A 72089-nucleotide genomic window follows, 5' to 3' on the forward strand; every position below is an offset into this window, starting at 1 on the left:
CTGGGGCCACGACGGGTCTCCATTTGCCACCTGTCTTTAGTATGATGTAAGGAAACAGTTCAGGGACTGGTTCCCCTTGCAACCATGGGGAGGACACCTAGAAAGTTCAGCCCTGGAATCCTGGGCTCCCCAGCAAACTCTTCACTGAGGTGATTGGAAGAAGAACAACTAAATTATGGCAGAAGAGGGAAGGGGTGGAAGGGGACATAGAAGTTTATTGGGACCTGGTGGGCACTCTGCTGAGCATTGCTTCCCTTAATATTCTATGAGCATCTGAGAGGTGGCCAAACGTAAATATGTGCAGGGTGTCCTGGCACTCTGCTGCATACTCTAAATAGTTTATTTAATATTTGTAGTCATCTGAGAAGTAGGTATAATTTTTGTTTCTATCTTACAGGAGAGGATGTTGACATTCAGAGACAGTTAATACTTCTTTTTTTTTTAAAGATTTTATTTATTTATTCATGAGACACACACACACACACACACACACACACACACAGAGAGAGAGAGGCAGAGACACAGGCAGAGGGAGAAGCAGGCTCCATGCAGGGAGCCCGACGTGGGACTCGATTCCGGGTCTCCAGGATTATGCCCTGGGCCAAAGGCAGGAGCTAAACTGCTGAGCCACCCAGGGATACTCGAGAGTTAAGACTTCTAAGGGCAGTTGGAGTAGGGGCAAAGCTCAGGACTGAGTTTTAGGGAATATCCCAGGACCAGGAATGGTTCATGGTGAGTCAGAGTCTGGAGGAGACTTTGACACAAAGGGAGCATCAGCTGAAGCATGGGCATCATGTCTGGCAAAGGACTGATGCATTTTAGTCCTGGGCTCATGGGCTATTCAACAACTATGTCTCCCATTTGGGGCTTAGGTTAGATTTTGGGAGAGATGGGGGTATGCCACAGAGGTCAAGCTATATCATATTTTGGAAACCCCATATGCCATGGGTCTCAACAGTCTTTTAATATGATAAGTGTGTATCCACTTGATTGCCAGGTCAGGTACCAAGGAAGCAGGTTTCCAGTAGAACTAGATGACAGCCCCAAATATTTACAGGCAATGTATATTTATTATCCTTTTAAAGGGCTCATTCCTAGGACACTTGACTCACCCAAAGTACCTTCGAAACATAGCAACCTATTCTTTATTTATTTTTTAGGATTGTATTTATTTATTCATGAGAGACAGAGAGAGAGAGAGAGGCAGAGACACAGGCAGAGGGAGAAGCAGGCTCCCTGTAGGGAGCCTGATGGGGGACTCGATCCCAGGACCCCAGGATCACACCCTGGGCCAAAGGTAGATGCTCAACCACTGAGCCACCCAGGTGCCCCTACAGCAACCTATTCAACCATCATGGGACTCTGCTCTAGGCCTAATAACAGTAACATCAAGCACCATCATTGTTACACTATTAGTGGTGTGTATCATGTGCCTCAAGTGCATTAAATGCTTTGTATATCATGTCTCGTTTAATTTTCATAACTGCCTTGGAAGATAGGGATATATTTCACCCATTTACAGGTGAGAAAACAGGCTCAAGTAGGTTGAGCACCTTACAAGTTTACATAGTTAGGATGTGACAAAGCCCCCTTCCCATCAGTCTGGCTCTAAGTCTGGAGCTCACAACCACCCTTATCTTCTACCAAACTCTAAAGGTAAGTGTTTCTCATTTCCTGATTCAGGAAATGACCATGACTGTCCCAGGCCAAATCTACTCAGATTTGTACACTAAATTTTACTGTAAGACGTACTACACGGGTGCTTCTCAAAGAGGGGCGGTTTCACCTCCCAAAAGACATCTGACAACATCCAGAGATGCTTTTGGGTGTCACGAATGGGGGCGGGGAAGAGGGGAGGTTGCTACCAGCATCTATTCGTAGAGGCCAGGGATGCTGCTAAACATCTTACAACACACAGAACGGCCCCACAACAGAATTATCCAGCCCGATATCAGTAGGGCTGAGGCTGAGAACCCCTGTGTTACATAAGCTACCATTGAATTCTAAGTCAAAATAGAAAAATCATACAATCTGCTCCCTTCCGAAGCAGTATGTCATTTGCCAAGGATGCAAAGTACGGTCTTAGTACCAACCGCTGGATGCTGAGTCTGAAGTGAATGGCTTTCCAAAGGTCCCACCAGGTAGGGTGACCGGATAGTTTATCCTACAAACCAGACAGTGACTGTAAAAGGAGACAATTACTCCATGACAACAAGCAGAAACCTGGATGAATGACCCCTCTGCTGTTGAGTTTGCTGGCAAACACCTGCTCAAGGCAGAGGCCAGTGTCGCGGTAAAGATGAAAGGCTGCCACATAAATCTTGGCAATGACTTCAAAGGTTTTTCTCCAGGAGCTTATGGGCACGTTAGATTCCCAAAGGCTATTCCTGGGTCCCTCTCTCCTCCATACAAGTGACACCTCGCTCCATCTGTCGCTATCAGGCAAATCTGAAAAGCCTTTCCTCTCCAGCCAGTTTTCTTGCTATTTCGGAGAGGTCGTCATTTGAACTTTGTCAAATTGAGGATCTCCTGTAGTTCATTTTACCTTGCCAAGCACTCCATGAGGGACGGTCATGTGTTATGTTCATTTTTAAGAGGTGTATACTGAAATGTGGAAAGGCAGGTGCCTCTGGGGGACAAAGCAAGTTGGTGGCTCTGGAGTCCATGTTTCTAGGTCATTTGAACCCAGTGATTGTTTCTGTCATAAGACGGGAGTCACATGGTGTCACATTCTAAATAGACTCCCGTGGTTGGGGGGGACACCTGGGTGACTCCGTTGGTTGAGTGGCCAACTCTTGGTTTTAGTTCAGGTCATGATCTCACCACCCTGGGACCAGGTCCTACATCGAGTTCTGCACTCAGCCCAGGGTCTGCTTCACGTTCTCTCTCCCTCTCCCTCCAGCTTGCACTCCCTCTGTCTCTCAAATGAATAAATAAAATCTTTAAAAGTAAAGAAATAAACTAAATACACCCCCATGGGTATAACTAGACCTCGAGAAAAAAATCCTAAAAACATTTTTAGTATGACCCTATCTGACCAACATAATAATAATAATAATAATAATTTATTTATTTTTAGAGAGAGAGAGAGGCAGAGACACAGGCAGAGGGAGAAGCAGGCTCCATGCCGGGAGCCCAATGTGGGACTCGATCCAGGGTCTCCAGGATCATGCCCTGGGCTGAAGGTGGCGCTAAACCGCTTAGCAACCCTGGCTGCCCTAACCAACATAATTATTAATAGGGTATCAATAAAATTGTGTCTTGAACTGAGGAAGAGCCAGGGTGGTCCAAAGATTCTGGATGTGCTGTCTATACTTCACCCCCTTTTCTTGCACTCAAGAGACTGTATCAGAATGTGAGTGAAAGTCATTTCATTATAATGGATAATGTTGGATCCGCTCTATTTTATTAGAAGAGAGATTTATCTAGAGACTCCACTGAGTAGCTACCTGTGATCCATCTCACTATCTACCCAAGACTCACCACCTGTGTGTTGGGCACCTTGCTTGAGAGTGGCCCCTCCTCCAACAGTGCCCTGTCCCTGGAGAAATGAATACAAACAGCAAGTAAGACAATAAGACACTATCACTAGTCTTTTTTTTTTTTTTTTAGATATTTATTTATTCATGAGACAGAGAGAGATTGAGAGAGAGAGAGAGAGAGAGAGAGGCAGAGACACAGGCAGGGGGAGAAGCAGGCTCCATGCCGGGAGCCCAACGCAGGACTCACTCTATCCTCAGTCTCCAGGATCACGCTCTGGGCTGAAGGCGATGCTAAACTGCTGAGCCACCTGGGCTGCCCCACTAATTTTGTTCTTTAGATTATTTTTCTTGCTTTCTCTTTTGAACTCAAAATCGAATCCCTGGCTAAAGCTCATGGGTTTTAGGGAGACGACAAGAGGTAATTTGGCAGTAGAGATGAGAGATGTCTACTGGTGTCTGGCTCTGTTTAGACTAATGATGGAAAGATGGCCTGGGAGACAGAAGACACTCATGAAAGGTAAAAAGTCTACAACAAGGGGTGAGGCCTTATGAAAAGACGTGGGCTCTCCCCCCAAATAAAAATAAATAAAAAAGAGGTGGGCTCTCCCTCCCCCCAGTCAGGAGGATGTGATATTGATAAATTAAAAAAAAAATTAGGTTGTGAGGTTGATATAGAGCTATGTCACTCATCCCTTTAATTCTGCAATTAAAAGAAGAAAATAAGTGTGCTGTGCTTCTTTTTCCTTCAGGAGAGATGGTTGAAGCTGTAGGTAGAGCTACTCACTGACAACCAGAAGAGGAAGATGGATGATCCTGGCTCCTTGGAGACTTTGTAATGGAGTTTTCTCCTTCACCGCATTCCATTTTTCCTTGCCACAGACCCTGACTTCTCACTCTCCGCAGTTGAAATACACTCACTTCTGTTTTGCAGATGGCAAATGTGACAGTGCAGTGAGCTGTGGGCTATAAGCCAGTCTGATGGGCACCCTAGTCTGTGAGTGGAGGCCAGAAATAGCTGGGGTGGAAATGCATGCCTTGGAGTTGGGGTGGCCTCCTGGAGTGCTGGAGCCTCCCTGGAGGACCCTGGAAGGCTGGCTTGCAAATCAGTTTTCTTCCTCTTGTCTCTCATCCTCCAGGCTCCTCAGTCTCTCCTGCGCCCCACTACCCCCCATCTCAGGCTCCCCTCTCCTTGGAATTCATAGCACAGCTGTAGCACTGCAGGAGTCTTCCACCCTGACTTCTGTTTGGAGTTAATGGGGAGAATGTCTTTCCCCACAGGACCTGCTGGACAGCTGAGGCAAGGAAGCTGAGAGAAGGAATGGGTCCTGGCCCACCCGCCAGTCAGACCACAGCTTGCAGAAATTGAAAGCACATCCTATCACAGGCATAATGAATGTGCAGTGGGTATGAATATTACCCTACATCTGTGTGCATAAGAAATGTCACAGTGTTTTTATTTTTCTAAATCAACTTCAATTGGCTCTGAGCCCCCACTAACCAGACTGGCAGGAAATTCCATCTTGGTTATGGAATGGAAGCCCTCCTTCCCCTCCTCTGAGTTGTACCCAGGCCTTGAAGATGTATGACACAGTCCAGAACATTCACAAACGCTCTGCTGGCCTTCGGCTCATATTCCTTATTCAGAGTGCCCTGGCACGCCCTTGATGTTGGCAGCTTCCTTGTCAGGTTTTGCTTGGCGATCTTTGGGGTGGGGAGGTTCATTCCTGACTCATTCCCATTGGAAGTTCTGCCTAGGTCTCACCCACAGCCCCCACCCACTGTGCACCCTGGGAACAAGACTTGGGGTCCTCTTACCCATGCTATCCTTAAAAGCCCCCAGCTCCTGTTAGTGCCCAGGGAAGCTAAGTAACTTGGCTCCCTCCCCTCCCTGTGGCTTCACTATCCCCCAATTGCTCAAATTTCACCCATCCCTTCCCTTGTCTACAAGCGTCTAGCATGATGGCTCTGTCAGCCCAGATTTTTGTCAAAGAGTGATGTGTTGGCCTGGTTGTTTCCTTCTCAGGGGTATGAGGGAGAATCTCCCAGGACTCTCTCCTAGCCCCTGGGGGGTTGCTGGTGATCTTTAGCTTCTTGGCTTCTGCTACATCCACTCCAATCTCTGCCTTCATCTTCACATGGTGCTCTCCCTGTATACACTCCTGTCTCCAAATTTCCCCTTTTCATAAGGACACCATTCATACTGGATTAAGGGCTCAACATACTCCAGGATGATGTCATCTAATTTCTAATTAACTAATTACCACTGCAATGTCCCTATTTCCAAATAAAGTCACCTTCTGAGGTACTGGGAGTTAGGACTTCAACATTTAGAGGGGATACCGCTGAATCCATAACAATGACCAATTTGCTTCAGTTTGCCTGAGACTGTCCTGGTTTTAAAGTTGAAAGTTTCATGTCTAGGGAACTTCCTTAGTCCAAGGCAAACCAGAACAGTTGGCCACCCTAGTGACCATGCTGAAACAACCATGCTGACCATGCTGAAATAGTAACAAAAAGGGTCCAATGCTTGTTATTGTCTGCTGTATATGTTTCTCAGCAATCTCAAAGGAAAGATTGGCTACTGGCAGGTAAATTTGGGAGCTCCCAGGTTCAGTTGATGAATGGCACTTAACTCTTGATACAAGCAGATATTCACCAAGTATTGATGGAAATGGAAAAGACAAGTGCCCAGAGGGATGTGCTTGGAGGTATGGGTGGAGGAAGGAGGAGACAGAGCTGGAGTAGGGTGGGAGGAGTCACTTTTGGAAAGGAAAGGTCTGAGGGAGGGTTAAGGTGAAGCAGCTGTCCCAGATGCTGGGTGCAGAGAGGAGGACCTGTGGGAGGGCTTGCACTTGAGGCTCCCCCTCTCTATGGGTGGGAAATCTTCACCTGTTGAATGAGCCATCATACCCAGGAAGCTTGGCATCCAGTGGTTCTGATGGTCACCATGCTTTTAGGTTGCTACCACTTCAGTTCTCTCATAAATTGTTCTCTCATAAATTGAAGATAATGAGAGAACACTTCAGTTCTCTCATAAATTGAAGATAATGTGTTTAGAAGGTTATATTTAAAACACGCTTAGAACACATCTGTTTTGCAGTGTGACTGGATGCAAGTCTCCGCAAGGACAGATCTCGGTGAAAAGAAGAACTGAATTTCCAGTAGACCACTCATTTGAGTGGGTAAGAGAAGGGCCCCCCTGCCCCCCTGTGATCGGCTGCTGCTGTTGTTTACAAGTTTGGTTTCAGGAAGATCATGCCAATGTCTCCCAGAGGATCCCTGTGTTATTTGACATGATCTTGAAATAATCCCCTCAAACCAAGCTTTCTGATCACTGATCCAGCTAACAGAGAAATAAAAATAAACGCATTTCATAAACACCACTACTGTGGGTATGTAAAAATGTCATGAGCAGATAAGTAATTTCAGAAAAAAAAGATGGGGGACATCTGGGTGGCTCAGTGGGTCAGACATCTGGGTCCTGGGTCCTGGGATCGAGCCTGTCTTAGACTCCTTCCTCAGCAGGGAGGCTGCTACTATCTCTCTCTCCCTGCCTGCTATTCCCCTTGTTTGTGCTTTCTCTGTCAAGTAAATAAAATTAAAAAAAAAAAGATGTGGTTTTGACAAATGATAGCAACTGCTCTTGTTAAATAAACATTCTCCTTTCATAAGACCAGGGATAAATAATAGTTTAGGGGATGCACAGTTGATTAAAGAAACATATTTTCTTGTTTACAGTCTCTTGATAATACTATTCTCAAGCAACTATTAGGTAGAAAGTAAGATTCTTAGGGACTCCAACTACTTTGTCCACAATAGATCTTTCCTCCATTACCCAGAATTTTATGCCACTGTCCACATTACCAATAGCCCAGTCCTAAAAAACAATCTTTCTGGTTTTTAATGAAAACATCATCAGAATTGGTCTGTGGTAACCAACAGCCCTATTTTATAAATGGAAAAACTGGGGTACTTAGTGCCTTGTAGAAGCGTAATTAGAGAACCGGAAGAACCAGTCATCTCTGGATTCAACCTTAGAGGCTGGGAGGTGCTGTAATATAAATTTCTACAGAACAAGCAAATAATCTAATAATACTGGAAACTACTCTGAGATAAGTTTAATAAGTATAGTAGATACACACACTCCACTTGATTTTGTTTTGGAGAATATGGTATTTTCCATTTAAAAATTACATTACTTAACATGGACTGGGCTTATCGTTGTTTTAAAATGAATTGAGGGGCACCTGATGGCTCAGTGGTTGAGTGTCTGCCTCCAGCTCAGGGCATGATCCTGGAGTCCTGAGATCAAGTCCCACATCGGGCTCCTGGCAGGGAGCCTGCTTCTCCCTCTGCCTATGTCTCTGCCTCTCTCTGTGTCTCTCATGAATAAATAAATAAAATCTTAAAATAAATAAATAAATAAATAAATAAATAAATAAATAAATAAATAAATAAATAAAATGAATTGATAAATATTTTTTTAATTTCTCAGTTTTCATTTCTAACATGATAAATAGATACACAACACACAAAAACACACTCTTTATGGTCTTCAGTCTTTTTTAAGAGTGTAAAAGGTGCTAACACCAACAAGTTTGAGAACAGTGTGTCCTTCAAAAGAACGTGTCATCTAATGTTCATTATGTTCCGGGAACTGACTCAGAATCCATTCTCTACGTATGCCACTGCACTCCTTCACAAATGGCAAATAAAAAAGAAGGGGAAAGTTAAAGTTTCAACATTCATTTATTTTTTAAAAAGTAGAAATCTAGGAATAGGAGAGAACATTATTACTTGATAAGTCTGCCTAGTATCGGCATAAATATACTGAAAGACTGGGACCATCAACATATTCCCTTTGAAGTCAGGAATAGCACCTGCATTGCTTCAACCACTTCTTCTCTTCAACATCACATAAAAGATTTTAGGTCAGTGCAGTAAAATAAGAAAAAGAAATAAAATGTATAAGAATTACAAAGGCGGAAGCAAAATTACCATTATTTGCAGACAAAATTTCTGTTGACATAAAATCCTATGTCTCTCTGCAGAAAAGCTACTAGAATAAATAAGACAGTTCTATATTGTTGGACAGAAGATCGATATGAAAAATCCATAGCATTCTTATATCCCAGGGACTATTAAGGAGAAAATATAATTTTAAAAAATCTGAAACTGCATATTCATAACAGACATTTGCAGAAAAAAACAAAACTGAACAAAAAACTTTATTGTAAGATGTAGGAGATCTAAATACTAGTCTGTAGGTGGGAAGATTTGATGTCATAAAGAAGATAGATAACATTTTATTATTTTAATGATAGACTAATGAAAGTCCTAATGAAGTTTTTCATACAATCTGACAAGGATGAAGAAATGCTAAGACAAATTTAAAGAAGGTGCCATATGTATGGTAAGGGAGAAACTTGAAATAGGGAACAAAATGTGTCTTACTAGATAACAAAGCTTACCATACAGGCATGGTAAATAAGACAGTGCAGCACTGGACTGGGGATGTATACAAAGGCCAATGGAACACCTCAGGCAGCCTGAAACCAGAATAACATATGTGTTGGGTACATGACAGAGGTGGCTTTAAAATTAGTATGGAAGAGGGCAGCCAGGGTGCCTCAGTGGTTTAGTGGTGCCTTTAGCCCAGGGCGTGATCCTGGAGACCTGGGATCGAGTCCCACATCAGGCTACCCACATGGAGCCTGCTTCTCCCTCTGCCTATGTCTCTGTCTCTCTTTCTCTGTGTCTCTCATGAATAACCAAATAAAATCTTTAAAAAAAATTAGTATGGAAGAGAATAGACCAAACAACTAGTGGTTCCAGGATAATGAGATGTCTTCATCTTGGAAGAAGAGAGTGTTAGGTCATTATCTCTAAGCATATTAAAAAATAATTTCCACTGTGTAAAAGACACAAATGTCAAAAACAAAACTATAAAACTTCTCAAAAAAAAAAGCATAGGCAAATATCACTGTGACAGTGGAGTAGGGACAGATTCTTTTTAATGATAGGAAACCTGTAGGTCATAAATAACAAGTTTGATAAAATTGTCTAATTAAAATGATAAATTCTCATACCAAGAGGCAAGAATAAACATGAAAAGGTAACACATTTCATAATGCATGTAGTGGACGAGACATCAGTCACTAGAATATACATAGAATTTTATTTATTTATTTATTTATTTATTTATTTATTTATTTATTTATGACACACAGAGAGAGGCAGAGATATAGGCAGCGGGAATAGCAGGCTCCCTGCTATTGGGGAGCCTGATGTAGGACTCAATTCTGGGACCTAGGATCACACCGTGAGCTGAAAGCAGGTGCTCAACCACTGAGTCACCAAGGTGTCCCTAGAACTCCTATTTAAGAAAAAAACCCTATGAAAGATAGGGAAAATAACATGAATAGGCAACTTCCAGAGGAGGAAACCTTCATGGTCAATAAAATAGATTAAAATATTCTCCACCTCTCACACAAATATGCAAATTTCAGAATGAAACAGCAATGAATTATCATCCCACACATCAGTTGAGGCCAATTAATAAGCCTGTTCATACCAAGTCTTGGTGAAGATGTAGAGAAATATGCACTCTGTACTATTGCTACTGTGAGTGTTAATCAGAAGTCACCACACCAGAGAGCAATTTGACATCTCCTAGCACATTCCCCTCCAGAGAAATTCACATTTATACACAAGTTATATGTGCACAGGCGTTCGCTGCAACTCCATTATTCATAGCATATAAGTAAAAATTACCCAACAGTTGAGGACTGGATAAATAATGTGAGATCTATTAATTAAATCCAAGTCTAAACTGGATCTACATGGTACAAAAGTGGGTGCAATCAAATGCAAATCAAAATCACAATGAGATACCATGTCATACCCATTAGGATGGCTATTATAAAAACAGAAGCAAAACCAGAAAATAAGTGTTGACTAGGATGTGAAGTTAGAACCCTTGTGCTTTGCTGGTGGGAGTTAGAAATGATACAGCTGCTGTGGGAAATAATATGGTAGTACTTCAAATATTAAATATAGAATTACCATCCAATCCATCAAATCCACTTCTAGGCATATACTTGTAAGAATTGCAAGCAGAGAGTTGAATAGATACTTGCACATCATGTTCATAGCAGCAGTGTTTACAATAACCAAAAAGTGAAAAGAGTCCAAATGTCCATCAACAGATGAATGGATAAACAAATTGTGGTACATACATATAATAGAATATTTTTCAGTCTTAGGGATGAAATTCTCATACATGCAACAACACAGATGTATTTTGAGTACATTATGCTAAGTGAAATAAGTCACACAAAGAAGTATTGCATGCTTCCATCTATAGGAGTTACATACAAGGATGAAATTCATAGAGACAGAAAGTGGAACAGAGGTGATGAGAGGCTGGCGGGAGGGGAGAATGGGGAATTATTTTATAGGTACAGAGTTTCCGTTTGGATGATGAAAATGTGCAGATGAATGGTGGTGATGGTTGCATAACAGTGTGAATGTACTTTATGCTGCCGATTGGTACATCTAAAAATAGTTAAAATGGTAAATTTTATATCCATTTTATCATAATAAAAAGGCTAATGAAGAGATTTCATGATCATGGGTTGATTTTAGGATCAACCCTGAGTATGCGAGTGCTGGTGTGGGCTTTGTTGATCTAGTGGGGAATTTACATGTGCCTACCCCCACTTGGGTGGATGGAGAACCCATCCATGGGGCATGGGGCATGGGGCTCAAGGGCATGGGGCTCAAGGCCCTTCCCAAAAGCCAGCAGAGCAGGAGGAGGGAGACCCAGGGTGGATGGAGAGATCAGAAGGGCTCAAGTATTTTACCTGCTGGAAAGCCCGAAAAGGCAGAAATTGCTGGTTAAGGGGGGCTCCCTAGGCTGACATAGAACCAGGTAGCTGGATCTGAAGTCCAGGCTCCCAGGAAGGGCCCCTCCTGGTCCATGGATCTTTGGCACTTGTAAGGATGGAGGAAGTGGGGGAAATAAGGCGCAGAAGAAAGAGCAGAGAGAGAGAGGTGTTGAGGTGTTGTGTGCTCATTCGTGACCCTGGGGTGGAAGGAGAGGAAGTGCACCATAGAGGCGGAACCTGTATAGGCAGAGGGCAGGAAGGCGGGGAATGGAGTTGGGAGACCATCCAATGAAGCCTCAAGATGTGGAGTGGAAAGAGCGAAGGCTTTGGAGCCATGCAGACCTCTGAATTCTCATCCTGCCAGTTATGTTCAGTGTGACCTTACTGAGCCTTAGTTCCCATATTTATATGTAGGGAAAAAATATTTTCTCAGTTTTACAGAAAGACACAGTCCTAGCTGATCTTGCTTCCATGTAACTCAGAAAAAGAAATCCAATTATTTAATCAAAGATCTTCTTTGGAACATCGTCCTTGCCTTTTAGTTATTTCTTTTTAAATTGTTTGTTTTGGGGCACCCAGGTGACTCAGTCAGTTAAGTGTCCGACTCTTGATATAGGCCCAAGTCATGATCTCAGGGTTGTGGGATCAAGCCCTACATCTGACTCCCTGCAGGACATGGAGCCTGCTTAAAATTCTCTCTCTGCCTCTCACCCTGCCCCTGCCCCGCTACCTCTCTCTCCTCTCTCTCTCTCTCTCTAAAAAAAAAAAAAAGTTTGTCAACTCTAATTCAATACAGACTTCTTTTTAGTAAGGTCATATTGATGTCCTTTTAAAACATGGAAAAGTTAATCTCATTTCAGGAAACCACAAGGAGAGAGTGTTCTCTACCCCCGATTTTGATCTATATGTCTCTTTTCTTCTATCTGGTTTCACTTAATTGAAGGATTGTTTCATACATGTTTCTTTTCCTCATATCTATTTTCATTCTTTCTAGTCTCATTTCAGAACTCACTCAACCATTTCTGCTTCCTAAAGAGATGCTATTCCACTGGTAATCGACAAAGCTCCAGGTGCAATGCCGTAATCTAATTTCAGGATATTATTAAGAGCATTTAATTCATGTAATTGCATTTGATTAGGAAAGAATGACTAAATCATGGATCGAATCAACTGGGGCACAACAATTTTAGGGCTTGCTATTAAGAATTTAAATATTGTTGGGCAATTTCTTATGTCTGTTTTCACTCACAACAATGTATCTCCTTGTAAAAACTTCTGTAGGATAGCATTTTATATTTAACAGGGGCCTGGCATGTTTTATTTGATATAATCACCTTAATATCTCAGATGTTTTTCCTTTATTTTCATCTTAAGGTTGAAGACATCAAAGCATGAGGCTTAATGACCCGCCCCAAACTCATTAGTAGTAGGTAGCTTCTTCATGTGTCCTTAGGTTTTTGTTCACGCTCCTGCCATCATTGTTACGTGAAAGCCAATACTGCATGTCCCATGTTATCCTTGAATTTATTTGTCCATTTGTCTTCAAGACATCTGAAAATTAAGCTATATTGCATGCCAGAAACATAGTATGATTGGTTGTTGTTCAGTAATTTCTATAGAAAGGAGGGTGAAGGATGCTTCTATTGGGTACTGATAACTCTTGAAGTTGAGGTCTTTAAATTATGGCCCATTATAATTCATTCCAATTGATTCTCGATATTATGGAGGGCATCAATGTTATTATTATAAATTATGTGTATTGTGAAATCAATAGCCCTTGGTGTTTGTATTCTTTTGGTATTGTCGTAGATTGGGGTTTCTCAATCATGGCACTACTGACACACCGACACAGATCTTCTGGGTGAAGGGCCTGTTTTGAGCACTGGAGGCTGTTTAGCAATACCCCTGGCCTCTACCTACTAGCTGCCAATAGCACCCCATTGCCCCAATTTTGACAACCAAAGATTTCTCCAGGCATGGTCAAATACTCCAAGGGCAGAGTCATTCTTAGTTGAGACCCAATGCTGTTGATGATATAAGCACCAAAAATATTTCATTCTCTTAAATTATTGAATCCTCTAAACCAAGGAAAAAAATTTAATTACTTAGAAGCATATTTATCTATTGATTCTTGTACAAGTCATCAGTAGAAATCAATTGAGAACGTATCCCAGAAGAGAGAAAAAACAAAATCTAGTTAATTCAAATATAACCCCTGGGACCAGGTAATTAGAGATGTTCTTAACTGGCTGTCTTACCAAAGTCAATAAAGACTAGAGTTTCATTCATCTTAACTACACAGCATGGTTTCTTCTAGTAGTATTCCTTTTAGGGGTCTTGGAACTGGGCACTGAGAAAATAAACCAAGGTCAACATCTTTGATTATATTATAAATGTGTTTGGTACACATCAGCCTGATTACCCTGTACATTTGATTGTCCTACCAATTTTCCTTTGTATCATTTGAAAAGAATCATTTATGAAAGGGAAAAAAAAAAAGGAGGTAAGGCTCTGGGTAGAGAGGTATAAACAGGAAAGGGATAAAGGGGTATGAACAGTTCAGCACAAAATGCTTGTTACTTGTCAGTGCTGTCCAGCCCTCAGCTGTGGGGCCAGGGGGGACAGCGTGCCCTCCCTTTTGAGGGAAGCACCCAAGCAGGGTTGAAGTGTGGGAAGCAGGAACAGAAAGGGCAAGGCAGATCCGGACTTGAAAGTTGAGTGGCTTGAACTTCAACTCCACTGAGCTTCTTCCTATCTGTAAAATGAGAATTTTTAACATAAAAGTTGTTTTGAGAATCAGAGATACCATTTACAGAAACCCAAGACTTAGGCTAAATATTCGGTAAATGGCAGCTTTGTTTCTCACTTCTGTAGAGTCCTGTGTTTCTGCTGGAGAGCTGGGCTCCTTCGCTTGTAGATTCTGTGCATGACTCCATCCTGATAGATTCCCAGGAATTGTGGCTATTTAGAGTCGGCTTCAAAATGGCTTTACCCATTACCATAAAGCAAACATTTTGCAATACCCATCAGATGTGTATGCTTATTAACTTTTCCCTGAAACCATCCTTTGCTGTTTCATGGATTAAGAAAAAGAATGAATAAGAAGAATAATGGTCAGGGGCTCCCCTCGCTGAATCCTGGTTTATGGCAGCAATAAAAGCAGTGTGTTAGCCAACCATAGGCACGTCTATTTTTAAGTAAGCTAAGCTTTCGCTTCCGTTGTGCAGACCTGCGTGGAAGTGTATCTTGGGGCTATGTTATGCTGGTTCAGCGTCCCCAGCACAGTGGGCTGGGTGGGAGAGAGTAAGGAACCACAGACAAGGGCACAATGCCCTTGCCCTCTTGGCTGGGGTGCTTCCCCTCTGTACAACCTTGCAGGGCTGGGAAGGGGTGCCAGATGCCAGAACACACCAACCCAGTGGTGCTGACCACAACCCAGGTCTTACTTAGTCATTCATCAAAAGATTTGCCACTCCAAACTATTTTCATTCCAAAGAGAATACTTCATCAGTAAGGCTCTCTAGGGTGCTGGAGGGGGACGTAGGCTAATGGTTTTTGATTACTCTCACAGTAGAGAGCTTTTTCTATACATAGAACTTCCCAGGGAACACTGACCTGTAAGACAAGGGAGAAGGAGGCCTCCATGGTGGAGATTGGGGTGAAGAACAGGAGCTCTGAAGTCTGTGCATCCCCTGCACCGCCTTGCACAGTTCTTCCTAGAGACCTGGAGACGGAATCCCCTTTAACTTCTATGACTCCTGGAATCCTAGATGGACAACCAGCGGACACAGTACTCTCAAATCCCTTTCCTGTTTCAATAGCTTTTTTGGCGCTCATTTGCATGCTGTACCCTTGCAAGTCCTACTGGCACCAGTAGATGATAAGAGATTGGAGGTATTTCCCTGCCAAGTTGAGAGCCACCTGCATACAACAGAGTCCCTGTTCTTAACTCAAAGAATCTTTTAATGACATTTAATAAGGCAGTTTTATCTTATTTTGCTCCTGATGCTCTTCCCTGACTTACCATTAATTTCAAACTAGAAGGCTGTGGAGGAGGTGGTCATACAGTAGTTACCAGCATTTATTGGAAGAACATCCAGAAATAATTGTTCATTGATGCTGCTGTGATTTTAACTGAGCAAGAGCCACCGGAAGTAAGAGTTCTGAGTATGAATAATGCTTCTGCCAACTTCAGGAAGCTGGGGGGCTGCTCTTGTGGACTGTCAGCTGATCCCGCTTAGATTTTGAAGATCTGAAACTGAGGCCTGCACATGGTGGGTGCTCAACATAGGTTGGCTGCAAAAGAACAAACCTGGCATCCTAGAAGCACCCTGGCTTGCTTGTATTCTCCAGTGCACTGGCTGCTAAAATGTCATTCCAACTTGGCATCCCTGGATTTTGCTGACGAATTCTTTCCTCCTTCTGGCATCCATCTCCCCCAGAAAACAAGAAAGCATTTGTTTTTATATGTAAAGCAAGAGACATGCTTGGGGAAGAGAATGGACAAGTGTAGATTTAATAGCACCTCTTCTTCTAACCAGCTGTGATCTGCTGAGAGAGGATACATTTGTCTTTTTCATTTTCTTCTAACAGAGCAGCTTTTTTTTCCCCCACACACCGTAGTGGCAGCAACTGGCACAAGCGGATGCCGAAAACAATTAATGAGATGACACGAAGCAAGACAACCCCCCCCCCAAAAAAAATGCAGATTTAATTAAAGCAAGTTGCAATATAAAATCACACTGGCAGGCTTTTAAAGTTGTAACGAACTCTAGGAGGAAGAGGAGGCTCATCCAATCCCTCTCCAGGCATCCTTGGTAGTGTTTGCTCAACCACTTGTCTCCTTCAGCTCTTCCTTCCTCCAAGGTTCTCCTGGACATCTCCAGATCTGTGGCAAAGTCTCCTCTCTAGATGACAACTTTAGGACTCTGTGGCTGCGGAGAAGTTTTCCCTCTGGAGGGCATTTTTAGCACTCTCCTTTTGAAGAATGCCACATCATAAATTCTGCCAAAAGACACGAAATGTGACAGGCGACATGACTGGGCTGGTAACTGGCATCCCAGGTCTCTGTGGGGTCGGAAACAATGGCTTTGTTGGAAATGGTGGAAAAACAAACTGCCAGCTGGGGAGCCAATGATATCAAGCTTCCAGTCAGGGAAAGCATGAACCTTACCTGTTGATGGGATAGTTGGCATTCAACAGACTCACCACACCGTGAGGAAAATCTGGAGGGGATGGTAAAGATTTGAGCAGAGTCTCAAAATTCTCCCCACAGTCCCCCAAATCTCTCCCAACCCAGCCTCCTTGGTGCCTGAAATCTCTCTATTATGCATTCCTGCTGCAGCTGATTTCTCCAGGTATCTTTTTAAAAAGGTGTAGACTCCAAGAAGGCACCTCTGTATCCCAGTGTGAATTCATCAGATACCTTTCCTTGCTGGCAGCAGAGATAGAGGCAAATGGGAGTTTTGAGTGGTAAGACCTTGATCACGCCTTTGTTTGTCCTTTTCATTACGGCCTTCCAGCAAGTGCTAGGTTGTGTGACAATGTTACAGGGTGGCTCTGCTATCCTTTTGGGAAAGCCATTCTCTGGAGACTCTGTTCTTTCTGTACAGGCAGAGAAAGCAGAAACCCAATTTGTGAACTCCTTTCTCATGATCACTGCTCTCAAAAAGCTCTGCATAGTGAAGAATGTCATGTCATATAATCCTGACTACGAAAAGCAAAGAACCTGTATTAACAGGAAACAAAGGAGCTGGGGTGTGTACAAAGATGCCCCCTTGGGGCAATAAATGGATCTCAAGGTTGTGTGCAATTCTGCTTGACATATTATGGGCATATTAATTTTCATTTCAGAAATGTTATTCCCATTTCTCACCAGTCTTTAATGTGCAGTGGCTAATGATTTTAACTTTCATTGTTCTTGCCCTTGAGCTTGTCAATGAGGTAATGATCTTCCATGATCCATGTTCTGCTGCCTGAAGGATTCTTCTGCAATGTAAATTCTGATGCTCTAATTGATCGAGAGTGTAAGTTTTTACTTTAATACAGTGAAATATTTTACTCAGTGAGGAAATAAGTGTGCATAATTTAATGTCATTTTTCTTTTTTTTTTTTTTTTTAGATTTTATTTATTTATTTAGAGAGTGCACATGAGCAGGGGGAGGGGCAGAGGGAGCAAATCCTCAAGCCGACTCCTCACTGAGCATGGAGCCTGATATGGGGCTTGATCCCAGGACCCTGAGATCATGACCTGAGCCAAAACCAAAACTTAGATGCTTAACCACCTGAGCCACCCAGGTATCCCATGTTGTTATCTGCTTATGGGGTCACTTTATGGGTGGGGGCAGCAGCTGACCTGCAGATCCTCCAGCTTCTGCTGGATCTCTTTCAGCTTCTCAGAATCCTGGTCCAGGTGCCTATGCAGCTCCAGGGTAAGTGCGCCAGCGAGCCACTCAGGCATCGGAGTTGGATGCTTAGCAATGTTGAAAGACGAATGCAGTTCGTGTTTGCAGTCTTCCATTCCAGTGGGCCCTCTTTTTTGTCCTAGTTTCTCCCACTTTGTGTCTCCTTCTCATTCTGCACAGAAAGCCCTATGGGCTTCGGTTACTGATGCAATTGCTTTATGTAGACTTTAACCAGCTGCCCCAGGCATGTGAAGTCAAATTCCTATATCCCATTTTCTATGCCCCTCATTGGCTTAGATTCTCTGATTAACCCTCAACCGATAAATTCAGTCTTGCTAAGGGATTATCAATGTTACCAACTTCTTCAAAGAATCTACTACTATCCTTGTTTATTCTATTATTTACCTTCTATTTCTTCCATTTCGGCTCTTATCTTTATTTCGTCCTAGGTATTTTTGGCTTACTTCCCCCACATTTTTCTAGTTTCATCATGTGGAGACTTACCTTCAAAAAGAAGAAAGATTTCAAATCAGTGATCTGAGTTTTTTTTTTTTTTTTTAGTGATCTGAGTTTTAAAGCCATACATTTCTCTTAAGTCAGTGCTTTAGTGGCGTCTTTGAATTTTTGATGCGGTGTTTTTATTATCATTTTCAGTGCACCTGTTGTCTTATTGCTTAGAGTTCACCTATGACCTGTACATTCAGAAGTGTGCTGTCTAATCCCCAAGCATTTGGAGTTTTTCCAGATGTCCCACTATATTAATATCAAATTTGTTCCAGCTCTATGAAAAATGTCAATGGTATTTTGATAGGGGTTGCACCAAATGTGTAGATTGCTCTGGGTAGCATAGACATTTTAACAATATTTTTCTTCCAATCTGTGAGCATGGGATATTTTCCAATCTCTTTGTGTCTTCCTCAATTTTTTTCTTATATAAGTGTTTTATAGTTTTTAGAGCACAGATTCTTTACCTCTTTGGTTAGGTTTATTCCCAGGGATCTCATGGTTTTGGTGGCAACTATAAATGGAATCGATTCCTTGATTTCTCTTTCTTCAGTCTCATTGTCATTGTATAGAAATGCAACCGATTTCTGTGCATTGATTTTGTATCCTGCCTTGTTGCTGAATTCCTTTGTGAGTTCTAGCAATTTTGGGGTAGACTCTTTCTGGTTTTCCTTTTTTTTTTAAATAAAAAAAATATCAAATTTAACATTGCTGTAATTCGGAATACACCTTTAAAGATTTCACTATTTTGAAATGTATTGAGACATACTTTATGGCATAACATATGGTCCCTATATGTCAGTGGTCCATGTTTCTCAAAAAGGGAATGTGTCCCCTACCTTGTTCCATAAATTCCAATTAAGTTTGTGGATCATTTTACTCAAATCTTCCATATCCTAACTGATTTTTTTTTGACCCTGTTTTTTTCTGTGAGTTATGAGAGAGGGGTGTTCAAATCTCCAACCACATCTTTCCCTCTTTTCAACAGTGATTTTTTTTCTTTGTGGATCTTGAGTTTCTCTAGATATTCTGTGTTGATTTGGAAGACCAAATAGATCTTGTATTGTTATGTATCCTGGTGAGTTGACCCTCTATCACCATAAAATGCTCCTCTTTATCTCTCTGCTCAGGGTTCTTGCCTTGAAATTTAATTTTAACAACTACTAATAAAGGCACTCCAGCTTTCTTATGCTCATGCTTTGCTTTTTATATCTTTCTCCATCCTTTTTCTTTCAACCTATTCAGGTCTTAAGATTTTTTTTTAAGATTTTATTTATTTATTTCAGAGAGAGAGAGCACAAGCAGGGGGAGCAGCAGGCAGGGGGAGAGGGAGAAGCAGGCTCCCCACTGAGCAGGGATCTCATTGCAGGGCTCCATCTCAGGACCCAGAGATCATGACCTGAGCTGAAGGCAGATGCTTCACACACTGAGCCACCCAGGTGCCCCTCTAGGTCTTTAGATTCAAAGTGCATCTTTCTTAGATTTTTTTTTTTATCATAGTCTAAGAAGAAAAACCATGAAAATTACTAAATGTCTTGTGATGAAGGAGGAGCTCCTGAATGGTATTATGGCTGGGTAACTATAACCCAAATATTAGCTTTCACGACTTCCGGCAAGTGATTGATTAAAAATATAATTTCCCTGTAATTTGTCAGTTGCTCAGCTCCCCCAGACCCTGTTGACAGCTGTTCCTTAAACAAGAGAAATATGAGACTGTCAGAGACAGTTTGGGTTGCTGGTGTTATATCTTGCAATAATAACACCATTTGAATGAAATGAGATTATAACTGTTTTGCTGCTAACTCTGAACAAACACCATCATCCTGCTGCATCTCGGAGGATCTGCCAAAAGCAGTTTGATGATGTTCACTGAAGCACTTCTCATGAGAACTGAGATGAAAAGACAAAGAATGAGGAGCAAAGCAAGTATTTAACTGTAAACAATAGGCGCCTGGAAATTAAACAATCATTAGCAGTTAAATGACCTTATATACCTACACTCTTTTCTCTTCTATCACCAATGTGTCCAACCTAATCTTTCATACTGAATTAATATTTTCCTGTAAAGGGTCAGAAAAATATGAAAATCCAAATAATAGTCATTATTATAAAGATTATTATACTCTGTATTTACTATTATCTGAACTTCAACTTAGTGCTTAAGATTTACACCTGTTTTTCACAGCGAGCATTGGGGTCAAATCAAAGCCTGGAAGTGTTTTCAAGACTTATTTCTCATATAATCTTCAAATATTTTGCCAAAGTCCTATAGGCTGATGGTATGAGTATCAGAGGTGTTTTGCCTATCTTCTCAAATAAAGGACCCTTGGTGGCCCTCAATCTAAGTTTAAAAACCAGCCAAGTGGAGATCCCTGGGTGGCTCAGCAGTTTAGCACCTACCTTCGGCCCAGGGCATGATTCTGGAGTTCTGGGATCGAATCCCACATCGGACTCCCTGCTTGGAGCCTGCTTCTCCCTCTGCTTGTGTTTCTGCTTCTCTCTCTCTCTCTCTCTCTCTCTCTCTCTCTCTGTGTGTGTCTCTCATGAATATTAAATAAAATGTTAATATTAATAAATAAAATATGTTAAAAAAAAAAACAGCCAAGCAACCCAAATGGCTTCCAACTAATAGAATGGGTAGGTAAAATGTAGCTTATCCCTACAGTTATTCAGCTCTGAAAAGGAACAAAGTAATGATGCTACAACATGTATGAACCTTGAAAACATTGCAATAGGTGAAAGAAGCCATCACAAAAGGCCACAAATTGTACTTCAATTTATATGAGGAAATCTCCAGAACAGGCCAACCCATTTAGAGACAAAAGACAGATTAGTGTTTGCCAGGGGTGAAAAAGGGGGGATGGGGCAATGACAGCTAATGGGCACCAGATTTCCTTTTGGGGTGATGAACATGTCAATCTAATTCTGATCGTAGTAATGGTTGCAAACCCCTGCGAATGTATCAAGACCCTCCACATGGTCCTTAAAGATCATGAATTTTCTGGAATGTGATTTTTATCTCAGTTTTTAAAAATTAATTAATTAATTAACAACAAACAAGTAGAATTAGCCAGCTACAGGCACTTCGTTTCCCTGTAGGGCTTACTGGGAGGTGGCTTTTCAGCAATGAGCCCCTTCTCTCCAAGGCTTCCCAGAGGAGTTGGGCTGCGGGAGACAGAGTATTTCCCTGCTCCTTGCTTCTCCATGAAAAGGAGAAGGAGGCTCTCACTTGGCTTGTCTCTGCTCCCCCGAGTGGAAGCACCCTGAGGGAAACACGGGGGGAGCCTGTGGCTGCCCAGAGAAGTGGAAGCTAATGCCATCCCCAGTCAGCCCCTGGGCTGCTGCCCTCCTGCCCTCAGTCCACTGAGGGGGTGAGGGGGTGAGGTGGTGCCCTGGGGAGAGATCACAGGATGGACAGCCTGGAGCGGGACCAAGGGCTACCCTCTTGACATTCTGGTTCCTGAAGGATGAATGTGACTGGCCACCGGCTTGTCCAGGAAGCCCCACCCCCAACACCAGAGGAGAGTGGACATGAGGCCACTGTCTGCAGATCAAGTCATCTAAGGGGCCACCAGAGCCTTGGAGAGCTTCCAGGACCCAGCCCTTCTAGAGGGGCCTAGAAAATGAGGGAAATCAGCAGAGATGACAAGCAGAAGCAGAGAGCAACCACTCCAGGGAGAGTCACTCCAGGATATATTTTTCTCCAGCGGCCCCCCCTCTCCTTACCTCCAGTCCAACCCTAAGACAAGGGCATTCCAAGGATTCTGGCCACCTGGAAGCTCCCAGATGTTCCCAGGATTGATGGAGATAAAAAGCTGATATTTCACTTCCCTCCTTCAGCTGTGTTTAACGCCCTTCTCCCAAATCTTCACTTCCTGGACTGACCTCTTTTTAAAATGACAGCAGGGGCCCCAACCCCACCTGCAGGCACATGGATCAATCCTCTGACCTCCCCAAGAGGTCCATACAATATTCCTATACTATATATGCTCTATTTTTAAGACACACTGCCTCAAATGATACCTCCAGTGGGACACCTGTTAAGCCAGGTGAGGTGAGCCAAGTTTAAAGCAATGTCTTTTCAGGCTCTTCTCATTAAGGGTCAAGAGATCTTGACTTTGATTCTCCGCTAAGGTCTCCTTAAATCAGTAGGTATTGTCATGCCTGTTTTACAGATGAGCGCTTAACAGAGGCTCTGAGAAGTTAAGGGACTTGGTCAAGGCCACACCTCAGTAAGTGCCGAGATCTCTACCGTTTCTACAAATTCGGAATGCCTAAAATACAGTAGCCCCCCCTTACCCATGGAGGATATGTTCTAAGACTCCCCAGTGGATGCCTGAACCCACAGATAGTACTAAACCCCATACACACGCATTTTTTTCTTATACAAACACCTATGAGAAGTTTAATTTGTAAATTATGCACAGAAAAATATTAATAATCACTAATAATAAAATAGAAGAGCTATAACAATATACTATAATAAAAGTTATGGGAATATAATCTCTTTCTCTCTCAAAATATCTTACTGTCCCGAACTCACCCTTCTTGTGATGATGTGAGATGGACGATGCCTACATGATGAGGTGAAGGGAAGTGATGACATAGTGTGAGGCCACTACTGATCTTCTGATGGTTTCTCAGAAGGAGGCTCATCTGCTTCCAAACCTTGGTGGAGCCTGGGCAAGTGAAACTGGAAAGTGAAACCACAAACAAGGGACCTTCCAGTCAAAGCCTTGCTGACCTCCAGCCAGATGGGAGCAGCTGGTGTCTGCCCTCGCCCTGCCTCAGCAGGCCTCTCGTTCCTCGGTGTCTCTGACAGGAGCCCTCACTCTTTCTTCCCAGGGCGGAGGGAAGCCTCAAATACATTTCTAGCCATTTCCTGGGTACCCAGCAGTACAAGTGAATTATATCTAATAGCATTCACCTGCTTTCTAGTGACGTTTTCAAAGCATGGAAATATCCATAGAGATTAATTCCATCCTAATTGGTTCTGAGAAAACAGCACTAAGTAAAAGAACATGCTTCAGAAACAGTATAGACAGTGCACGAGAGAAAAAAAAAAAAGATTAAAATGTTCCCCTGATGAAGGGGGTTGAGGAACGAGAATTAGAGATCGGAAGCACAAGCTGTGCATAATACTGATTTTATACCGCGATGGGATCCCTAATGCGACCATGTCAGAAAACATCCCCCAAACAAAACAGCCACGTCGACATAGCTGTGTTGCCAATGTCCTGCTTTGGATCAGGTGCTGATCAGAAAGTGAAGGGTCGGGGCGCCTAGGTGGCTTGATCAGCTGAGCGTCTGACTCAGTTTCAGCTCCGATCATGAGATCGAGCCCCATATCAGGCTCCGTTCTCTGCAGGGAGTCTGCTTGAGATTCTCTCCCTCTCTCTCTCTTCCTCTCCCCCTCTGCCCCTCCCCCTTTCCCTCTGCTCTCACACTCTCAAATAAATAAAATCTTTTTTTTTTTTAAATATTAGTTATTATTTTAATTCATACTTTTATATGAGGCTTGAACTCAGCTATTCACTTTTTGATCCAAATACTATTCACTGAACACCTTCTTTTTTTTTTTAAATTTTTATTTATTTATGATAGTCTTAAAAAAAAAAGAAAGTGGTGGGTGAGATGGGTCAAGGGGTCTGATTCAGGACAGAAAGAGTGAATGAGATGAGCTCCGGATGGGTGGGGGAGGGGCAGTGTTGTTCAGGTTGTGCACTGGTTTATCCCTTGGCCTGGGGCCACCTGCCAGGCCCTTGGCTAGCAGGACAGAAGCACATGCCTATCTTTGATCTGTGTCCTTTATAGTACCGAGTCAGGGCACGTAGCAGGGGCACAATGAGGGCTTATCACTTGATTACACTGCAAGCTACGGAAAAGGGTACTTACTTTTCCTTATCAACTGCAACTAATATTTCTACCCTCTTCATGATATAAGCTATAATCAATAAGAGTATTAATAGCAAGCAATGAGCACAGAGTAAATAAACATGAACATGATGGGTTGAGGATACATTAGATTTAATTTTCTTTCTTTAATTATATGTGCCTATGGGATATATAATTCATTCTTTAGAGGTAGAGAAGGGGGAGAAAGAAAGAATACAAATGAGAAACAAAGTGAATCGCTAGGACTGGCCTGTCTTGCAATTTCCCAGGGCATTTTTCAGCAAGGCGGAGCACTACAGAGCACCAGGAGTCGGGGTGTGAGCAGGGTGACAGTCTCCACTCTCAGGAAGATCCCAAAATGGCCTTGCCAAACTCCCAGCCCTGTGGGTGGGATGGTGTTAGGCCCTGTTCCATCCATCCAGGGCCAAAAGCAAGTGTAGGTCATGGAGGTGGCACCTACCCAAGGTTAAGTGTGATCCCTGATCCATACCATCACTTCCTTCCCCAAGTGCAGAGACCCAGTCTTTCTTATACGCATCCTCATACTTGGAGCCTGGCACAAGGCAGAAGCCCATGAACATTTGTTGAATGAGCAGATGAGCAAGTGGATAAAAGAAAAAAGAAAGAATGAATGAATATATGAACTTATGGCTATGGTTGGAAGAAACTCCCCTTTTTACTTTGGGAATCACTTTCTTTTTGTTTCTTTGAATCACTTCTTCTGTGTTTTGTGACATTGCATTGCACAACCATCCTCATACCCTATATCCAAACCCAGCCTGAAATCTTTGTGCTATGCACAGATACAAACCCATTTTTAAAATCACACCGACCCTAAGCCAACCAGACACCATCCATCATGGTACAGCTGGAATGTATGTGGGAGGGGATGGGTGTTTATTTATGCTCCTGCAATGTAATATTTCGAACCTGATTTATCCTCAGGTGTTTCTGGCCAAATTCTATCTTTCAAGATATTCTAAGCCACAGAAATTCCCTCTTTGTGTGTGATAAAGTCTACTTTCTGGGTCACAAAACACTATTAATCCCCAAAGCAGGTTTTTTGAAATCCTGCCTTGATGAGCTTCATGAATTTGACAGCAACTACAGCAACTGTAGCTCATGCAGAGACAGCACTTCTAAGGGGTACCCAGAGGGACACAGAGGGTTTTGACCAACCTGGTGTGCAGAGAGAAGCCTGTGATGAAGCCAACCAGAGCCTATAAGGCACTGAGAGATGGCCTGAAGCCCTCTTCAGCCCCCCTCTTTTCAAAAAAGATTCTACTTATTTGAAAGAGAGAGAGAGAGAGAGATGGCAGCGGCAGAGGGAGAGGGAAAGAGAATCTCAGACTCTGAGCTGAGTGTGGAGCTGACCCAGGGCTTGATTTCATGACCCCGAGATCATGACCTGAGCTGAAACCAAGAGTTGGACGCTCAGCAGACTGAGCCATCCAGGCGCCCTCAGCCCTCTTTTGATAATAACAACTGGTGAGCAGTGAGAAGGGCCACGAGCTAAGTTATGCACCATGAAGCAGCATAAAGGGTCAGTTGACCAGGTTAAACATGTTAAGTAACGAACCTGTCATGAACCATGTGCCAGAAGCTGTTCTAAATACTTTGCACATATTCATGCATTAGCTCATTCAATCCTCAGATCCGATGGACTTGTTCCTATCATCACTCTCATGTTCCTGGGAAGAGGCTGGCATCGAGAGCACTTCAGTCTGGGTCCCCACTCTATGGCTGGTAGGTGGCAGGGCTGGGAGGGGAACCAAGTGGGGTCACGGCCCGCTGGCAGTGGGTCTTGAGGTATCACCCTCTGATACCCATCACTTCTGCTCAATGGGGGATAATTCGATAATAATACCGACTTCATTAGGTTGTGAAGATAAAATTAATGACATCTAGTGATGCTCAGCCTATAGTATCCGTTTGATATCCTTTTTATTAGGCTGGAGATTAGAAATAGGAAAACCATGAACCTCAGCTTACATTAGGTTTAATTAATTTCCTTTGTATATAAATATAGTTTTGACTAACTAAAAATGGAAATGTGCTTATATTGGTTTCCTTTAAAATCATTTTTATAAGGTGAAGGTCACAGAACTATTTCCTAGGACACATAGTTCCCAGGGCAACTTTGGGCTTACATGGTTGTTAATCCAATGTATCAATGCACCTACCCAGTGGGCATGGAAGGTTAGTACTAAACTTGGTACTCAGGTATCTCTGGGGGGCTTTTTGGATTTTCTGTACATTGAGGGAAGAAAATCAAATTTCCTTCGTCCTTCCCCAAAATAGGTGATGCCATTTCCTGGTTGTCTAATGTATCCCAGGCAAGCTCCCTCCCTATCCCGAGCAGTGGAGGTGCCCTGCTCGGCAGCTTTGGGAGGAAGACATTATTAACCCCACTTCACGGAGGGGAAGCCTGAGTCTCTATGCAGTTCTGTGACCTGCTGAAGGTCACAGCTAGTGAACGATGGCACCAGGGCCCCTGCTCTCCATCAGCTCCCAAGCCTGTGCTGCCTAAACATACTCTGTGCAGTAGGTCAGGCTTTCTGGATCTTTGGGCTTCAAAAAATTGTAAAATATTTCATGCTTAAACCACTTTTTGGAGGAAACATTAGGAAAATTAAAATTGCACACATTCCTATCTTCTAATAGCAAATTGTAGTGCCCACCTTGAACCATTTCTTCATGATCCAAGATGATCATTACAAACTATAATCATCATATTTCACCATATAGATGTAGGGAGACCCTACTTTTCTGTACAATGCCTCAATTGCTAGGGCTTTGAATATTTTTGACTTTATATGTATTTTTTGATGAATTTTTATAAAGTGAGTTACAGACAATATGATACATTACCCCTAAATATCTCAGTACGTTTCTGGGACATTTTGTTATACATCACCATAATTACACCTAACAAAATGATTGTCATCTGATTGTCTATATTCAAATCTCCCCTTTTGTCCCAGAAATGCCTTCCTTAGCTGGTCAAATTCCGTTTTGAAATTCTTGCCTATAACTGAGGGGGCACTTGGCGGGATGAGCACTGGGTGTTATACTATATGTTGGCAAATTGAACTCCAATAAAAAATAAATAAATAAAAAGAAAAGAAAATTCTTGCCTATAGTAGAAAACACCTGATCATGTCCCCAAACCAACATTTAGGGGCATGTTTCCATGAAGGAAGGCAGAAGTTTAGGTGACCCCAATGAAAGCTCATCCCCAAAGCACAACATGGCCATAATTGAGACACACCAATAATCAAGCAGTGCCTTCTGCAGGTCATATGTCCAAGTTAAATGTAATATTTAATACCTAGTGCCAAGTTTTCCCTTGGGCTTGTAACCTACTGCAGCACTGCTGGCATGTCTAACTCCTTCCATGGCTAGGGGCGTGGTTCATCTTCCCCTTGGGTAGATGCTCAAGGTCACAGTGATTTATTACTCAGGAGAGTGGACAGCCCCCTTTCCTTTGCCTGCAGGGAGTTCACAGGCTGCCAATTTTGGACTCAGTGCTCTAGATAGGAGGTCCAGATGCTACAGAAATCTAACCTGTTTCCCAAGGAATGTTACCAACTACCCTGGTTTCCCTGGGGGTTGAAGGACATGGGACTTTCAGTTTTAAAACCAAGACATGACAGAGAGAGAGGCAGAGACACAGGCAGAGAGAGAAGCAGGAAAAAAAAAAAAAAACAGGACATGTTGCTTATTCTTACTCCTCAGAGGCCTCCATGGGCCCCTCATGACAAGCTCTTCCCTCTTATTTGGCCTGACACATCCATCATCCAGCAGTGTTTACTGAGCCCTGCCTATGCTTCTAGCAGAATCTTAAGGGGTTGTACAAAGAAGGAGGATGGAGACAGAATTACTGACAACCCACTGTGTAGCCAGCTTCACAGAGCCAGCTAATTCACCCCTCAGTGTTCCCTCTCAGGGTGGGGTGGGAGGGGGCGGTGATTCTCTCCTGTTTTCCCACCTGACTCCTGTCTGTATGTTAGACTCAGTTGGGAAGCTTTTAAAGCTTTTAAAGCAGGTTTAAGCATGGTGATTCCAAACTAATGCCCCTAGATTTTCTGATTCATTCTGGGGTGAGGATCTAAACACTTTTATTCTCAAAAATTTTCCTTCAATTGAATCAGGATACTCTTTTCCATGGATCCCTGACTAGACCTGTAAGCTTCTCGATGCAAAGTTCTAGGCAGCCAATCCCATTGGCCTGTGAGAAAATTGATTTGCCCCACTGACAGGCAAGGTGGGTCCTTTGTATAGAGCAAGTATTACAGGTACATGAGGTACAAACCCACTGGTTATGCCCCAGGCAGTCTCGGTTTACATGCCCGCTCTTTGCAAACTACCCATCTCCCTTCCCACCACTGGAGAAACAAGGAGCTCCTGGTCCAGTTGGATCCTTGTTTCAGCAACCCCAGGTGAGCTCTTAGGGTCATTTTCAGATAACCTGGTTTATTGCCCCCACATTGTCTTGTATGGAGAAGGGAGAGCCATAGAGTGTTACCATGTAACATGTACTTTTTTTAAATAAAAAATTTATTTATTTATTTATTTATTTATTTATTTATTTATTTAAGAGAGAGAACAAGCAGGGGGAGTGGCAGGCACACACACACACACACACACACACACAGAGAGAAGCAGGCTCCCCACAGAGCAGATAGCCCCACATGGGACTCAATCCCAGGACCCTGGGATCATGACCTTTTTTTTTTTTTTTATTATTCATGTTTTAATTTTATACAATGGCTAGCAGGCACCTTAGTAACCAGCCAGAAATCAATTTCAACCACCATCAACCCCTAAACTACAGTACCAGGATGGCTGGCTAAAGAAAGGAAACGGACTGGCTGTAGTCTGACGCGTGCCCAGTACAAGGTGTCTGGCTGACTTTGTCCTAAATAAGGCTAACATTAGTGAACTAAGAACAGCGTCATGTGGCGGCCGTGCCTGGCCTTCAGGAGCACCCCTCCCCGATGCGCTGGCAGGAGCGCCCCACTTTCCGGTCCAGTTTCACCATTTTCATGATGGCTTCCTCTCGGCCTCGGCCCATGTGGTCAAACGTACAGTCATGCTGCTCGGGGAGGCGATGTAACATACAGAACACATAACCGCAGCGGCATGATCCCAATTCCTGCTGCACCAAGCATGACCTGAGCTGAAGACAGATGCTTAGCCAACTGAGCCACTGAGGCACCCACAGTCATGTTTTTTCTTTTTCACTCATGTCTTGAATAAAGTTGGTAAAATATGACAAATACTCATGACAATATAATCAATAATGTCAGAAAGTTGATACCAAATGCCAAGTGAAGTGTTTCATCAGGAAGCAATGCAGGAGTAAAGAAGCACAATTGAGCCCTTAGAGATGGAGTGGGCTTGGAAGGCTTCCTGGAGAAGGTGGAATGGAGAGAAGAGAGCAGGACCTGCTCAGAAGAGAATGGACTTCTCTGTCATCTTATTCATTTAGAGGAAAAATAGGAGCGTCATTTCATTTTCATATGCTTGCTTTTTAAGGCATGAACACTATCAGTGGCTTGGAGGTTTAAAGTACAAGCTACTGAGGTGAGATACCTTTGTCCAAGCCTGGCTTCCCGGTTATGTAACCATAGGTCAAGTCCTTACCTGCAAAACTGGAATCATAATAAGATCTGCCTAACACAATTGTGGTGATGGTGATCATATAACACACACAGAGTGTGCAGTACTGAGCCGGGGACGTAATGTGCTCCCAATAGATGCTGGTGATGATTGTTGCCTTCATTATTAATCAAAGGTCTGATCAGTAGCTATAGTTCCTGAGATCACATATCATCTCTCCAAATATTAAGGGAAGTTCTAAGGAAAGTGAAGACACTACTCACGGAGGATGGCTCTCCCATACTGGGATGGGAACATAGCTGACATTGATCTTCAAGTGCCTGGAGTCCTTTAAGCAACACAACATATGGAGCCATGGGCCCCGGCGAGGCCATCTAAAGCATACACAGGGGGCGCAAGCCATCAACGGTCTTCAGCATAAACAGAACCATCACTTCCAAAGTGCTTCTGAGAAGTGGAAATGAGTTTTTAAATACCAATCATTTGTTGAACACAGCCTCTAATATATGTGGCCAATATTTCTCACTAATGGATGGGCTAAAAACCAAATTTATAGCCAGTCTCAAGTTATGAGATATGTGTGGTCTTTATAATTACTAGTGATTTAGGGCAGATCATTTCCTCACTTAATAAACGGAGTTTTCACATCTTTTATCTGAGATTAAATAAGATGAAATCATGTGGATGATATTCAACCAAGAGGAAAGGCAAAGTAAGGTACTTTTTAAAAGAAGACTTTAGGGTGCACACATATGTTTTTACCAGACTTTCTCTACTTTTATATTGTGACAAGATAGGAAATTTTATAATAAATTATTGGCTTCTGTGCTGTTCAAATGCAGAAGGGATAGAAATTCTTAGTCAAAGTACTGAGTTACCAAGGTTTATTCTTGGAGGCTCTTTAGAGATTTTATTCTCTTCTTTTGGTAAGTTCTTGGATCTTCAGAATGTTTAATTGACATGGCTCTGCTCTTTGAGTCAGTATAAGAAAGCAAATTACATTCATCTTAAAATGTTCTCCCCACTAATAGCCTGGAATATCCACTTTAGCTTCACACACACACACACACATACACACACACAACCTCTATGAAGTCTGGAAAGCTAAGTTTGAGTCTAGGGTTATCTTGGAGATCCTCTCATGTTCTTCTCCTGGTCTGAAAAGTCAGCACCCACAAAGACAAAGATGGTGCATGCTAGATCCCTGGTATTTCGTTTTGCTTATTTTTATTTTTCTTAAATATTTTATTTTATTTTATTTGGAGGTAGGGAGGGGGAGGGGGGCAGGCACAGAGGGAGAAGGAGAGAGAGAATCTTAAGCAGACTCCCTGCTGAACACAGAGCCTGATGTGGGGCTCTATCCCACAACCCTGAAACCATGACCTGAGTTGACATGAGTTGGACTCTTAACTGACTGAGCCACCCAGGCACCTCTCATTCTACTTAAGAAAAGTATTCATCATTGATTATTTTACTTTTGCATTCAATTATTTTTTTTCTGGACTTGTATTTGAAGTGTTCTATTAACCACAATCCAATTTTGCTGTAATTTATGGCCAGCCATGAGGATTGGTGTCAGGAAAAAAAAAACATCTTTGTGATATAGACTTAATATACATGGCTTTATTGAATTATAAACTATAGGTTAGACCTTAAAGCATAAATCTCCCCAATAAGGGGATATCCATAAATAATTGCTGTATTCATAAGAATAGTGATATGCCCTTTCTTCTCATTTATATTCTGTAACTCATTTTATCCTATAACATCGCTGAATACACACAGAGTAAAATGTTGTTGGGATCTTTAATTAGGAATGCCCCAGTTTATTTGGCACACATAATTCCGGTCTGATTGTCACTAGAGAAGCAGGAGAGTGGTATGAGCAGCAGTGTGAGTTCTTGACCTTAGGGCCAAGCCATGCTAGGAGGATGCTGTGACATTGCATCATTGCTGGTGATCTTGTGGGAGCTCCAGCTTCTATGAACTTGTTGAATTTTAATGGGTCTACAGTTGCCTTCACAAGATGCCTGGGAAATAATGGAGTTTATCAATCAGCCACCTTAAAATAAAGGTCACTTGTCAGAAGAAAGACTACACAGAGCCTTCCCTGTGGATGTAGAGGAAGGTAGAGTTTCCCAATGGTGATTCACTGGTAACAGGAAAAATAGGGGTCTCAAACCCAGGCCTTAGAGTCAGACAGAACATGTGTGAGTCCTGGCTTTGTCACTTAACACCGTGAATGGATTAAGAGCCTAGTCCAAAGCCACACAGATAGTAGGTATCTACTATTTGGGTGTGAGGATAAATGACACCAATAATTAGTGTCTGGCACATTCAGTAATGTGGCTATTATCATCATTACTGTGATACTCACCTGGGCATAGCACCGTGGAAATTTAGCTGTGGTTTGATATTAGCAACGTGGATAGACAAATTATTGAAATCAACTGATTCATGATCAGCTTGACCTCTATTGTCAAACTTCCACTTTATTTTGTGCCGTGTAGATACAGTGAAGCACAAAGAACTGGAGAAACTGTAATTCTTTAAATGCTTGCAAGCTGTTCTGAGCCCTTCAGAAAACATGATTGCCAGTGTGCACAAATTAAGCATCCTGCGCTGATAGTCATGATCTGAAGAGTCTCACTTCTTGACAAAAGTAGCCAGTTGGTGATTTACCTTTACCTCATCGGTGGCCACCTGCTGATGAATGCAGGGGTAAACATCTTTTCTCGGCTGCTTTCCATCTGAAGCCTAGATTGCATCTTGGTCTTTTACATTTGAGTCAGCTCCAGATTTGGGGCTTTCACTCTGTCTTGGTCTCCCAGTGAGAGAAAGCAATATTCTCTCCACCATGAGGAATGAACAAAGCAGGGAAACAAGTTCCTTCTCTACTGCACAGATGTCAGGAAGAATCACAAGAGAGGAATGTAGAGAGCTGGGGACATTTGAGCTACAGCGTCCCACTCAGCAGGGCCTTCTCGGTTAGTCCTCCATGGAACCCACTCCAGTGCCTCAGTGGGGCCCCGCAGAGTATCATTCATTGAGGCAAAGGCTGCAGGCCTGCTTATTTTTCCCTGCCACAGTGCTGGCCCCCTGCAGCCACTTCCACCATCTCTCGACAGCCATCATGAATAGCAATTGCCGATTATCTCTCAGGGTTCTTGCTGAGGTTCAAGGGGCAGCTCTGGTGCCCTACAGATCCTTCAAGGAACTAGGCATAACCTCCTAGGCAGCTTCATAGTGTCACCAGCCCATCTGTGCCTGCCATTTCTGCTTGCTTGCCTTGAAGCCTCACTGACTTGGTCAGGACACCCTTCCCAAACTCCTCCCCTTGGTGAGCTCCAAAGGGGATTTGATTTTGGGCCCTCCTGTACCTTGGCAGGTCACATGGGAGCATGGCATTTTGGGGGAATTGAGAAAAGATCAGCCTTTTATCATTTTTCTTGGCAGTATACTTGTGTGTTCCAGAGATCACATCAGGACAAGGATGAGAAGCAGGAAACCTCAGAGCAAGAGTAGGGAGGTGGCAGGACACCCTTGGAGGATGCTTCTGACTGCAAGGAGCAAAGTATCTGAAAGCAGATTAGAAGTGGTTTAGTGAGTAAGGGCTATTTTTCCCCCTGCATAATAAAAAGTTCAAAAGGAGGTGATTTTTTAAAAAGATTTATTTATTTATTTTAAAGAGGGAAAGCATGAGTGGGAGCGGCAGACAGAGAAGGAGAGAGAATCTCAAGCAGACTCCATGCTGAGCACAGAGCTCAGTTCCACAACCCTGAGATCACAACCAGAGCCAAAACCAAGAATTGGATGCCCAACCCACTCCACCACCCAGGCATCACAAGGAGTTGATTTTTAGAGCTGGATCAACAGTTCAGTGATATCTGGTTGCTGACTTGGTGTCTCTGCTCTTTTATGAGTCTAAAAGACCAAACGCAAGTGAGGCTTCATCTCAATCTCAGGGAGGGAGAGCTTTCCAAGAAGACCCTCAGCATATTTCCTCTGAAGTCTGTAGACCAGACTAGGTTCCACAGCTTCCAGTGGATCAAGAGCAGCTAGGAAGTAAATTTCTGGGGTTTCTAGACTGTATTTATCATTGATGCAGGCTCCACCAGTGGGGAGATATAGGAGGATGGCTGGTAGAGGTAGCAAAGAATGCTAGTGAGGAACACTCTCATTTATGAGGAGTTGAACGCCAGCACCATGCCTTTCTTATCCGCCAATAAACTCTTAAAAATTTTGAAAATGCATATATTTTCTTTTCCCTATCCCCCTAATAGAAACAGTATGTATTAAATCACTAAGCACAGCCTTGCACGTTCACATATGAAAATTCTGTGTCAAATGTGGGCTATATATGCATATAAGAATTAGCTTCACTTTCAAAGCAGCAACAAGATAACAGCCTAAATAACTGGTAGAAGAATATAAATGCCTTTATCCCTTTATTGAATCAAAGGATTAGGACCTGGGATCTGCTATTAACTTAAATGCCTTAGCAAATTAGTAATCACAGTGGTAGGAAACCCTAGTGTCTTTTCCTGATTCCTTTGATCCTCAGGCAAGAAGCCCAGCTTAAGATGGAGATTTGTTGCTATCACTTGTACCAGAAAATGTTTAAAAGGAAATATAGAAATATGTGAAATATAAAAAATATCTCAAATACTTTACAGGGCTTACCACCTAATTAAAGATACCTAGTGTTGTCCAAAGGAAGAAAAAGAAGCCTATTTCATGCCCATTTTATAGATGAACTAGCTGACTCTCAGAGGGGGAAAAGTACTTAGCTTAAGAGCTAGCAAGCTGGTCTGTCTGGCTCCAAATACTATATATTTTTTAAAGATTTTATCCATTTATTCATGAGAGACATAGAGAGATAGGGGGGCAGAGACACAGGCAGAGGAAGAAGCAGGTTCTCTGTGGGGAGCCCAATGCAGGACTCGATCCTGGGACCCCAGGATCATGCCCTCAGCCAAAGGTAGATGCTCAACCACTGAGCCACCCAAGCATCCCCCATATTTTTTATCACACCACCCAACAAAGTCTGACCAAGGACCTAACTTCAAGGCTTAATACAGATTTTCTTCAAATTCCTCAAGTGTGTAGGGAATGTTCTATTTCATGTACATTTTATTTTAAAATTAGATGCAGTAACACCTGCCGTTTGTGAATTTATTTTTTTTTAATTTTTTCATGCGAGATGTACTTTGATATTTATGAACTATGCAAATTACAAAAGCACATCAGTGCAAGGAAACTGCATCTTGGTCTACATCATGGCTGCTGGACCGTTCACGCAGGCTCAGGCCTTTGCAACTACCTTGGAACAAATAAGCACTCCAGGGGTGTGTTTGATGAACATCAGTAAGCTTTACACACCAGAAAGGGGGTGGACTCCACGGAGACTAACTCATCTGAGAGGTGCAATTTTCACCTGGTAAGCCAGGCGTAAGCATGCTGTGTAATAACACCCATCCTCTCATGGCCAGGCACAATTTGATAGCACTTCTATCAGTTAAAGATCTCCAAGACTCCAAACACCTATATAGCACCCTTTCGTTTATTATTTTTGAGGCAGGATGCACACAGTTATTAATGAAATGTGTGATTTTTCTATGGAAAATCATCTGGCTGTGCAGGCGAAAGTTTTTTTGAATGGGTGCCAATCTATTGCCTGTAAGTGAAATTTTCACCTCCCAGAATAAATAGGGTTGTTCTGAGAAAGGCCTTCCTGTAGCACCTGTTTGAATTGCTTGGCTTTGAAGATGAGACTCTGAGGCAGTACGAGGTGAAATAATTGACATCTGAGCCCACATGAAACCAGTAGTTAAATTGTCCTGCCTGTGGTCATAACACAATTTTGGTTACTATTAACATGGGAACTTGATTGTAGACAATTTTGATATGAAGAGAGAAGAAAGATAATCTCACCTCTAATTTCCCCAGGCTTAAGTTATTATTTTTGCAATGTTTTTCTTGCAATCTTTTTTTTTTCTTCTATTTTTACTGGTGAGTTTTCGAAGACTCAATTCCTAGGACAGATTCTTACTTCGATACCAAATGCATCAGATATCTAGAGTAGCTACTAAAAAGCACTATAAATGGAATGATTTTGACTCAACAGTGTTGGATGCCTAAACTTCTCTCCACGTGGCGTAGGTAGGCTTTAGAAAATGTTTTCTCCAAATCAATTAAACATAGTTGTGTATTAGCATGTCGGCAGAACTTACTTTCAAACCAGAGCTCTATTAGATCACTTATTTTCATTTTATGTTTCCACACTGGTCCCCTGCCCCATCCCTGAAATGACGGGGTATATGATCAACACACAGACCCCACCCCAGGGCGCTGGGTCACGAGGCAATACTCAGCATCTGCCTTGTCTCTCTGAGCACGTCCACATCCATTGTGTCATTGTAGTCCCTTTACAGACCCAAGGAAGGCATTGCGGTGGCCTTTTTCCCAATGCAGGACCTGAGACTCTGGGAGGAAGAGTTCAGTGATCATAAATGTCTAGGAGCCATGTCCTCTGACACAAGGCTTGAGCTTTAGGATAAGGAGGCTGGCTCTCAACTGGACCTGAGGTTTGCATTATTGAACCCCTCCCAGCAGGAGCTAGGCTAAAGGGCAGTGAAAGTTTCCTAAATTAAGTGGGAGGTTAGACTGGATCATCTCTAATGTGCCTCCATCCTCTGAAAGCCCATAATTCTATGTTCTCACCCCTCTGGTCAGCTCCAGGGCCAGGATGGTAGGTGGACACAGAGCAGTCAACAAACAAGACATTCAACTCATAAAACCAGGACTCGTGTGGTCTCATTCGAAGAACTGCAATCCTTGTGAGGGATTTAGTTTTAGTTAGGTGTCTCTCAACCATTCCTGGAGCTCCCAGGGCAAAGTCCACAACAACCCTTTATAAGTTCTTCTGTTTTCTCCCCTTCTCTGACACCCCAGTGCTGAGGGTGTTCTCGCTCTCCTAAGCCATAGCACATCCCCTCATCCACACTGTCTGTCCCTGCAACTGTCCTCGCTGTCTCCCATCATGACCCATTTGACCAGTTACATCTTCCCCTTCCCCATGAAGCAACCTGTCTGGTCTCTCTTCTCAGGAGGCTTTGCATGGGTTTTGCCATCTCTGCTCTCAGAAATCAGGTAGAGGGGGCGAGGACAGAAAAGCCAACTTGACGATTCTGACATTGTTATTTATACACAGGAAAGGATGGAGTCTGAAAACGCATACACGTTTCACAACTCCATATTCTGTGTCGTGCATAAACTGTCCCCATCCATGAGTGCCCGTGGTGCCTGCAAGCAGCCAGCATCCACACAGAGGGTGTCCTCCAAATGGGCTGCCTCCGAATCCTACTGGGAGTGGAAAGCAGTGGGGGAAGGAGCCACAGGAGTGGAATGGAAGTAGCCTCATGCCCTTGGGCTGGTGCACGGCCTCCTAGATGGCAAGGGTCTGCCTGTTGTGAAGAAAACGAGGGTCTGCAGAGAAGCTGAGGCTGTGTCCACACCACATGAGGGAGGAGAGACTCTAGCCACTCAACTTCCTTTGGTGCAAGAGGGGCTCTCAAAAATCTTCATTAACCGAGACATTCAGATAATGGGAAAATAATGACACACACAGGACAACTGCTTTCATTATAATGTAGGAATTAAATCAGAACATCTTTTCCCCACTCCCCTCTGTGTAGTTCAGAGAAGATTCTTTGGCTCTCTCTCTCTCTCTCTCTTTCCCAGATGGAGGAAGGTTTAAATAAATCCCATGACTTCAGTTCATTACACCAATGCTTGGAAATTTATACACATGATGAGATGGGCTTGCTTTTCTCTCTGCCCCTTTTCCATGGACCTCCATCACCCCTGGCAGAGCTCCTGGGAGCCTCTGGCAAGACAGATGAAAAGATGGGAAATTTTTGGGGGGAGAGGGTGGGACAGGTTGCAGGAAAGCTCATTAGCGCTAAATAGGTAGCTTCATTTGTCCTCTAAAAGCTTTAGTTTGAAAATCAAAATGAACCAAGGCTTCCCTCCACTAAGTGCCTGCCCACGTCCTCTGCAGGATGGAGCCTAGAGTAATGCTCAGGCTCTGGGACCCCACCTCTGCTTCTGGGATGCAGCCAAGAGCCCCAGAGTATCGCAGCCCTCAGAGGACTGCGCTATGAGACAAGGGAAGCAGGCTTCATAGGAAAGGGGGGCTCAGGTGTGAGCCCTACACCAGCAGGGTTGGTGTAACTATCTTTTGAACTCTGAGATGATGGCCAACTCTAGGGCTGAGTTTCAGATAGTGCATCATATCCTGTACCCTGAAGGCCATTAACTAAGCATTACCATGGTAACATGTGCTCGGTCATATAAAGTTTTACTCCAACAAAGTGTTAAACTAGAAGAGCAATGGTTTGCCTTAAAAGGGGCAGTAGGGAATTTAATTAACATTTGAAAAGTCACATTGCTGGTGGTGGTCCTTATTTGATTTTGTTGATCGAATCGTGAGTCTCTAATGGGAGCTGTGGCTCTGTTAGTTGACTGTATGCCCTGTCATGGATTGAATTGTATCCTCTCAAAAGATATGTTCATGTCTTGCCTGCTGGTGCCTGTGAATATGACCTTTTGGAAACAACGCCTTTAAAGATACAACCAAGTTAAAATGAAGTTATACTAGATTAGAGTGGGCTCTGAATCCAGTGACTGGTGTCCTTTTCAGGTGAGGGACATTTAGAGAGAGGGACACACACCAGGAAGAAGGCCAGCTGATGATGGAGGCAGAGACTGCGGTGGTAGAGACCCGCAAAGCTAGGAAGAGGCAAGGAAGGATCCTCCCCTGGGGACTTTCTAGGAAGGATGGCCCTACTGACACCTTAACTTCAGACTTCTGGCTTCCTCAACTGGGAAGGAATAAAATTCTGTTGGTTTAAGCCACCCAATGTGTGCCACTTTGTTACAGCCATCCCTACATGACCTTAAGCAAATCGCTTAGCCTTTCTCCTGTGTGTCGCTTCCAGTGTAAGACCTCATAGTTCCTTGTATGAACTTCCCCTGGAATCACACCCCACAGTCTTGCTGCTCTCATGTGTCCAGTTTCCTTTCCAAAATCAGTCAACAAAGCTGGAATCAGCTTTCCAGTGAAAGCTGGACTAATGTGCTGATTTCATTCATTCTCTATCTCTGTATTCCCAATGCCAGGAACAGAGTAGGTGGTTGATAAATATTTAGGGGGGGGGGGATGAATAAATGTTAGTAATGATAAATAAGAGCATGTTGTAATGAGAGTAGCAGAACGCACCTGGCTAGGAATTGCTGTACAAGTAAGGCTAAACTAGGCTACTGGGCTATTAGTTAACTCCAGGTGAAGGCTGACACAGGGAGGGGAAAAGGAGATTAGCTGGCAGTGAGTTGATGCGGTATATGCAAAGGCTTGAAGATTCAGGCAAAAGACTCTAGAGGCTGATCCAGAATGTCCACTGGGATCAAAAGGAGCCTGCCCAGTTTCACTTCCACAAGCCACACATTCCTTAAGGGTCTTGACAAAACCATTCACCTCCCCAGGCCTTTAGCTCATCAACCTACTCCCAGACCTTAGGAAAGTTCCCCATGGACATTGCTGATTAGAGAAACTTCTCTCCAAGCGTAGATCTTTTCCAGCTTGGTCACATGTCACTGTTAGTGAGCAAAGACTGATGAAAAGATATGTTTGAGAGAAAATAGGAAGTCATGGGATGAACAGAGAGGTCTGGTCAGGACTCTTGGGTAGTATGAAAAATGTGAGAAGCTATGAAGTAGCTCCTCCTTGAATAGGTTATGCTATCTGCTCATCGCAGGAGGGTCAGAGAGAGAGAAAAGTGTAGCTGAAGGTTTTAAGGTGAACATAACACCTACTGGAAATCAATTGTACGCTCACTAGTACCATGTCCTAAACTTTCTCTTTCAACTCTTGAATCGATAGAAATAAGTTCCCCTATTTTATCTTACAACAATAGGGAGAGAATTCGTGCGTGGACTCCATTCTCACAGCTACTCCATGTTCACTCAACCTGGTTTCTGACCACAAAGTGTGTTTCGGCTTCTGTGATAACAAGAATATATTTGTTTTTTTTTCCCATCATTTCTGGCACAGAATTTCTGGAACCCTTGGAATTCCTTGAGTGTTAGGGGTGAGAGGATCATTTTTTGATATTCATAAAAACCACGCCTGAGTTTATGTTAGTGAGGGCACTTTTGGTGGGCTCCTAGAAAGTTTCAGGGTGGGGGCTGCTTGCCAGAGGAACCAACCATGTGATTAGAGGGTGGGAATTTGTAGCCCCATGCCCCCTAATTATGGAGTGGGGAGAGGAGCTAGAGATTGAGTTAATCGCCATGGCCAATGATTTAATGAATCATGCCCATACAATGGAACCTTCATGAAACCCTCTAAATGATGGGTTTTGGAGAGCCTTTGGGTTGGTAAACACATGGAAATTCTGAGAGGGGGTATGGAAACTCCAAACCTGTCCCTACTTTGGCTTATGCATCTCTTCCATTTGGCAGTTCCTATGTGGTTTCCTTTACAATAAACCAGTAATAGTAAGCAAACTATTTTCCTGAGTTCTGTGAGCCATACTAGCAAACTTAGAGCCTAGCAGGGGCCTGTAAGAACCCTTGATTTATAGCCAGTGAGTCAGAAGTACAAAAGACCTGGAGCTTGAAACTGGCACATAAGCCAGAGGAGTCTTGTGGGACCAAACCCTTAACTTGTGGGTCATTAGTGCTAGCAATTGAATTAGCCTCTAGGACACCCAGCAGGTGTCTGGAGAGTTGAAGAATTGGTTGGTGGGGGGGAAACCCACACATTTGGTGTCAGAAGGGTTGGAATAAAAATAGTTCAGGGTTTTATTTTTTTTCTCAAGATTTATTTATTTATTTATTTTAGAGAGAAAGTGCATGTATGTGAGCAGACGGGAGGGGCAGAGGGAGAGGGAGAGAGAATCCTCAAGCAGACACCCTGCTGAGCATGGGGCAGGACTCAGAGCTCAATCCAAGACCCTGAGATCATGACCTGAACCAAAATCAAGAATCATATGCTTAACTGACTGCCCCGACAGTTCACCGTTTCTGACAACGAAGTGTTGTTATCATCATCATTACGTATCATCATTAAGGAATGCACTTGTAGTTTTTATAACTTACAAAGTAGACCTGGGCAAACATTGGATGCTTACAACACTGTGGTTGTGTTATCAGTACCCATTTGTGTTACTGTTCTCATTTCCCTTGTAGAGGCTCAGGATTATAAAGCTAATAAGGGACCTCGTCCAGGGTTTGTGACCCTAAATCTATTATTCTCCTGCTAGTGCCTCTTGAACTACTACCCCAACATCTAACAGCAACCCTCCACCTCCACCGAACTGTGTTAGTCCAGTTCCACCAAAAGCAGCTGCAAGATGGGAGGAGCAGGGCGAGAGGTTTGTTAAGGACACACCTGTGAAGAGGGGGAGGTGGGAGAACCAGCAGCTCCCCAGGTAGGTCTGATACCTGTGGATGAGAGGGGAAAGCAAGAAAGATGGGTGGCAGTCTTTAGTCTAAGCCTGTTGTTCCAAGAGAGTTTCAGCAAGACCAGTGGGAGGTCTCCTGCTGCGGCCATGTGTCGCAGGGGACCTGCATCTTGCAAGAACCGACCTACCTCAGTGTCCCCAACATGCTCATCAGCATATAAAGTGTAGCATCGGGCAGCCCAGGTGGCTCAGCAGTTTAGTGCCACCTTCAGCCCAGGGTGTGATCCTAGAGCCCCAGGACCGAGTCCCACGTCGGGCTCCCTGCATGGAGCCTGCTTCTCCCTCTGCCTGTGTCTCTGCCTCTCTCTCTGTGTCTCTCATGAATAAATAAATAAAATCTTTAAAAAAAAAATAAAGTGTAGCATCAGTAAACTCAAGGCCAGCTTCAGGACCAGCAAGTGGGCCATCAGTTGAGGTTGGTCCCCATAGGAGGAGATCAGAGAGGCCTTCTCTGGGCTGTGTTCTACTGGATATAGAATAAAAAGTGCCCTAACGGTGTTCATCCCCAGGAGAGGCCCTTGAGAAAAGGAACAGCACGAAGGGAAGAGGACCTTTTATGCGGTTCTCAGCCCGGATACAGCAGGAGGGGAGGCCTCGCAGCTTCCCAGCCCTGCAAGTCTGGGAAGGACTTCAAGCAGCAGGACGGAAGCTGCATCCCCTCACCTGCCCAAGATCCAGGCGGGGCTCATTCCTGTGGCTGGACTCGAGGCTGCAGTGCTTGGAATAAAGTCAGCTGTTCTGCGGCTTTTCCCTCCTTGATGAAAATTTAAAAAGAAGATTCCAACTGAGCCGCCTCCTTTTTTCTCCCTGGTAATAGCCTTGAACAGTGGGAAGGAAGAGGCCTTGGGCTAAGTGAAAGCATCCAGGGCCGCTAATGACACTAATGGGGATGAAATGACTCTCAGAATTCTAAGAAGTTTGGCCACACTTTTGAAAAGAGGAGACCACACCCAGTGCATCTGCTTTTCCGCCACCCCTCACCTCTCCAGTCCCCTTACCCGGTCTTGGATTCCTGCTCCTCCGTGGACTCACCCCCTGGCAGGTCACAGGCTGCATCCTGCCTCTGGGATGCATCCTGCCTTTCCTGGGGTGCCCGAGCGCCCACCTCCCTCCCACCCACACCCCCTCCCCCACATCTGCATGCTTTCCTGTCTGCCTTCTGCTTCTGGAGAACCCCCTTCTGTCTCCTGCACCCTTCATCGGCCTCTTCTCCCTGAATTTGGGGGTGCTCAAGGCTGAGGACAGCACCTTGTTAAATGTCAGCTGCCGTGATCATGCAAAAGTCCAAGAGGGGGGAACCCTGGGTGGCTCAGCAGTTTGGCACCTGCATTAGGCTCAGGGCATGATCCTGGAGTCCCGGGATCGAGTCCCGCATCAGGCTCCCTGCATGGGGCCTGCTTCTCCCTCTGCCTGTGTCTCTGCCTCTCTCTCTCTCTCTGTCTGTCTCTCATGAATAAATAAATAAAATCTTTAAAAAAAGTCCAAGAGGTTTGGGCTCTTCTTCAAACCTGGGTCCTTGCACGTGGTGGGGTGGGGGGCACACCTGGCTGCCCCTGGCTGAGGCTGACAGGAGGGACAGTCCCTGCAGCGCCTGACATCCCCTTTTTTCCCCAAACCCACCAGCTGCTTTACTGGCCTGCGGTGCTGCCTTGTGCCTGGAGGCATTTCGCTTCTGACCACGGCCTTGGGTCTAAGAATTGGGAAGACATCCTTTTCCCTTTTTTCTCTTGAGGTCTGTTGTTGCCTGTTTTGCAATAGCTGCCTCCACGGAATGACCTAGATGCCCCTTCCCAGCGTGCCTGAGCCACGGGCGGCCGTCGGGGAGCAGGCCGGAAGGGGGACCCATGTGTCCAGCAGGGGCGGGGGCCCTCGGAAGGCAGCCCCTCCTCTTCATCAAGGGCAGTCGCAATCGCCAGCTTCTCTGCTGAGGTTCAGCCTCCCCCTGAAGGTGAAGCTCACAGGCCCCTTTTCCTCCCTAGGTCACCTGTGTCAGTGCCTTTTAGATGCTTAGCAAGGGGTGCAAGGCTTCCTGGAGGAGGGGTGGGGTGGGATGGGGAAGAGATCTTAAGTGTTCAATTGCCTTTCTGTGGGTTTAGTTTTAATTAACTAATTCAGGGCAGCCTGGGTGGCTCAGAGGTTTAGCGCCACCTTCAGCCCAGGGCTTGATCCTGGGGACCCGGGATCCAGTCCCACATCGGGCTCCCTGCATGGAGCCTGCTTCTCCCTCTGCCTCTGCCTCTGTCTCTGCCTCTCTCCCTCTCTCTCTCTCTGAGTGTGTCTCTCATGAATAAATAAATAAAAATCATCAATCAATCAATCAATCACTCACCCTGTTAGTGAAAAAGGAAAGGAGAGAACTGGGTTAGGATTTGTGATCTTCCCTCCATGTGCCTTTTCCCCACCAATGCGATGGGGATCGTGTTGTGTCCCCTTGCAGGGCAGCTGTGAGGATGGGGTGAGTGAATGCTCCTGGATGTCAGGAACAGTGCCTGAGCGCTGTCAACAATAACTCACAGCTATTACTCGTACAACTATTATTGTCACTGTGATTTTCTTATGGTTCTTAAGAGGGGAAACAAGTCCTCCTCCTCCTCCTCATCCACCCCCCCCTCCTCTTTCCCCTCTACAGCTAAAGCATCTTGGACTCCCAGGGTTCCCCAACCCCCACCCAGAGCTTCCCACCCCTGACTGTTCTGTCTCCCATTTCATGCCCGGCCTCCAGCCCTATGTTATGAGCCTTCTCCCTGTGGACGGGGCAAGAATGTTCCTCAGCCAGGAGAAAGCTGCTCCAGGCAGGAAAGAACAAGACCCCCACATCAAGGTACCAGAAACACCATCAGTGACCATCTGACACCCCAGGATTAAAAGGCACAGTGTGAGCGCCCTGCCAGAGAGGGTGCTGGGGATAAAACCATCACACAGATCAGCAGTAAACAGAGGACCACACCTCAAGGTGGGGCCCCCTCAAGAGGACAAGAGGAGTCCCTGAAGGATACAAAGAATTATTATCATGCCCCTCCAGCCCTCTGGGAATGGGTCTCCTGCCCCAGATTTTAAAGGCCCAGTGGCCATAGGAGGGTATCTCCGGCTCACCCCAGGCCTGGGCCTCATAGATAGCACCATGAGCATCTTTCTCTGTCCTGAGCACATCTTTTTGCAAGAGGGAAGGGTGGGGCTGGCAGCCCTCCTCTGCAGGGTCCCCTCAGTTCTACACCTGTGTCCTGAGACATCCTCCCCAGTGTCTTGCTCTTGGATGGCATGGGCTTTCCTTATCTTTCTTCTTTTGAAGCTTTGTTAGCTCAGTGTTAGAATTTCAGCCCCAGCTGTGGAGGACAGTGAGCATTAAGTACTCTCACACAAAGATTAAAAAAAAAAAAGAGCCTGCAAGGAAGAAAGCAGAGGAAAAGATTCTGGGGCCAACCAAGGAAGCAAATTTAAATGAGGGCCTGTGATTGAAGATCAAAGAACCCAGGCTCTTGCTAGAGCCAAGGTTCTTCCCCAACTTCAGGGAAGCAGGGCTCTGGCAGCCAAGGTAAGGCACACAGAGCATTTCTCAGTGAGGAAATGCAGGCCTTCGTGTATTGCATATTTTTTTGTGATTTTGCTGGGGATGGTCAGTGTGTGTTTAAATGCATTCAACTCCAAACTCTCTGAGAGGATTGAAAGAGCTCAGCAGGGAATTGAGCAGACCCAGACTTGAGTTCCTGTCCCAGTCCCACCACTTCCTTCCGGTTGTGCCATCTTTGGACATTCAACTTTATAAATTGGTGTTTCTTTAGTTGCAAAATTGGGGATAATCCTCACCTCTCAGGGTCTGAGGATGCCTTAATATTATATGATGACATCTGGTTCAGTTCTGCACACAGTTCTGCACCCAACAGCCAAGACCATCATGTCCAGCTGCACTGGTTGTGCACTGTGCCGTGCTGAGGTGCCATTCACATAGTCTCTGCATAACCAGCCTCCAGATGTCAGTTCCCTTCATCCCCTTTCCTCTAAATGACAGTAAATAAAAAAATAAAGAGAACAGCCAGGGCAACTTTGTAACTATATGATCAGCATGCTTCCTTTACCTGACAAAAGGGAGTCCATTCATCCACTCAACATGCAATGAACACTTAATACGTGCTAGGCATACCAGACCCATAATAGCTATTTCTGCCTCATTTCAGTAGAACACACTTCTTTAAACCCTTTTCCCCCTGTATCCTCATCCCAAAATGCAGGCAAAAAAACTGTTTCCATCCAGGAGCACGTTACTGGCTTTAAGGGTCCCTTCCCAAGCTCTTAGTCGTCTGTGCCTCTTCCCAAGACCTCACACCACTGTCCCTGCTGTGAGGTAGGGGGTTGCATTTTGCACACACTCTTTAAAATCAAATAGATACGCTTTCCGTCTTTGTCTCAAGGGCAGTGGTCTCTTAGGAGACCAACAATTCTTACCATTGATATCAGACATTCAGGTTTTCATTTCCACTTTTTTTTAAATGTAACAATGTTTAATGCAATAAGTCACAACACTGATGTACAAAGGTGGTGCCCAAACCCAACTGGTGATGGGCAAAGTAGTGCCATCATGCTTAGCTCCTAGCTGGTACTTTATCAGACACTGGTACTTTACACAGCCATTAAAAATGAAGAAATGTGCGTGTAGGAATACAGAAACATCTATACAATATGCTATTAACTAAAAAATTGGTTGTAAAACAGTATCTACTATAAAATCCCATTTTAAGTGTATACTATCTCTCTAGGACATATAAAATAACTTATATTTATCGAACATTTCCTAGGTACAGGCACTGATTTAAGACTTTATGCATATTTCCCTTGATCCTCCAAAAACACTATAAGGAAGGTACTATGTTTATTCCAATTACACGGCGACAAATTGAATCAAGTAAAGTTTAAGGAATTTCTCCAGATCCCAGAGTCAGTAAGTGAAGGAGCTACGACATAAATCCAGTTACTCTGACTCTGGACCCCTATGTCCTCAGCCACCAATTACACTCCACAAATCTCTGGAAAGGTTAAAGCAAGTAATTAACAATGGCTCTTTCTTAAAATGGGTCATTTTTCTTTTTAAACTTATCTGTAATATATAAATTATAAAAATAACATACATGTACAATGTATTTATACAATAACTGTCTCACATTGGAAAAATACCCATCAGCGGTAATTGGAAAATCTTTGTCTCTGCCAATTGACTTCTCCGATGCGTTGCAGAGCCCCTTTGCCACCTTGTTCATCAGCTTGTAATCTTTTTAAATACTCCAAGGTCTAATTGTTTAGTTGCTGAATGAAACCGATCCCTTCAAGAATCACTAACAAGCTTAATAACGCCTTTCAAAAAGAGCTGAATAACCAGTTAAATGGAATTACATAGGCATGATTATTTGCTGCTGTAAGTCAATTTTGATATTCTCGGTCTTGAAAATTGGTTGTGTTTTTTCTGACTGTGGGGCAAATGGACACCTCATACTTCTCAGTCTGTCAGCACAAAAGAAAATCATTGGAAAGCCCTACTTCCTCATATGTATTTCATCGGGAGATGTTAGAAAACACACACTTTGAAATGCTGAACAGCCACTTTTCCAAAAGGCCATGCTGACCACTCGCAAATGAGCCGGGGTATATAACTCCATTCATCTCAGCAGTTCAATTAATCTTGGAGTTTTTGAGTATTTGAAAGGAGGTGGAGGGGAGCAAAATCAATATGATGCCTACAGCACCATCCACACAACAGAACGGGCTTCCTTAGGTTCAGAGGAAGACAGTGAGCTTTGCACGGTGGCTTGATAGAATGTTTTCACTCAAGAGGTTGCTCTGGGGTCGTTGACTAATAACCAGTCATCTCTTTTCATGTGTGAGGCTCATATCTAGGGGTCTGGGCACCATCTTTGGACAGGTTATGGTTGAAAACAGAGACTTCTCATTTCTTGCTCCATGGCTTTAGCTCACCTACCTCTAAAGTTTATTGCTAGAAATAAAGAACTCTTGCATTTCCTTAAACATGATGCTGGGGCACAAAATCTCCATCACAGCAATTACCCTTTTCATGCAGGAGTAGAGCCGGATGCCAGCTGGGCTCCCAGAGGCAGAAGCCTGTCCAGGCCTAACACCTGCAACCATGCCTCCCCAACAGAGCATCCACCACAGCCTGCCTGCTACTGGCAGGGGTGGGTGGGACCCCAGCTCTAATGGCAGCAATAAGAGTGACCATAACCATTTCCTGCCACGTGCCACAGGCCAATAAGCTCTTTACATACATTACTTCATTAAATCCATCCCATCACCCCACGAGGCAGATTTTTCCCTTATCACCCACATTTGTCCATGTAGATATGGAGGCTCCAAGAGGCTATGTCACGGTCACTTCAAAGCTGCCTATAAATTTTTATTGTCCATGACTCTATGCTACTTCCTGCCTGCCAAAGTAGCAAGTGGAGTGCAAGTGTATTAAAGGCCTCTCTCTTTCTTACTCATTTTTGCCAAAGATGATAGAAGTGCTTAGAATGTTTTTTCATATTTATGTTGGCTGCAGAGCAGAAGTCTGAATAGATTCTCCAAAGTAAGCTTTCTTTTTCTGCGTGTGTTTTCTCCATATGACTGTATGTATTATGAATTGCTTTATAGTAACCATTCTGCTTTTCCATATTTTTTGTGTTTGGTTCATACACACTTTTGTTTGGTTTACTGGTTTGAATACACACACACACACACACACACACACCCCACTTAAAAGCATAGAGTATATTTTCTAAGACCTGCTATTTAAAGGCTACCAAATTTTCCAAGAAATCACTTTTTAAGAAGTATTTCAATTTATGATAGTTGCTTGCATAAATCATCATTTATTTTTTTAATTGCTTTCCTGGAATTTCAACCTGCATTTGGTTTAATTTAATACATCACAAATGAAGAAAAAGCGTAAGGAGAGCGTGTTATCATGTGCCTGGGGCTCTCTCACAGTTTTGCTGAGATTCTTTGGGTTGCAGATCTCAGACACCCACTTCAAATTAGCTTAAGCCCAGAGTGGAATTTACTGGAAGACACTGAGGTTGTAGCTCAGTGAAGTTTAGGAAGAGGAGAAAGGAGGTAGGAGCCCGTCCAGGCCAAGTCTGTGGTCTTTCCTTCCAGACAAAGCCTTGATGCTCACATCACTCAGCTCTCTTTTTTTATTGGCATCTTCTCTCGATTTCACTTCCAGGGAGAAAGGAGCTGAGTGGTCCAGTTTGAGTTAAGTGTCCACATCTTTTTCCCATACCGCGTATGGCTGGGAGAGCAGGGTATGATTATAGGACCATGACTGCTGGGGAGGACATGCTGTGTATGTGAATATGTATGTTTGTATAGATGTTTATGTATGTGTGACAAGGGGTGCAGTGGTGGAAGAGATGACTCAGGTGTCTGTGACTGGACTCACATCCCCAGATGTTTTCTCCATACACACTTTTGTTCCAGAAGGATAGAGGCTTCTGTTTTTCTTACATTTTCATAATATCCTTGCTGATCACTTCCCCTCTTTGGATTTTGGTACCTTAACCAGAAGTTACATAGATGATACCTAAGTGCCCTTTTGAACATGCACAATGCATGCCAATAATACATCATCCAGTACTTGGGGAGTTTGTCTCAGTGGAAAATATAGCTGGCCGGGTGGATGACACGTTCCACTTAGAAATACCTCCTGCCCTTTGTAATGAGACTGCCAAGAATGACTCATTTTCCAAATATGCTGCCCTCTGACACCAACTTAATGGGTTTTTAACTCTTTGGGAAGTACATTTTCTTTTTCTGCACAGTTTCATTAATGTTTGTGAGCCTAATGCATGTGCTATGATTGCCTGTATGCCTGTGTCATGCCACCTTTGCTAGAGTGAACTGCCTGCAATTAACTAATCGCTTATACACAGCGGGCTAGAAGGAGGTGAGATTTAGCCTTTGGCTGAGATCAGGGGCCAAGGTGTTGCCCTGGATCTTCCTTTAATGCTGATGGAGACTTGGTCGAATAATATTGACTGTCAGGACTTTCATCCCCTGATCAGTAAGGTGGCATCAGAATGCCCATCTTACCCAAGGAGCTAGAAGAAAGCAGATGGGTTATAATGTATGTGAACATACCTTAGATGTTGTAGAGCTCTATGTAAATGTTAACTATGTTCTCCATTTTAAAATTTGCCAACCCATATCTCTTAGGTGTGTTAAACCACATGCATCCATGCTTCCAATCAACCAGAGACTGTACTTTCTCTGGGCCATGTGGCAGAGAAACAAAATCTGAATTATGGTGTTTGAACTGTTCTTTCATTTTAGAAACTATGAAGTCTTCAGAGAAAATAAATATTCTGTGATATTCACAGCTATACCCCTATGGGAGTAATTAGGAGAATCTCAGGCAAAATTATATATAAAATATCTCCCAGGAGATTCATTTTTCTACTGAACCATTCCATAAAAAGGGAAACTGCTCCTTTCCACATCCCATCTCATTCCCTGAAGACATAAAATCTTTGTAGTATTATCAGGGTTACTTAGATTTTTGTCACAAATATAAATATTACTTAGTTACGTAGGCCCTTAGGATTTATTACTTACACATGTAGCATCACCTCAAATGCTTAGGTACCATTCAAGAAAAGTAAATAATTTGTTTTTGTACAAAGTAGACCTAAACCTATAAAGGATCCTCCCCACTCTAAAGATAATTCATATCCCTTAATCCTCTAAGGAAATTAAAGTTTCTGGCTATGGGCTTGGCATGAATCCATTAGTGGTATGCCCATCTGTCCAGGACTGCCCCACCTCATAGCACATCTGAATGACCACACAAATCTGCTTCCTCAGCCACATTGGCTGGCATCTGAAATTTCAAAAGACAGAATCATTGGCAGCACCAACAGCTAAGGAGAAGTCAAGGAGGAAAATGACAAAGGCCATTTGTTTAGAGAGAAAGGTGGCCATTGGTAAAAATGGCAGAATGGCAGTGCAGAAACCAGAAATGCAAGGACTTAAGGCAGGTTTGGATGAGCTAATAGAAGTACAGACACCACCTGCTTGACAGATCCATTAGCAGTGGAAGAAAGGAAAGGGCTAGAACAATGCCTCAAAGGAGGTCATGCATTTATTTTCTGAGTTACTTACAGCCAAAGACCAAGGGGAAGGAGCTAACGAGATCTTGCTAGCTGTAAGCTGTGCCATCTTGTACAAGTTACTTGACTTTTCTGAGCCTGAAAAGTTTTTTCTGTAAAATAGGGATAATATCATATATTTCATTGCTAATGAAGTAATTCATGAAATGCTTAGCTTCACATAGTGTGTGGCACCCACACTAAGTTACTAAGTGATGGATAAATAAAATGCTGATTAGTGAAAAGAAGGAGGGAGAAAAAGAGGTGGCCAAAGCAGCAACAGAAGAAGGAAGAGGTGGGGAAGGAGATGATACTAGAAGAGCAAGAAAGGGACACTGCAACCAGATAAAAGAAGGCTGGATGGACATGAACATAGAGAGAGATGCTTACTGGCAAAGAGGTAGGAGGGGAAGCTACTGAGGGACATGTCCAGTCTCCTCAGCAAAGGACACATGGTTTTCTTGGAAACAATAGCAAGGAGGGGCAGTTAGAGAGAAGAGCATCCAGGATTGCCTTTGTGAAATGCTCATTAACAGAGGAACCACGGGCGGGGGGCGGGGGGGCACCTGAATGGCTCAGTCAATTGGGTGTCAGACTCTTGATTTCCACTTAGGTCATGATCTTATGGTCCTGGGATGGAGCCCCCTGTCAGGCTCCATGCTCAGCAGGGAGTCTGCTTGAGATTCTTACTCTGCCCTTCCCCTTGCCTGTGTGTGCTCTCGCTCTCTCTAAATAAAATAAGTAAAATCTTAAAGAGAGAGAAAGAGAGAGAGATTAGCAGGGAGATTACAGATAGCCCCAGAGCCCATGAAAAATAAGAGGAAAGTCCAGGCCAGAAGTGCACATTGGGACAGAGCAGAGGTTCAAGAGACAAAGGATAAAGGAGTAGAGGTAAGGACAGTCTTTCTGTTGTCTGTCTTTCCTTTCTCTTCCTCCCTCCCCCTTCCCTCCACCTTCTCTCTCTATTCCTTTCCCCTCGAAGGGGGACTGAACAGTAGATTTCCTAAGTGTTTCTTCTTCAGTGTTTTCTACCTTCATGTGAGACTAAAACAATTGATGTTCATTCCAAAGGCTCTTATAAAATATCCTGAGCTCTTCTGAAGAAGTAGCTGTAGAAAGGGAAATAATAGCACTAATGAATGTTGAAAGCCTTATAGTATTAATGTAATGATATGCAGCCTAGAAACGGATCCCAGAACCCAAGAAGCTTGGGGTATGGGAGAGAAAAATGCAAATTTAATTGGAAATCTCTCCCAGCCTTGTATCTGCTATGCACTATTTACTCTGTTTGGGGTCTTTCCTTGTAATTAGGTTATTAAAATGCAATCACTCTCCCTTTTTTAGGCTACCTGAAGCAATATAATTTTTCTCAAGCAAAGCATAAAGATGAGAGTTAAAATAAAAACATGGCTTTGCATATCATGTAAAATACCTTTGAATGAATTTATCCATTTATTGAAGAAATGTTTAGTGAGAACCTACCATGTGCCAGGCATTTTGCATTTAATGGGGATATAAGCCTCATGGTTTCTACAATCATGGACATACATAATCTCGAGAGGAAATTTCAATTCTGGATGAAACGGTAAATTAACATAAGCCTGTTATCTTCCTTCCTCAAACACAGCTTCGGAGATTTGAAGAAAAAAAATCAAGGACCTATGGATGTCTCCCAGCACTTAACATCAAAACTGTGAATTATCCTTAAGAAGACAGAAGGTGGTTGGGTCTCTGTGTGGAAGGAAAACAACAGCCTGCATCAGGAGAAGTCAAGGGCCATGGGTGGGAGGTATGCTCAGCAGAGTACACTTTTCCTTTCTCCCACCTTGACCTCAGTAGATACTGACCCTTGCTGATTCAGTGACAAATCACCTTCCCAGCCCAATGCTTACCAGGCAACATTGGGGCGGAGCTGGAGCTCCTCCAGGGTGATACATGGAGGGAGGCTGGTCAGACCCTGAATATTTCCTCCTCACATCCTCCAATTCCAATAGCAAAGGGGAATCATTTTTGGAAAAGACGAGTTACTGAGTTCTCTGAGGCTAAGAGTCTGGGGAGGTAGGGAATAGGAGGTGGAAGGAAGGGGCAGGAAGCAAATTGGGAGTGGTTGATTTCGAAGTGCAGTTTCAGAGGTGGTCCCACTTGAAGTCTGCTCCCCATCTCAGTGGCTAGGGCTTGCCACTCCCTCAGGTACACAGTACTGTCTACAGCAGCTGGAATTCCTGAGGGAGCATGCAGGGTTAAGGGGAAGGGGGCAAGGGAAGGGAATAAGGAGGCCTCTGTTCCACACATGCATCCTGAAAGACAAGATACTGAGAAACCTCTAGTGGAGAAATTTAAAATAAGCTCAAAAAATATCTTTAAACTTGGAAGGGGGCCCATTTAAAACATGAAATAAGAGTGAGCAGTTATAAATAAGAAACAATGGGAGATCCTTGGCATGAAAACTCTAAGTTTAGAAATAAAAAACTGGATGGATGTGTTGATTACCACTTCCAAAGAAGAGAGATGACTTTAGGAAAGAGAGATGAGATGGAGGAAGTGTAGGTGAGTAAAGGAATTAACAAGTTTTATTTTTGTTTTAGATCTTCAATGACCTCCTATTACCTCTCTCTTATGAAAAGCAAAGCACCGCCATGACAACCAAAATGTATACCCTAGATGAGACCACCATGCCCGGGGTGAGGTAATGTGAGAAGGATGAGAATGTGGGAATGCTCTTCCAATGGGAAAAACACCGGTGATAATAAAATAAGGAACAACTAAAGCCTAATAAATTACAAAATAAAAATGATGCCTTTTGGTAGGGGAAGGGGATATGGGGTAAAGAGTGTGTGTGTGGGGGTGTTGTCTTCGTAATCCTTGAAGTCAAAAAATATATCCTCATTCAAGTACATATAGAACATGTAATCACTCAGATTGTGTCCCTTTGGATCCAAGACCCCCACTGGGACCTCATTTCTAAAAATCCATGTTCAATGTAAATCTTATTTCCAATGGCTCTCCCTCAAAATCTGACCATCCCATACTCAAGTCAGAACATAGGGATAGTCATAACCAAAATATAAACACATTATTGGAATACCGTTTCTACCACTACCCCTCTCCTCCCCAAACCCTCTCCTGGGCCATTAGATTTTGGATTACAAACTATCCATACAAAATTCCACGCCTCTGGTGTTTTCCGAGCCGGCTCATTGAATAAGCAGATGATTCATTAACCAGAATGATAGAACTTCCACTGGGCAGTTACCCACCTTTTCTCTGCAATGGCTTTTATAGCAGCTTTTCATCTGCATTCAATTCATTGGTCCTCCTCTAATTAGCTCAAGTATTTCATTATCAGCCCAGGCCTGGTCAATTATCTGACTACGTGTGGTATCAATCAACGAGACAACTCCTCTGATTTAATCTGTAGGCTCACAGCCCTGGGAGGTCACATGGTCCTCTTCTGTCAGAGATTCAGTAAGGGGGGCAGGATTTATTACCCTCAGCAGATACTTCTTTCATTGTTAGCAGCTTCTCCTTATGGTTGGTTAAACCGCCATTGTGATGCCTCCCACAGTGTGGACCTCCACGTGGAAAGGTATTTTGTAGTCCGGGGAGACACCCTGATGTCACTAGCCTCGGAGCAGTAACTTCAGAACTCACGTGGGACAAAGCTTACCTACCATCAGGCCACCAACAGGTCAGCAAGGGCCATGGGAGGCGGGAAGCACCTCCTAATGCTTTGGGTTAACTGAATTTAATGACAGCTCTTTAGAAGGATCATAGTTAGCCCTTGAAGTAATATTTATTTACAGAAGCGACTTGGTCAAATTCCTTGAGACTTACATTTTTGGTGGGGGCAGGCATGTAAAGGACTGAATCTTTAAGAACAGGGTTTTCCACAAGTGGTGTTTCTTTGTTTTGGACAATTTCTCCTTGGCTCAAGGCTATAAGAACTTCTTTAACTATTTATTCAACTTTTATTGAGCATGCATTATATGCCAGGCCTATGCTGGGTACCGGGGAGACGTGACAGAGTAGAGACAGCTAGTAGGTAAGTGTGGCTGGGCTTGTTTATCTGAGGAAAGAACAGTAATGGAATTCTCTGGAGCTCTCCAGCACATAAGGTCTTTAATTCTGACCATGTTCTGTAAAAAAGGGTCAACACAAAGCTATAGCTTCTTTTGGAAAAATTCCCTGAACAGATGCAGTGCTGAATTTCTCAGGATATGCTTTTTGCTTCTCTTAACCTATTACAACTAGAGAGTACCAATACGTGTTTAATTCAGACCCTGAATGGAATGTATTATTTGCCCCCGCTTTTCCTCAGCAGAGGTACAGGGAGCAAATTAGTCGTGCCCAAGAAAGAAACTGTAGTACTCTTTTAGGCATTCAGTTTTCTATTTATCTTCTTGTTATGAACATATCTCTGTATTCAGCTTTAGAGGGAAACGTATCTATGTAACAGCTATTAAATTGCCTTTTTCTCTTTCCAAGTTAGACGAGTGATATTTGACTAACAAATAATGTGTGAGGCCCTTACATCCTCTGGGGGTGGGGGTTAAGTTCTGATAGCAAGAAATCAAAGGCCACTTTCCAGGAGTTGAGGCAAGCTCCAAGGACTAGCTCCCTGTTTGTAGGCAATGCAGGTTATCTTGGGGACCCTGCAGTTAGAATATTAGGGTACCTTTAAATGTTCCAAATCCACCAATGGTGGGACTGAGAATAGATACATTCACTTTGGAAGAGAGTTTGGCGCTCCTACTTAATTTGAGGATACACATACTTGACGACCAGGAAACTATACCACCAAGACAAATACCCTAGAAATACTTCTGCGTAAGTATACCAGAGTATACGAGCAAGAATGAGCCAAGTAGCAAAATGTCAACAGCCTGAATATCCATCAACCCATGGATGGTAGAATGGGTCACTTATGTCGTAGGTGCCTAATGTAGTAATACAGCACCATAAGAATAGATGACAACTATATCAGCATGGATGAATTTCACAAACAATATTGAGTGAAAGACACATCACAGGAAACCACATGTAGTAGGACTCCATTCATGTGAAATTCTAAAAGAAGAAAATTAAGCATATTGTCTATATATACATAGAGAGGTGTTAAAACTAGGAAGAAGGCCAGAGAAATGATTACTATGAAAATCAACATATTGGCCATTATTAGAAAAGGCTACAAGAAAAAAAAGAAAAGGCTACAAGTTTTGGGTGGTAAGTAGGGAACATTCTGTTTCTTGGTCTGGGTAGTAGCAAAGATAGCAAAACCATATTTATGAGTATTAAACTGAATTTGGGGGCACCTGGGTGACTCAGTCGGTTAAGCGTCCAACTCTTGATTTTGGCTCAGGTAATGATCTCAGGGCCCTGCGATCGAGCCCTGCATCAGGCTCTGCACTTAGCATGGAGTCTGCTTCTCCCTCTCCTTCTGCCCCTCTCCCTGCTCTCTCTCTCTCTAAATAGATAAATGAATACAATCTTAAAAACATTAAACTGTGCATGTTTGTATGCACTTTTCTGTGTGTCTGTTATATTTCAAATAAAGAAGAAGCGATCCCCCTTTCTCAGAAATATCTTCCAGTGGTTTTTGACTCATGCCTGTTGGGGTCTCTCTATGACAATGCGCTCCTCTCTGCTCCAGATGTTTGGGCATCTCTGCACTGTCTTTCAGGGTCTGACACTGTATTTATCCAAGGCCCAGAAAGTAGAACAATTAGCTGATGATGCCCTCTCTGCTGTTAGCAGAGCACGTTCTGTCTCCCAGGGTTGGTGCCTTTCAGCTGTGCCTAAACCATCAGCATCTGCTAGTACAGACTGCAGCCACTGACAGGTTCCAGACACTGCTGACAAGGGGTCAGAGGGGCTTGGGACAGCCATGTTCATATTAAACAATGGACTCTGATTTCAAGACCTTGAGCATAGAGATGCTGTGGTGGGGAGGGGGGTAGTGAGGTCTGATTAGAGAAGAAGAGAGACTCTATGCCAGAGGAGATACATTACCTCAGATCAAGCCTTGCCCCATCTCTACAACCCTTACATTCCTAAATACTCTAGGGTGAAGAGACACATCAGACCTAACATATTGGTGTGGTTACATTAATTGAATTCCTTTCCTTCACTGAACAAGTATGACTGATTAACTACTGGTGCTCAGAACAGATCCAGCTCTACAGGTGGAGAGATTAAAAACAGACCATACCCTTGCGGAATCAAAGACAAAAATACAAGCCAGTGAGTAGGTGCATCTTCTGAAGTGTGTGATGAGAGACACAGGCAGGAGACACCTATAGGGATGCACAGAGGTGAGGTGCATGTACCGTGAAGAAAGGGAACATGGGAGGAGCATGACTATTTGGTTGGCCCACAGACATTTTGAAATCATTGTGGCCAAACTTTGAATCATCATCCTCTCCCTCAAAACCCTTTCCTCCTTCTGTATTCCTATCCCAGGGTAATACCCCCACCCCATCCTTCCTCACGAAGAAACCCAGGAGTGGGGAAAACCCCCAAGCAGAAACTGGGAGCCATGTGCAGATGTGGCCTCTCACCATCTCCTTCAATCACTCCCCATGTTGGGCTATTCAAAGACTGCATTCAGTGATAGCACTCTTCTGGACCAGGGGTCTGAACAAATGGAGGTATCAGACAAGGAATAGCAGATGGCACCAAAATGTTACCTTTTCTTCAGGAAGACACTCTCATTGGAAGCCATCGCTTTAGATCTGTGGGCCAAGTAGACTTGAAAATACTGAACCTTATAATTAGGGTCACCCATTTAGTCATAGAGCAGTGGTGCAGGGCATCGTATGTCCAGGTGAGATTGAAAGCATGGAGAGGGAGAGGAGAACTGGTGTTCTCAGGGGACAGGCTCACTCCCAAGGGAGGAGGGCTGAGCTGAGCTGAACTGAGCATGCCTAGTTATTCTTTCTGAAGATGTCAATTAAATGTCACTAACTCCCTGAAGAAGGAGTAGAGTGCAAGAGGTATCCAAGTCCTAAGGAAGATGTGGTTTATGTATACAACAGAATATTACTCAGCCATTAGAAACGACAAATACCCACCATTTGCTTCAATGTGGATGGAACTGGAGGGTATTATGCTGAGTGAAGTAAGTCAATCAGAGAAGGACAAACATTATATGTTCTCATTCATTTGGGGAATATAAATAATAGTGAAAGGGAATATAAGGGAAGGGAGAAGAAATGTGTGGGAAATATCAGAAAGGGAGACAGAACATAAAGACTCCTAACTCTGGGAAACGAACTAGGGGTGTGGAAGGGGAGGAGGTGGGGGTGGGGGTGAATGGGTGATGGGCACTGAGGGGGGCACTTGAGGGGATGAGCACTGGGTGTTATTCTGTATGTTGGCAAAGTGAACACCAATAAAAAATAAATTTATTATTAAAAAAAAAAGAGGTATCCAAGTCCTGGAGTGTGCTTCTTTCCAGAGTGTAGAAGAGCCTAGTCCTTCCATTTTGTGAACATCTCATGCTTTGCGGGCTCTTCCTTCTCCAAACCCATTGTTATAATGTTATATCATTGTTCTAGTCCAGACTTTCTCTAATCCCTTGCTTGAATTACTGCTTCCTGCCCAAGCTGATTCCTGAATCCATATTGCAGGCTGAATAATATTTATAAAAACCAATCCAGGCATATTATTTCTGCCTTAAAAATACTTCCATGGAGGTCTCTGTTTTCACACTCAAGCTCCAAGCCATTTGTTGGAGACATGAGGTTTTGTGTTAATTATATTTTGCCAATCTGTCCAGATTCATTCTTGGACTCTTTGCCTACATGTACCCTTCATTCCAGCCAGCCCAAACTACTGGTAGTTCCTTAGATAAACTGCCTTTCCTGCCTCCATCCCTCCTCCATCCTTCCACCTGAAATGTCTCCTTTTCTCTTCTCTGCCTGGGTAACTCTTAGCCTCAGAACAGCATCACTCCCCCTGGCTGTGCTCTAGTTCCCTTTATCTGAATACACTTTGTCTACATTCCCACAACACCCTGTGTGTACCCTTAACACAGTACACATCCCTCTGGATTGCATTTTTTTTCCTTGTTATTCTTTACTCTGGACTGTGAACTCATGGTGGATATCACTTATTTCTTGTATAAACAGTGCTGAGTCCTAAGCCTGACAGATGAGATGTGCAGAAAACGAATGATCAGATCATCTCTACAGGTCACTCTTATTTTGATATTCCATGACTTAATGAAACTTTGCCATCCTAGTAAAGGAATAGAACAACTCATAAAGGTGCCCAGCTGGGAAACAAGAATAGCATCTGTACATCCCTTTAGCGTTTACAGAGTCTTTTATATTTACTCCCTTACCTGTTCCCTCTGGAACAATCTTACTCTTAACCCTAGAGCCATAGAAAAGGCAGAGAGAGCAATGGAGACACAAATGCTAATCACTTAAGCTGACAAAGGCTCAAAGAGGCTGAGCTCCTTCAGTGCAGTGATGCCAACCAGTAGGAAGGGGGGCAGGTGGTTTCAGGACCATCTGGGTTATCTGTGCTGGATGTCACACAAAGGCAGGAGACTGGACCCTGCCCGAGACACTTCTCATTTGGTCTCAGGATGGCCCTTTAATTGACCATAAGACCCTTTCGCATGTGCTTCCTTTGACCCAAAGCCTGCCGAGTTTCACCCACCTTTTCCTCAACATGGAGCTCTTTCAATTACGTGATGGTCAGGCAATTGTATACCATGTACCTCACTTTCTTCGTGTCTTTTTCTTCTCATAATAGACACCCCTGTAAATGAGGGTAACCAGAAATGGGGGCTGGCAAGTCCAGCTTTATTGGAGTCTTCTCCACATGGTTGGCTTCTTCCACCTCTGGACCAATCCCCAATCTCTGTCTCCTCATCCTGTGTCTCCCCACCTCATGCTGAATGTTACATACACATTTTGTTTCTACCAATAAGACATAAAGTATAAAATATACCCAGCACAGTTACCTATAGAAGATCTCCTACCAAACATATTACATACACTTTATTCTCAGCCTTTAAATTTTAGTATTTAATACAACAAAGTCTCTTCTCCTCAACATTAGTCATAATACTGAACACACATGATCACATTTAATCTGCTTCCTAACCCAACTTTGTTGGTCTTACTATTATCCCCATGTACAAATTTTAAAACACTCAAGCTCTAACAGAGTGATGGCTTTGCTTAAAGTCTCCATGCTGGTAAGAGGTCAACATGAGACTAAAACAGTAATAACCCAAACAACAACTTATTGAACGCCTCCTATGCACCAAGCCTTGTTCTAGGCATTTGAGTTATATCAGTAACCAAAACAGTAATGTAGAATATTGGTGAGAAGAGAATTTATTATATTAAAATATTAGAATCTATAGGTTAAGAATCAAATATACATAATGCATTTGGTAAGAGATCTTCTAGGTCCCACTCTAGAGGGAGAGATAGACAAGAAACAAAGATATTGGGAGAGATTGAGAAGACCAGAAGTAGAGCAGAATGAAAGGAGTCAGAACTATGGTTGGTGGAAGGCAGATTGCGATTTTAATTAGGGTGATCAGGGTGGGCCTCGTTGAGAAGGTGATATTGGAACAAGGTCTCAGATATCTGAAGGAAGAACATTCCAGGCAGAGGAGATGGTGCATGGAGATTAAGGCAGGAACATGGCCACCATGTTGAATGGAAAGAGGAAGCCATGGGCTGGAGCAGGGTGAGCAAGGGAGCACTACAGGAGATGAAGTTGGAGAGGTGATATAGGGGTGATGATCACATAAGGCCTTCTGACTCTAAGTCCAGAATTATTTTCACCTGTCACTCAGAAGACATCAGAAAGACCTCTGTGTATCAAGAATTATTTACTACAGTTAAATAAAAAAATGGAGCCCACAGTTTATCCTGGGCCATTTATCCATCCACATGAGAAAGTTAGGATGCCATTTCAATTCTAGTTTCCACATCCCATTGGGTCCAAGTGATCTATGCACTGTGGATAAAGCACTAGTCAACTTCTGAGTAACTTTTAATGAGCACAACCGAGAGTCAGCATATATATTTTCCTTATAGTGAAAAATCTATTTAAATCTTAAGGGATGAGTGGGAAATATTTTGAAGTTTCCCCATCAGTCATTCAAACAGCATTATTGAGGACCTTCTGTTTTCTTCCCTGTGCATTACTGATCTGAACCAATTTCCCCCTCCGTTGCAGAAGACAGGGAAGCACAGTTTAATGGCGCCAGAAATTACAATTATCTGTGACCTTTGTTTGAATTTCATTTCCCCCAGGGAAAGAGTTTGGAGGCACAAAACTTGCTTTATGATGGTGATAACAAACTGGCAGGAAGATTGTAACTCCTAAATGACAGTTGGAATGGAATGGTGTGCATGGTATTTGGAGAGGAACGCCTTTCCGCCCAGGCCCTGAAGGGAGAGACCAATGCAGATTCACTGGGAGCTGGTATCTGGGCCAAGAGGCTAGTTGTTTCTAGTTGTTTCACTCTGCTGCCTGGTGGTCCCCACCCCGCCCCACGCAGGAAGTCTTTAGATAAGCATTTATGCACTAGGTGCATGGAGTGGTCACCTTCAGAATGGGCTTGGCAAGTTCAAGATGCTCCTAAATGCCAATTGCAGCACCCAGACTCCCAGTCACTCCATTGGAAGGTCAAGTTTATAGGACAGTATCCAGGCATATTTTTGCATGGCATTTGCCATGTGGCAGTGGACAGGCATATTTTTTAAAGCTTGCTCTCAGGTATAATTTACCAACTTTATTCTATGTAGAAGTTGTAATTGTTTCTTTTCGGGGCATGAGCTTTGAAGTTAGAAATCCCAGCTTTGCTTTGGGTGCATTTCCTACCTTTTTAGTATATCCATTTCCTCATTTTTACTTTGCACGGCTGTTGTGGACTTAAATGGGATAAAGCATGAAATGTGCCTAGCCAAGCATTTGGTACAGAGAAGGGGATCAGTGGCTGCTATTATTTTAAAAGGCTATTTAAAATCAGCCCTATTAAAATAGATATTTTGAATAATTTCTTGGCCCAGAGAAGCTAACTAAAGTATTGGTGATATTTCCCTTTTAAGCTTTCTTTCTCCTACCCATCAAAATCTAGAAGATGGCATCACAAAGAGTGATAATGAGGTACAGTGTCTTATATTATATCAAAATCCTAATATAAGCTATGAGCCCTTACTGCCCTGAAAGAGAGCAAACTTCTCATTTATAATCCAACAAAAGAATTAAGTATTTGGCAGCAAGAAGCCACATTCAACTTCTGTGCATGCACACTTTATATTTGCAAACATTTTCTGATTTCCAAAAGGAAAGAGAACAAGACATTTCAGCAGCAATTCTTGCAATTCTAAACAATATTTCTGAGTCATTGGGATCTTTTGTTTTTTTTTTTCAATATGCAAAAGAATTCTTAGTAATTGATAAGAAAAAGACAAACAACCCAATTAAAAAATGGGCAAAAACTCTAAGCTCCTCCAAAAAATAGATGATAAACAAATAAAAAGGTGCTCAATATCATTACTGTTAGGAAAAACAAAACTCTCAACAAGATAGAACTATACACCCACCAAAATGGTTAAAATTAAAAAGACAATACCAGGTGTTGACAAGGACATAGAGCAATTGGAATATTTGCAGACATTGCTGGGGGATTTGGCCCAGGTGCTCTGGAAACTATTTGGCATTTTATGCTAAAGCTAAACATAGCTCACCTTATATACTCAGCTACTCCACTTCTAGGAATGTGCCCTAGAGAATGGAGTACGTATGTTGACAAAAAATACAAAAATATTTGTAATAGCCCCCAACTGGAAACAATTCAAAAGCATTTTGACAGGAGGATGGAAAAATAAACGATGGCACATATTACTTGAGTAAAGAAGTCAGAATAGTGTTTACCTTTCAGAGGTGATAATGACTAAGAAGGAGCACAGAGCAGTTTTCCTGGGGGTGATGAGAATGTTCTATAACTTGAACCAACTCATAGCCACACGGCTACATATTTTCAAAGTCGTTGAGTTGTACAGGTCAAAATTGTGTGACTTGGGGAGCCTGGGTGGCTGAGTCGGTTAAGCATTCAACTCCTGATTTCAACTCAGATCATGATCTCAGCATTGTGAGATGGAGCCCTGTATGGGCTGTGCTGAGTGTGGAGTGTGCTTACGATTATCTCTCTCCCTCTCCTTCTGCCCCTCCCCACTCCTGTGCACATGCATATGCTCATGTACGTACTCTCTCTCTCTCAAAAAAAAAATTGTGTAACTTACTTTATGTAAGTAATATCTCAATTAAAAGAAAAAGAGGAGGGTAGGATGTGGAAGTGAAAAGAAGTGCAGGAGCTTTCCAGAGCTGAAAGTGTGCAGAGTATGGATAACTATTGGAATATTCTAAAGATTTCTTTGCTTTAGGGCTTTACAATGAAAAGATCCCCATGCTCAGCTCCTCACCTTGGTACACATATAGAGGTCATTTGGATTAGAGCAGTGCTTCCAAAGCCTGGTATAAGGCTGGAAGTTCTTTGATGAAGAGCTTTGAAGAAAGACACTGAGCCAGAAAGTTCTATGATGGTCTAGTCCGGGGTATCTTAAATATTTCTTGAAAATAGCAACTATTTTGAACCAGAAAATTCTTTGTTCTGTGGGGCCCTCTGTCCACTATAGGGCATTTAACAGCATCCCTGGCCAGCATCATCCCTGCAGTCATAAGTAAATAATGCCTTTAGACATTGCCTGGTGTTACCTCCAACCAGGGCTGGGAGCAAAATTGCCCTTCATTGAGGCTGCTGGTCTAGAAGATCAATGACTACTAATTTACAGGATGCCTTTGGAGGGGAGCACACCAGAATCACCAAGAGACCCCTTAAAACCTAAAGATGTGACCCCCCCCCCCCGTGCCAAATATAAGGTCAACCAAAGTAATTCTCGATCCCCTTCTCTTATGGCTGCAGGTAGCATATGACACAGTTGTGATCAATTAGATGTAAATGGTAAGTTTTTTTGTAGTTGCTTTTCTTTTTCTCTGCTGAAATATAAATGTGATGGCTGGAGCCATAGCAACCACCTTGCAACCATGAAATCAAAGCTGAGAGAATTCTAAACACTCTGGCACTGATGTTGTTGAGTGACTGGAACCAGTACCTTCCACTGCCTAGCTTCAGACTTTCAGTATGTGGAGCAATAAGGAAATTAATTCATGTTTGTTTACATCACCCTGGCCAGGATTTTTGTTACTTGCCATCCGTCAAAAGCACTTATGATCGATACACTTCCCATTGTCGCTTCTGTCCTTTACCACTTTTACCATGAGGGTCACTGAAGTGAGCCACCACTGCAGACGGGAATGCATCTGATGTTTCAGCAAAAGGAGAAAAGATTGATCAAGTTTGGAAACTCCTAACCCTAGCTGCAATCAGAATCTCCCAGGAAATTTAATAATAATGATAACAACAACAACAATGCCTGGACCTCGCCCCAGACAAATTAACTGGGTGGTGAGATTCCATGCCTTCTGTAACCAGCATCTATTAGCTACATTCCACTATCTGGATGTACGGAGGGTACAAGTGGTGCCCATTTCCCATTCCCCCAGCCCCACTAGGTCTCACATGATGCTCCGCTTTGTGCTCTTGCTGCACTGTTGCATCCTCTGTGGTGGTGGGGTAGCTTATGGACTCTTCCATACTCTGCTCCCTGGGGAGTGTGACTTTGGCCTCACTCACCAGCCCCTTCTGTCATTCAGAACATGGAGAGTTAGTAATCAGGAACCGGGTACCCCTGTCTGCATCTACCTTCACAACCACTGCCCTTAGCCCCAGAGAAAGGTGCTCACAAAAGGAACCCCTTGGCACCAGTGATGGTCCCGTGAACCCTGACTATAGGGACCTTATTTCTGTATCCCAATTATGATGGCAGGAGAGTGTGATGTTTATGGCAGGTCATATGGTGATCACATGAGCAGGATGTAGTGGTTAAGAGAAGAAGCTGTGAGATTCCTTTTTGTCCTAAAGCAAGCCACTCCACACTTCTGAACCTCACATGACACATGGAAATGATGGATGAGGTGAAGTACTATGAGTCAGTGCCGAGTATACAGAAAGAGCCGAGGGCACTAGTACTCCCGAGGCATAAAAAGGGGTTCTTGGAAGGCACAAATCTCAGAGATTCCAATGGCTTGTGGCCTTTCAAAGGGCCACAGTATATGAACAGCTCTACAGTACATCCATGGTATTAACATGTTGTGGTGAGAAGCAGGTAGGAAAATGCTATCTTAAAAGGCTCCTTAAGGGGTGGGAGGAATGTTGGGGGAAAGGCCAACCGAAGCTGGATCAGAGCCTTTTGATTAATGGGTGGCTTGGTTTCCCTGTCTTTCGGAGCCCCATGTCCCACTCCCCCTCCCACGCAGGCAAGTTCCGGGCAGAGGGGAGGGTACTGAGCTCACTGTGTCTGGCTCCAGACTTCACTCTCGCTTTGTTTCTTGTTTCACAAACCAGTGACCCATGAACCAACAGAAAAGGCCCTCCCTTCAGTCTGATGAATCGTAGCATTTCTAGGATTTATTTCCAGTCCTTCACCCACATCTTTCACTTGGTCTTCTATCAAGTTTTTTAGCTTGCACACTTTTAATAGTTATTTTCTCCCGAACCTTCTTTTGATTGTTCTTAAAATGGCCTTAAAAAAAAAAAACCCACAAGTATTTATTCCGGTATTTGGGGAGTGGACCTGGCACTCTGCGACATTGAGATTCTTTAACTCTCACATCTCCAGGATGCTCTGGGAATTGAGGGGTGGGGGGGGTGTGGTCTAGTGATTTTAGAGCTATGAGCTTTTTCCAAAGCATGGCCTCTAGAAAAACCACCTGAGTCTGAAAAGTACAAAGAAAAATGATGCCCAGAAGTCATAAAGGGTAGATATCATGTATGACCACATCTGTGACCTTTTTTTGGTAGGAATGTGTCGATTTCATACAGAGTTAGAAACTCTCTATCCCCAGCAGGGTCCCTGGAGTGCCTTGCACTTGTCATGCTGTGTGTGGTTTCATTTCTCTGTTTGTTGCCTTCCTTAGTGTTTTTTTCTGTATACATAGTAAATCACATTTATCCAAACAACTTATCATCTCCCACAGTCTGACTCACATCTTTTCAGGAGGATGTTAGCTATCTTCCTATGTTGCAGTTTTAAAATCCAGCATTCATTATAGTAATTCCTTGTCCCCGTGCAAACAGGCACATACAGAAAGAAGTGAAAGGTTTTTTTGTCCTCCACAAAGAGCCTAAAGAAGTTTGTTGTTTAACTACCTGATTAGCCAAGATCGAATATATTTTGGTTTTGTAGACTGCCTCAGTGCAAAAAATACCTAGCTGCTGAGTAAAGAGAGTTGGTGAGATAAATGTAGCCTGTCTACATATTCAGAATGAGAGAAGTCTCGTTGTCATCGTTCAAGTCAAAAACCAGAAACAGAGGGGGCATGGTAGCACTATCACCCATGAACTCCATCCTAACCCAGGGGGTCAAGCAGCAGAATAAATGTTAAATTCTGGAATGATGCTATAAATTCTTTATTCTTTATAGGCCATATATGGACTGTTCTGTGGGATGATCATTCCTCCAGCAAATAATAGCTACTATCAACTTAGCACCAGCGGTGCGCTAGGCTCTCTGCCAAGCTCCTTATGTAAAGGATCACACTGTATCACACGCTGTATATGGCATAGATCCTGTCACCATCTCTGTCTTCCAGATGAGGAAACGAAGGTTGCAGAGTAAAGGACTGCCTTGCAGGTAGCCAAGGCAGGACTGACTTCTTAACCACAAAGCTACCATGTCTCAGAGCCCTGACTGCAGTCAACAGTTGGATTTCGATGGGCAGGGCTGATGGTGATAGGAATGTGCTTTCTCCCTTTCTGGTCTCCCACAAACCTTATCCTATTCCCAGCCCTGTGTAGCCAGGGAAAATGGCACAATCCCAATGGACAGACGCCCACATCACTGGGTAGTGTTGACCACAAGCAAGACCTTCAGTCCTTGGCCAGGCTTTCACTTCTCAGATCCCCCTTCTAAGCCACCCCCAAGCTGCACTGAACTCTACTCCCTTCCTCCTCCTCCTCCTTAACAGAATAGAGGTAACCAGGCAGGGCCTCCCAATCTGCTACTCCCTACCTGCAACAAATTAGGGCTGCTGTCGTGTGCAAGGCACCAGGACACAGTGGTAACAGCCCTGTTCTTAGCTCTGCCTCTGGGAGCCACGATCCATGACCCAGTGGTTGTCTCATTTTACAGATTCCATCCATCTCAAAAATTCCTCACTGCATTCCCCATCCCTCTTCATTGCATGTCTGTAATTCAGGCCCTCATCCACTCCTGGCTGGACCACTGTCACACAGAACACACAGGTGTCCTGCCCCCAGCCTCTCCTTGCATGATACCAAGCTGTCTCTCTGCAATCCAGCTCTGTTCCAACCACTTCACTGCTTACATCCACAGCTGGCTCCTCACTCACTGCCAGACCTCAGATCCTGTTGAAGTGACAGCAGTGTCTTTCAGGCACTGTCTTTCACCTCTGGCCAAGGTGTCATCTCTGAAATTCCCTCGGCAGCCCCAGGGGAACACTCTATGAACTAGGTATGGGAGGGGGGTTTCTTCTCTCTCTGGCCCTTGCCCATCCCTGCCCTTTTTGCCCTGTCCTACTCTATCTTCTAGTTGGTAAAGTCTGACCCCTCCCTTGAGACCCAGTTTAATTTAATTGGCTTCAGCAAACAGGAATGACTGGCTGGGACAAATGAATTTCTAGAAGGGGATGAGCTTTACAGGGACCCATGGATTTCAAAACAACTTCAAACACATACCACCTGAAAAGGGGAATTGATTGTGTGGGAGAGGAAGTATTTAGGAAGCCAGCAAGGTGAAATAATCCCAGTGCCAAGGACCACTTTGATCATGGGAAAATCTCCACTCTCTCCACTAGATGGCGAAGCTAAATTTACAAGGCAAACATCAGAGTGCACTTCCCTTAATTCAAAGCATGTGTTGTGACTAATTTTCTTTGTAATGATTACAGTATTTGTCCACACACCACTCACTACAATGTAACCATGGGGGGGGGCGGGGAGAACTCAGAGAATAAATTCATACATGCAGTCGGGTGCCAAGGATCCACATGATCATTATAAGATCTGAGTCCAAAGTAGACCCCTCCTCACCTCCCTCACACCCACTCCCATCATCTTTGGTCCTTAGGGGACATATTGCTTAGTCACCTAAACAATTGGCTCTTAGCATGTGATGCCCAAAGTTCAACCCACTTTCCTAACGAGTTCTAAGCAAGCAAACTGGAATCAGAAATGGCTCTGCTTGACCCAACTGTAGAGGGTGTGACTATGACATTGCTTGGGGCTCCTCCCTGAGCCAGTCCTCCCACTCCCTCCATCCTATTGAATAGTCCGAACGCTTTGCCTCTATGGAAGTCAGTAAACTCTCAAACTGATGCAAGCACAACTATGTTTACTGCATGGTAAATGACATTTATGGGACAGTATCCACATGTGTTCCAACTCGAAAATCCTTTCAAGCGATAACGAGACTATTTCTTCATAGGCAGAAATTCACACCCATGAATTTGAGTCTGATTTTTTTTTTTAATTTTTTATTTATTTATGATAGTCACAGAGAGAGAGAGGCAGAGACACAGGCGGAGGGAGAAGCAGGCTCCATGCACCGGGAGCCTGATGTGGGATTCGATCCCGGGTCTCCAGGATCGCGCCCTGGGCCAAAGGCAGGCGCCAAACCGCTGCGCCACCCAGGGATCCCTTGAGTCTGATTTTATCTTATTCCCTTCATTTTGTTTTAGTGCCTATAAGACTTTCATTTGCATTCACTCTTATCTTTGGCTTTAGCATGGACATAAAGGTGAGTACTTATTTGTGGTCATTCTAAGAGGAAAAGAGTGTCCTGTTCCCTTTTGAAAGGCAAACTTGGTCCACTGTAGAAACTTCATGCATGTTAAATAAGCTAGGTTTGCAAATATCTGCTCTAAGACACTGGAAGCAGAAAAGCCCCATGCAAAAAAAAAAAAAAAAGAGAGAAGAAAAGAAAAGAAAAGCCCCATGCAGTCAGTAGGTTGTTGAAGGACATTTTCCACTGAGACATCGATTTTCTGCAATCATTTCTTTAACCCTAAGGTCAGGCCATCAAGCAAGTATAAGCCATAGACTTAGCTACTAATAACTATTTTTTTTCATTAAGACTTAGCTTAGATGTCATTTCTTCCAGGAAGTCTTCTGTTCACTCCCTTCCTAGAAAAGGTTTCCTTAGCACAATTATATAGTACTCCACTTAACACAGTGGGTTCTAATGATCTGTTTATGAAGTTGATTAGCCCCCTGAGGGCAGAGATTGAGCATTATTCATCCTATTACCCAGCATAATGCCTGGTACATGGAAGGGAGTACAATAAGTGAATGGATGGATCATTCAATTATTGGGCTTAAAAAACTGTAGATTTTGTGGGGGAGAGGGATAGGGTACCCATTTTTATTGGTTGAGACATTTTCTAACCTTTGTTTTAAGCCCGATTTGTATGCTGGTAGATTAAAGAAACCACTGGATTCCACCTACAAGGCCAGAAATAATCAGGTGATTTAGTCAGTTTAATCAAAAACAGCAATCAGGGATGCCTGGGCGGCTCAGTGGTTGAGTGTCCACCTTGGGCTCAGGGTGAGATCCCAGGGTCCTGGGATCAAGTCCCTCATTGGGATCCCCACAGGGATCCTGCCTCTCTCTCTCTCTCTCTCTCTCTCTCAGAATAAATAAAATCTTTAAAAAACAAAACAAAACAAAAACAGCAATCAAATAAATTAAAAAATCATTCTGTAAGATCTTAAAAATTAATGATTTTTACATGACATTTGAATTTACAAAATGCTTTCAAATATGAAACTTCTTCCCTTCTCAGAACAATCCTATAAAATGGGTTAGATCAAGGCCATTATACAGAAAGGGAAACTCAAAGAAGTTAAATGACTTGAGTTAGTGAGAACTGGAGTCAGGACAAGCTCTAATTCCAAATTCAATGTCCATTCTGTGACACTGCTGAGCTCATTGACTTCCTTCCCTTTCAGGTCATTGGCCTCAGGCTATTTAGGTAATTTGGTTAGAGGACTGGGTGATTTGACCAGTTAATGTGATAGTTCTGGGCAAATAAATCAGTTCTTGTCTTGGCTCAGCCATTTACTCGCTGCTATACCTTGACCAAGTCATAGGAATTTAGTCTAAGACGTCAGTTTTCTGAAATTGGAAAAAAGGCATAAAGTCACTGTAAATATGTTTCTCAACACTCAGGTGGTTCAAGGGACCAGCATCATTTCTCTTATTGTTACAATGACAACTGCTACCATTCGTTCTGTTCCGACCACGTGCCCTCACTGTTCTCAGCTCTTGACATATGACAACGCATTTTACCCCAACAACAGAGAGTAAAAGAGGAGTATATTGTTCCCAGTTTACAGGTGCATAAACTGAGGCATAATAAGGTGATGTAACTCAACCACAGTTACATATCTAGTCGGTGGAGGAGGAAGGATTAAAACTCAGGTAGTTTAGCTTCAGAGCCTGTGTCCTATCATATGGCAAGCAGTTAGCCCAATGTCTGACACAGCAGTGCTCATTAAATATGGCCGTGATCATCATCATTATTACTAAACGCAAATCTTACCAATTTATTGGGGAAGGGCCTATACTGCTCTCATATTTTATGCAAAGGGGACATAGAGCTCATTTCTTTGGAAAGGTAAAAACTCTGGGGGCTCTCTTGGGGGCTGAGCCCCATCCAAGTATGCCCAAGCCCAAAGCCAAAGTGCACAGTCAATGTAATAATTCCTGCCACTGCTTGTAAAGCTATGCAAGTAATTAGTTCATATCAAGTTGTTATTAAAAAGTTATTTTTGTAACAAAAATACTGTCTTCCTTTAAAATCTATGCAAATGCAAGGAAGCCAACACAAATATAGTGTATTTAAAGATGTTCTTGTAAGAATTTAATTTGTCCTTTTGAAAAAGCTGCTGAGGAAAGGCACAGAGCCGATGAAGACCACTTGGAGGTGGTCTGAGCTCCTGATAAAGAATGGGCAGCTTCCTTCTCACTTTGAATTCAATACCAAATCCTCCTTTCCCCTTGACCAAGGGCATGCAAGTGGTGGCCAGTGACACACTGAAATAATTTTCCAGGCATTCATCTGCATGATGCAGTTACCATAAAGTAAATCCCAACACATGACTGGTGGCCTCAAAACATTAGAACAGTGGCTGCAAATGACAGTGTGTGCTGGTGTTTTTAGAGTGCCCAGGAGTAGAGTTTCTTAAAACTAACGGGTAAAGAAATATTGAAGCACAATATTTTGAGAAGCAACATAGTATAGAAGAAAGAACATTGACCTCCAGGGGCAGAAAACCCGAGCCTGAGCCCCACTCTTAGATTGTGTCCCTTGGACGAGTCATTAGCTTTCTCAAGCATCAGTGTCTCTCAGAAAACAGAAATTGCCTTACTATTTCTTCAACTTACTATTCACTTTGGAAAACATGAGACAGAGGTCATGAAAGCACTTGGCAAACTATAAAATGTTATTTGAATTTTAAGACTTTTTTTTCTCACTCTTCATAGAAAAGGAGAGCTTCCCAGGAAGAAATGTCAAAACACCTGGAGGGACCAGCACATTAATGTTTGTATGAATTCTGCTCTCTTTTGCAAATATCATCTATTTCTTGTTATATTGATTGTACCATATACTTGAAATTACATTCAGTTTATGTCGGGCAAATTATAGTCAGTGACAAATACGTTGAGCAGAAAATTAAGTGATTTAATATTTACTCTGTAACAGATCTAAATTGGCAGCAAAGACCTGAGGAGCTGATTTAGGCTATCATGAGCTAGTAATGAAAAATGTTTCAATCTCATTGTAGTTCTGGGGGGAAAAATGAACTACAAGCTTCTTAGGGGAGAAGTGGGGGAGTTTCTTAATGGCTTTTAAGGGCAGATCACTGTTGACTAATGCATTAAAAGTCAAGCTATATTATGCGCATCAAATTTACAATATTTTGTTATATGGCATGCTATGCAGAATCAGGATCTCCTTGGCTTCTCCTTTGAAAATGCAAGGAGTCCGAATCTATCAAGAGCAGGTGGGCACTGGAAATTGTGGATTCCTTCTTGCTCACCAGCACAGTTTTTTGTGGGAGATCAGCTGTGCCCTGGCTGAAATACACATAGATTCTGAAAATAAACATGCCTATGGGAAAACATGATCCGTTGTGGATGAAAGATTTATCGGCTTGCCTCTTGTGACCCATCTGGTAGCAAAATTAATGGTTGTTTAGAAGCTATAAATTTAGAAAAACTCTTTGTAGATGGGAATTCGTGTTTACTCATGCTGTATGTTAAGTGGCCTATGAAACAGCTGAGCCATTGAGAAGCATCCTTTCCTGCACTAATTTGTACGCAGCAGCACTATTTAGTTGGAAAGCCTCTTTATTTTCTAAAGAACAAACCCATTTCAAATACTCTAATAAACAAACAAACAAAAAATACTACTTAGGTCCTGGAGGATGAACCAATCCCCATAGTACTAG

Source organism: Vulpes lagopus, chromosome 2 (assembly GCF_018345385.1).
Source record: "Vulpes lagopus strain Blue_001 chromosome 2, ASM1834538v1, whole genome shotgun sequence".
Classification (NCBI taxonomy): Eukaryota; Metazoa; Chordata; class Mammalia; order Carnivora; family Canidae; genus Vulpes; species Vulpes lagopus.